The 72,089-nt window shown below is 34.0% G+C and overlaps 1 protein-coding gene, 1 non-coding gene and 2 pseudogenes across 2 annotated transcripts; 3 read left to right on the forward strand and 1 right to left on the reverse strand.

The window, feature by feature from the left end:
- The first annotated feature begins 4,627 nt into the window (after positions 1-4,627).
- LOC128194146 (small nucleolar RNA R71) lies at positions 4,628-4,733 on the forward strand. The gene has a single exon (XR_008245462.1). It is a non-coding gene; the product is annotated as a small nucleolar RNA R71 (small nucleolar RNA).
- A 20,252-nt stretch (positions 4,734-24,985) lies between these two features.
- On the reverse strand, positions 24,986-27,651 carry LOC128194034 (pectinesterase-like). Its single transcript, XM_052868594.1, has 3 exons — positions 27,538-27,651; positions 25,808-26,173; positions 24,986-25,683 (listed from the first exon to the last, which is right to left on the reverse strand). Exons 2-3 carry the CDS (start codon positions 26,169-26,171, stop codon positions 24,986-24,988), a joined length of 1,062 nt encoding a protein of 353 aa, XP_052724554.1. The 5' UTR covers positions 26,172-26,173; positions 27,538-27,651.
- Positions 27,652-48,813: 21,162 nt separating this feature from the next.
- On the forward strand, positions 48,814-51,904 carry LOC108318896 (protein argonaute 4A-like; annotated as a pseudogene).
- Positions 51,905-52,925: 1,021 nt separating this feature from the next.
- Positions 52,926-58,916, forward strand: LOC108318888 (receptor-like serine/threonine-protein kinase ALE2; annotated as a pseudogene).
- Positions 58,917-72,089: the final 13,173 nt, after the last annotated feature.

Raw genomic sequence — 72,089 nt, forward strand, 5'->3', positions numbered from 1 at the left:
AAAACGATGAATAATCTCCCTGTATGAAGTTGTGTTCTTGCTGAAGAATTTGAAGAAAAATGAATAAAGAAGCAAAGCAAGGTTACTGTAATGCAGTATTGCCATTTGTTACACAATTAAACATTGTTACTTTTATTGAATCAACTATCTATGCTATGCTATATATCAAACTTTTAACAATATAGCTTTCCATTTTCATCATTTAATAACTGTTATCAATATAGCTTTCCATTTTCATCATTTAATGATTTATGGTTAGTGTTATTTGAAAATTTTAAGAAAAATTAAGTTTAATATAATTTATTTCTTTTTGAATAAATAATTTTGTCAATACTTATATCCGAATGATTATGTTTTAATTGATTAGAAATTATAATTGTTATATATATATATATAATATTTTATATTTTATATTGATTTAATTGTATAAATTGTATAAATGTTCTTTAATCATAGATAATAAATTAATCCTTTAAAAATAAATTTTTATTTATATTAAATGAAAAAAATAATCTCCAAATTAAGCGTAAATATATTATTAGCTTAAAGTTAAGTTTGCTTTAAATTATTTCTTAGAAATAACAATTAAAATGTAGTATATTATATTTTAAAAAATATAAGAAGAAGTTGCTTATCATATTTGATTATAAATAAAAGTATTATTTTAACATGAAAGAAAAAGTATAAATTACTTAAAATATCTATAAAAAGATATACAATAAAGTAAATATAAATGAATGGTAACCTAATTATCTTCTGGTGCTTGCTCATTGTGACAAGGAAGTGAGAAAAAAGATTCTTTATAGATATCGAAATGAAAGGATGAAAGATGAAGATGAGCAAATGATAGATTCTCCTTCACCTCCCCATTCTTATTATATTTGATCAATTCTTTATAATCTTCTCCAACAACATCATCATCTTTTGTTACGCAAAGTAGGTTGATCAATCTGCATGGAACAACAAGAAACACCACACTAGTCTTGGCCCAAGATGATTCTATTCTATATTCTTTCATACTCCATATTTCTATTGAATAGTTGCTCTCTTTAAAAACACATAGACTAAACAATCCTGCAAAATCAACTGGCGCAACATCAACTGGTGCAGCTATCTCAAAAAACATCCTTTTTGTTACATCAAAGCCAAGGATAAAGACAACATTCATCTCTTCCTTCAAACAACAATCCACCCAATGAATTTATTCAAAACTCTGCCTGGCCTATTAGTCCCCCAACAATAGGATGTGAAGGAAAAATTAATATGTTCAATTTCCATCCACTTATTAGCCCTGATCGAGAAAACCTCCGCACACTTTTATCATCAGTGTAAAGGTTTTTGAAAAGTTGAACCACCAAGTAGTCATCAGTTAATGGGTCATACCCCAAACCTTGAAACAACACATCATAAGGGACATCTTCAAGGGAAGGATCGCGATATTCCAACAACGCCAATTTGACAAAAATTTGACAACGCCACGTATCAAGTTTTAATTGGTCGAATTTGAATGCTTTTTTTTAATTTAAAATCTGATTTGAAATGGGTTGAAGTTTGGATTCCGAAATTGTCCTCTTCGTTTTCGAACTCTATCTTCTCTCCTTATCACTGTCTTCTCTCTCCATTTTGGGGATTTTAATTTCATTTCAACTTCTCTCTTCATAGCAGTGTTCTCCTTCCTCCATTTTTAGGGTTTCATTTTGTTTTGAACATCTCTCTCCTGCTTCCCTGTCACCATTGTTTTCCTTTGAATCTTTGTGGACATTGGGTTTGTTTATTTGAGTTGTAGATTATGCTTGTCTCGTTCGGTGTGGATTTGTCTCGTTCGGTGTCTCTGTGGACATTGAGTTTCTTTCTTTGAGTTAGAGATTACCCTTGTCTCGTTCGGTGTCGATTTGGTGGAAGTTGTTACCTTTTTTGTGCAATGGGTTCGTCCGGTGACAATGGTTCTTCGAACAAAGTATGAACTTTTTCGTGTCTCGGTATTCGTATTTTGGGGAGTGGATTTTGGTCTTGCATCTGTTCGTCATTTTTTTGGTGTGTCTTGCTTTTGGGTTGTCACTTAAGTTGCTTTTGGGTTATCACAAGATTGATGTTGCTGTAATCGATTACAGGGAGCTGGTAATCGTTTACCAGTAGAAAAATCTCCTTTTGTACCGAAAGTTGAAGAGTGCTACCCAGACGTGGCTTAACCACTCCCCAAGAATATTTTGGATTCGTTATGACTGTCTTTTGAAAGTTTTATGGATGGATCATTAATGGAACACTTCAACTTGGAATACTTCAATATTAAACAAATATAAACGAAATAATGAAGGGTATTGAGTAATGAAAAATTATACCAATACTAAAAAGCAGATACATTAATAAAAAAACGTAATGACATTTCATGAAACAACAAGTTTTGAAATGAAAAGATACATAACAATATACAATGAAATGTAATCTAAGAAGATGGTTGTCGATCAAATTGATTGCGGAAGTTAATAACTTCTTCCTCTACGAGTTGTGCAAAAATTGTCATGAACTTGAACTACCTTGGTTCAAACACCTATATGTGGTTTTCTCCAATTGAGGTGAGGTGCATAACCCATGCTGTCAACTTTGTCTTTGCTGACTATTTTAATCATAACTTTTTCCACAGACCTCCAAATGATGTGATTATTTTTTTATTAGAAAGTAGACTCAAACATCTTTCCAATGACTACTAATTTATAATTTTTGGACACCTGAGTAGGCGCAGTTAATTCCTTAAAGTTAACATTTTATATATTTCTACCACCTCTGACCTTTGCTGGTTGTTTTGCTCATAACTTTCTCCATCGAACTCCAAATGAGTTGATTCTTGTTTTGTTGGAAAGCTCTTTGAGTCTAGATTCCAACAAAACAAGTATCAAGTCTTTTGGGAGAGAAACAACTAAGGCTCTTTTTGGTTAACTTGGCAACTTGCCTTGGTAGACTAGTAACTGATAGAACTTCATCGGTTGCTTCAAGACTAGTCTGTTCCTCTTGACCTTGCTGCATATCTTTGAAGACATTGAAAGTTACCTCTCTATCTTGGTCTTTTAATCTCAGTATTCCCTCCTCCATATGAATGACAACCTTAGCTGTCTTCATGAAAGGTCTTCCTAAGATGAGTGGTATCTCTACATCTTCCTCCATCTCCATCACTACAAAGTCCACTGGGAATTGGAGCTTATCAATTTTTATCACCACGTCTTCTACCACACCATAAGGATATTTGATGGACCTATCTGCCAACTGAAGCATCGTTCTTGTTGGCTTGGCTTCAAGACCACCAATCTTTTTAAGCAAAGATAGGGGCATCAGATTGATGCTAGCCCCTAAATCAATAAGAGCCTTCCCTATATCATGGTTTCCAATGGTGCAAGGAATGGTGAAACTCCCCGGATCTTTGAATTTTGGAGGGAGAGTCTTTTGCATGATGGCACTGCAATTTCCCTGCACTTCAATTGTTTCCTCATCTAAATACTTCTTTTTCTTGCTGAGGATTTGCTTCATATACTTCGAATAGGCAGGAATTTGTTGTAGTGCTTCGGTCAAGGGTATGGTGATCTCCAACTGGTTGAATATTTGCTTGAATCGAGCCAATTGTCTCTCCTTATCTCTGTTTGAAGGGATTTTCGGATAAGGAAGATGTTTCACAATTTCCTTCTCTTTTTGTTTTTTCTCTATTTCTGGACTTTTATTTTCTTCTCCTTTATTCACATACTCACTTTCATTTTTCTCTTTCTCTCCTTCACACTCATTTTTCTCTTTCTCATTTTCTTTTTCCTCCAAAACTTCCACCTCCACAACTAGATTGTCTTCAATCCCTCTTCCCACAATTTTTCCACTCATGGTAGTAATTGAATTGCAATGCTCCTTGGGATTAGTTTGGGTGTTGGCTGAAAAATGACCTGTCTGTTGATCTGATAGTTGTTTAGCCAACTGTCCAACCTGTGTTTCAAGATTTCTGATTGAAGCTTCTGTATTTTTCTGATTGATCATAGAAGCTTGCATGAATTTTTCTAGAGTATCCTCTAATTTGGTTGTTCTTTCATACACAGAAGGATTTTGTTGTTGATGTTGATAAGGAGGTTGTCTATTTGAAGGACCAACATCTTGTTTCCATCCAAAATTCTGACTTTGATTGTTTCTCCATCCTTGTGAAAAGTTATTGTTGTTAGAGAAATTCCCTGATCTTCCTTGATTACTCACATATTGAACTTCTCCTTCTTGTGGGCTACTTTGATATGAACAATGACCATTGGGATGGTCACCTCCACAGAAGTTACATCTCATGGGTTGTTGACTAGGAGAAGATTGTACTGCTTTTAACTGCTCAGGTAAGTTAGCCATCTGTTTGGTTAATGCTTCCATCTGCTGAGTCAGAATTTTATTCTGAGCTAAAATTGCATCTGTAGTGCTGAGATCAAGAATTCCTTTCCGCTGAACTGTTTGTCTGTTATGTTGGGCTTGATGGTCTGTAGATGCTAGTGCCTCAATGATTCTTGTTGCTTGTTCTGCATCTACAGACATCATTGTTCCTCCAGCCGCTGCATCTAATATCATTTTGGTGTCTGGCCTCAGACCATTGCAGAAAATATTCAGTTGAGCAATATCTTCAAAACCATGATTGGGGCATCTCCTCAACAAAGAATTAAATCGTTCCCAAGCTTCACAGAATGGTTCATCTTGTCCTTGCCTAAAAGTAGAAATATCAGCTTTTGCCTTAATGTAACGAGAAGGTGGAAAGAATCTGTTCAAGAATTTATCTTCTACATCACTCCACTTGTTCAGACTCTGGTTAGGATGAGATTTAAGCCATTCCTTTGCTCTACCTGCCAAAGAAAAAGGAAACAAACGCATATATACATGGTCAAGATCTCCTTCTTCAAATCCCATAGTTCCTACTAGTTCATAGAATGTAGAGAGATGAATGTATGGATCTTCATTATCCATTCCAGTGAATTGATGAGAACTGATTAGGCTAAGGAAAGCTGGCTTCATCTCCAAAGTTTTGGTGGTGGGCGGTATTACTATGCTAGAAAAATATCTTGGCCCTTGTTGCATAGCATAGTCTCCAAGTGTTCTTCTAGGTGGATTTGGTCCTTCTTCCGCCATGTTTTCTGTTTCCTGATGTGTGATGGAAGTATTGGAAGATTTTTCCTTTGTTTTTCCTTGCTTCTTCTTGTTTTTGCCTCTACTTCTTCGAGCGGTTTTTTCTATCTCTGGGTCAAATGCTAATTGATCTTTAGAAACCTGACCTCTTAAGAACATAAATCAAAACAGCTCAAGCAAGGATTAGTGCAAATGAGAAAATAAAATAAACTATCTAATTAAAAAAAAAATATTCACAAAGCTGGATGAGATAACTTTTTAAAAATTCAAAAGAAACCGTTCCCCAGCAACGGCGCCAAAAATACTTGTTAGACTTTTGGCAAGCGTACCAATAGTCAACTGTAGTATAATGATTTTTAAGTAAGAGTGTCGAACCCACGAGGAACAGTTTCGATTAAACAGATAAATTTTTATCTCAAACAGTATATATACAAGGATGTTCAATTTGATTCATGATTGATGTTGATAAATAAAACTACGTTGCGTGAAATTAAAATAATAACAACAAATAACTTAACGAAGATTAATATGAGAAGTTGGGATTGAATTCATCTATCTCACTCGTCTGCAATCTGGATGAATACAAACATATAACAACTGAAATTACCAACATTGATGCAACACACAAAAGTCATTTATATCGATTCCTCGCATATAAAATTCATAAGATCAGTTCCTTGAATATTGATTCCTCACATATCCAACAAACTGTCCAGCATTATATTCAAGTGTTATAAGCAATTGATAAACTGAAATCTATCCCTAGCATCACAGAATATCAAGTATTCTTGCTCAGATCAGGGTTTTAGAAATACTTTCCAGTCAAGTCTAAAATCCACATTCATGAAACTATTGATCAGGTAGAATCAAGCATTAAGAGTAGAACAAAAATACCAATGTTGAATAAAAACAGAAATGCTATATATAAATATCACCAGATTACATCCGAGTTCGAATCGATTACATTCAATCCCAAGAGAAGAGATCAGCCACTCATAGTAGCCATTAGCATTCTAAGAGATGAAGAAGAAGATCCTACAACTAAAGTGGAAGAAAAACTCTTTGGGTGCTTCTTTCTCCGTAGCTCTCCGTCCTCCCTCTTTCTTTATGCTTCGTAAGTATATAAACTGCCCGAATTCTCGCTTAAGCTAAATTATTCTCGCTTAAGCGAGAAGAAACTTCTTGGAGAAGATAATCATTCTCACTTAAGCTAAAATATTCTCGCTTAAGCGAGAATGACTTTTAAGGTAATGGCTTCCTGGACAAGTCTAGCTTAAGCGAAATCATTCTAGCTTGGGCGAAATGTTGCAGGATTTGCTCTTCTCTCTTAGTTCACCTGAAATGTAAACAAACTAGGGATCAAATGATTTCCTTTCACTCAACAACTCAGAAACATGTGATTACATTTCATCTTTCTTAGATTGAGGAAAATTGACACAAATGTACTCAATTCAAAACATAAGTGCTAAAATTCCATATGAAAATTAACTACTTTTTTGCACTTATCAAGTAGGTGCAGTTAATTCCTTAAAGTTAACGTTTTATATATTTCTACCACCTCTGACTTTTGCTGGTTGTTTTCCTCAAAACTTTCTCCACCGAACTCCAAATGAGTTGATTCTTGTTTTGTTGGAAAGATCTTTGAGTCTAGATTCCAATAAAACAAGAATCAAGTCATTTGGAGTTCGGTGGAGAAATTTAAGAACAAAACAAGTAGCAAAGGTCAGAAAAGTAGAGTTGGGGAGCAATGTTCATCTAGCTCGGGAGTACAGTTGAAGTTTCTGTACAAATTACCCTTTTTCCTCTGCTAATCGATTACAAGACCCCTGTAATCGATTACCAAAAGAAAATGGGTATTTTGTACAGAAAATTCAACTGTACTCCCTAGCTAGATGAACACTACACCTCATTCTCTCTTTTTGTTGAATTTTTCATTTTTTGAGATGGGTGAGTGAGTTAAATGTTATTGGGTGTGCTCCCTGCACCAATAATGAGGTTTTTAGGGCCTGGCGAGTGTACGAGAGAAGAAGATATAGGAGGGAGAGGGGAGAGGACGAACGTCCAGAGCAAGGAGGTAACCGCACGGTAGCGGACGAGCGTGCCGAACTGGAGATGACGAGGGGCGAGGACGAGCGTCCTCAGCGAGGGGAGGCCGAGCGAGCGGGGCAACAAGTAGTGAGGACGAGCGCCCTGGGCGAGCAGAGCGAGGACGTACGTTTGGAGCAAACGGGGCAACGAAGAGAAAGGACGAGCGTCATGAACGAGCAGTGCATGGACGAACGTCCTGAGCAAGTGGAGGCAACGAGGGGCGAGGACGAGCGTCCTAAGTGAGGACGAGCGTCCTGAGCGAGGACGAGCGTCCTAAATAAGGACGAGCGTCTTGAACAAAGGGAGACGACAACGAACGTCGAAGTGGCAAGCGGAAGGACAGGCGGGACTCAAGGAACGTCAGCAGAGTATTACAATAAATATAGTAAATAAGGATAGAATGATTCTTTCCAGATAATGATAATAAATAGGCAATTACTATTATTCCCTACCTTTTCGGGAAGGAATGATTAGTATTAATAAAGGAGGCACCTAGAGCTTAGGGTATGTTTTTGATTATTGGGAGTACTGTAAGAGAGGTTATGCTCTCGTGTGACTGAAGGAGACCCTGCTCCCAGTCATTGGTTGTGTTTTGCGATTACCAAAGTTACAGCAATAAAGAGTTCTACTCAGTTAAGTACGTTTGTTTCACCGTGAGAGGCTAGTTACGTGGTCAGGCACGTAACAGAGGTTAAGTCATTGATTTCTTCAAAAAAAAATGTCCATTTAGGTGGTTTTCTCCAACTGAGGTGAGGTGCATGATCATTGTTTGTTCGTCATCATTGACACAGGACTGATGTTGTTGTAATCGATTACAGGGAGCTGGTAATCGATTACTAGTGGAAAAATCCCCTTTTGTACCAAAACTTGAGGAGTGCTACCGAGACATGGCCGAAGCACTCCCCAACTGTAAGACCCATGAAAAATATTTATAGTAAATTTTAGTATTTTATTAGTAATAATAATTTTAATGGATAGAAAAATATAAATTTTGGATATAAAATTATAGTAATTTTATAAAGAGAGGTTAAAATTTTTGATAACTTATTTAGTATTTTTTTTTAAGAAAATCGAATAGTAAAAAGTGAATAGTGAATAGTAAATAGTAAAAAGTAAATAGTAAATAGTAAAAAGTAAATAGTAAAAATAAATTTTCAGCATTTGGATTCCTTAGCATGGAAGTAAGTAGTAGGTAGAAATTAGGATCAGATTTGGTGAGAAAATGATTGAAATATTATTTTTAAATAATATTAAAATAATAAATAATATTAAAATATTAAGGAATAGTAAATTTTTTTTTACTATAAATAGCCATGGGAGGGAAGGGTATTTTTTACCAAGAGAAGAGGAATCAAGTGAGAGCTTGAGAAATAGAGAAGAAATAGTTAGGGAGAAATTTTTAGTTGCAAGAAGAGTAGAGGTTCTGAAGAGTTTTCGGGGAAACAAATTCGGAGCAGGAGATTAAGTCTGGAATAGAGGTAGGGGAGCTAATTTTTCTAAGCTTTTATATTATGATTTAGTACTGTTTTATTACTATTCATGTCTTGAAATTATGTATGAATATTGTTAATGCTTACTGTGTGTTTATCTATATTGATATTCGGTGTAAATATTATATGCTGTTGTTTTGAATCTGTTAATAAGAAATTTGTTAAAAACTAGTTGAGGAACACTTTGGCTAAGGAAAGACTTGGTACTTAAGTTGTCCATTGTGACGCACCTCTCTTTCCTGGAAGTCTACTCGACAAGTTTTTAACTTAAATCTTGTGTACAGATTATGTACTGTTAAATTATCATGTAATATATCTAGTTGGAATATATTCAGTTTGTATGATTTCTGAAATGATTGAAGTTTATTTGATTTGAATTTATGCATCTGAACATGTATGAGTATTACGGGGAGATGTCGTAAGGGTATAATATGAGTCGAGGAATGTAAGTATGGTATGAGTCTCGCGGAGAGATTCTGTAATGTCATGGTAGGTGTATGAGGATTATGGGTAGATTTCGTAATGGTATAATATGAGTTAAGGAATGTGAGCATTGTATGAGTTTCGTGGAGAGGTTCTGTAATGACATGGTATGTGCGTATATGTTGATGTTGAGGGTCATGAAGTTGGAGGTTATCCTGATACTCTAATAATCAATCAGTCTCAAGTAGAGAATGATGAATTATGTGGTGAGAGGGGCAGGAGGTCCTGGTCTATGTGCCGGTTTAGGACATAGTGAGGGGACTAACCTTGTGAATGGTATGGAGGGCAGAATGTCCTGGTCTATGTGCCGGTTTAGGACATAGTGAGGGGACTAACATTATGAATGGTATGGAGGGCAGAATGTCCTGGTCTATGTGCCGGTTTTGGACATAGTGAGGGGACTAAGAATGACATCACAAGTGAAAAACCTTCCGTTGTATCGCTCATCAACATATCGTTGGGATAAGTGCCTATTGAATATCGTGGGGATAAGTGCCTATTGGGTATTATGAAATGAGTGTTTATTTGGGTATTGTGGGATGAGTGTATATTGGGTATTGTGGAATGAGTGTTTATTGGTATTGTGGGATGAGTGTTTATTGGGTATTATGGAATGAATGTCTATTAAGTATTATGGTATTTATTGGGTATTGTGGGACGAGTGTCTAATAGGAATTGTGGTACGATGGTATGAGGGTGTCTGACGTAATTATTATATGATGTTTGTATCGAAGTAATTATGCATGTCTTATAAATGATTTGTTGCATGTTAGCTCACCCTACTTGTTTGTGTTTTGTGTTTGGGTATGTGCGATGATCGTATAATTCGTTATACGGGAGCAGATGAAGGAATGTCGCCTCACATAGTGCCAAGGAAAGGGAGGAGTAGAAGAACTATAATTAGAATCTTTTTACATGTATAGACTTATATTAACTAGGAAATTTTAAAGGGTGAGATTACGGAATGTTACCGTAAATGTAATGTTAATTATCAAGTGTGAAAATTTGGGATGTTACATTAATGTAAAAAGTTGGGTTGTTACATTAATGTGAGAATTTGGGATGTTACACCAACAGTCCTGACGACTGTGTTTTCAAGGTTTTGTGGATTGATCCCCCCTGTTGGTGATGGTTTAAGGCGTTCACAACAAGCAATTTCAACTTTGGTGAGTCCTATGTAGATGGAAGACCCACGAAGGGTGTTTATAGGTTGAGAGGTAAGGTTCTGCACCATTGACAAAGGAATGATGCACTTGTAATCGATTACAAGGACCCTGTAATCGATTACCAGTGGAAAAATCCCCTTTTGTACCAAAAGTTAAGGAGTGGTACCCAGACATGGCTGAAGCACTCCCCAGCAATCCTGACGACTGTGTTTTCAAGTTTTTATGGATTGATCCCCCTGTTGGCCATGGTTTAAGGTGTCCATAACAAGCAATTTCGAGTTTGGTGAGTCCTATGTGGATGGAAGACCCACGAAGGTTGTTTATAGGTTGAGAAGTGACGTTCTGCACCATTGTTTATAGGTTGTTTATACGAAAAAACAATACCTTTGGAGAAATGATGCCAACAAAACCACTCGCTAACCAAAGAGGAAGGAACAATGCACCTAAGCGACGAAGGAACAACGGTGCCAGCGGAAAAACGAGAGCTTTGGAGAAATGGCGCACAGAAAGCACTTCAATGGCGGAGAGAGAGAGAGAGAGAGAGACGACTTCCTCCAAAGACACTGGTGGACCCAAGCGACGGACGAACAACGGTGGACAGAGACACCACTTCAATGACGAAGAGAGTTTCAAAGGAAGGAACTTCAATGACGGAGATAGAGTTTTGAAGGATCTTTCGGTGAAGGGGGAGAGAAAGTTTCGAAAAGGGGGAGAGAGAGTTTCGAAAAGGGGGAAAGAGAGTTTCGAAAAGAAGGAAAGAGACTTTCGCAGGGTTTCTGAAAAGCGCCAAAAAGTTTCTGAAAATTATTCCAAAAATGCCCTCCAAAACAAAATGAATCTTTAAACAAAATTTAATAAAAACAACCAATGACAGTGAAACACGTGTTGTTGTCAAATTGTTATCAAAAATCTGTTGTTGAAGAAACGTTTTCCTCAAAGCAACCTCCAAATTTAAAATATATAGGATGAAAAATTCCATGTGGTACTTTGAAGTGAACACAACTAGAATCATAGTTTAGGGAGTCATTGAAGTCTATAGAGGGGAATTTCTGATTTGAAACGAACATAAGTTTCTCTGTTGAAGCAGAGAGATCAAAATGTAATTTTTTATAAAGTGAGAATCAGATATTAAAGATAACCACGACTTACACACGCTTTTGCATCGAACAAGAGACTTCACATTCAACTTCAACAAAATTTCGATAATCATGTCCTCTGGCAAAAGTTCCATCCCTTTTCCGTCTGACTGTTTCTTCATTTGTGTTCTTGTAGGCTTCTTTGCTACTTTTTCTCTTATGAAACTATTGTTGTTTGAGAATATCAACTACAATACTTCTAAAGAAGAGTTCCATATATATATACTCAAAAAATATTATATTTAATATCTTTCTTATTATCATTTGGTTATATATTTAATATTATAAAGTATCTATTTTTCTATATATTTGATGTCATGAAATATATTTTTAAGATATTTGAAGTTAATATATTATCATGTAATAATTTATTTTTATATTATTATGATATATTTATAAGATATTATAATAATAACTTTAATTGATTATATAATATAGTTAAGATATAATATTTTTTTATTTTTAAGGCATATAATTTATTTCACATATTTTTCTATTTATTGTTTAGGAAATTTATAAATACACGTTATAATTTGTAAATACATGTGTCAATCTATCTCAAAAACTACTCACTAAATTTGATAAGAAAAATATTATTTATACATAATTTCTTTTTGAATTATATATAGTTAATTCTTGTTACATGGTATATTTTTAACATTTTATCTAAAAACGAGGGATTTTAAATTATTCACTAGGTAGTTTTGTATAACAATTTTATATTTTAAAAAAAAAACAATATGTTAAATTTATATTTTTTTAGTTTTGAAAAGATAAATGATAACATAACTTTAACTATATTATAAATAAATAATTTTTTATTAAACGTATATTATTTAAATTTTATAGAAATCAATTTGAATAATTTTTAGAATGTGAAAACGTTAATCAAATTAAATATAAATCAATAAAAAGTGAACATTGGTAAATAGTGAACATTTAAAAAGAGTAAGGAATGAATAATATATATATATATATATATATATATATATTTATAATATTTGATAAAATATTTATAAATATATTAGTATTAAAGGAAAAATGTTTTCTTTATTAAACTTATATGCAAACAAAGAAAAGTTTTATAAAAATAATTTTATTAATTTTTGGTTTCTATAAATATATGTTTTTTATTTTAAATATTATACATATTTTTTAAAGTTCAGTCTTTAAATTTAACATAAAATATATTTTTTGAATATTAAATATTTAAATAGTATCATTGTATAATATTTTAAGAATTTTTAAATTATACTGGTAGTAGATTCTTTAATTATTTATTTACACTTAATTACAAAATCTATCACTAATTCATTAAAATGCTATAAAATATATTTTGAATTTACTAAATAGTACAACTTTCAACATAATTCATAAAATGGAATTTTTATTATAAATTTATTATGATCTTCCATGCTTTATCTTCTTTTATTTTATTCTTTTATTGAATTTTTATGTAATGATAAATGATTAATAAATTTTAAAATATCAACTTAATTAAAAATATCAAAATTCATAATAATACTTAATATAATACCTAATATATATATATATATATATATATATATATATATATATATATATATATATATATATATATATATATATATGAATAAACTAATATTTATCCTAATGAAATTTGTCATGTACATAAGGTTTTCTTTTATCCTTAATTATCATGTAATCTATCTATTATATAATGGGAATCCCCAGTTAGTATATGCAATTATGTCCCTGTTTTACTCTTAATAATTTTTCATTTAATTAAAATAAAAAGTTCTAAAATAATTTCATGACTCCTCATCTTGAAATAACATTTAGATAAGTTAATTCAGAGTTTTATTTTTTTCTTCCTTTATTTCGTCTTTAAACAAAATAACACTCCAAATGTGGAAACTATGCAGATTAAATCAAGTCTATTACAGTTTTAGTTTTTTTTTTTAAATTAAAGCAGTTTTTTTTTGTCTTTTATTAACAAAATAACACTCAAATGTGAAAATAATGCACAGATTAAATCAAGTCTTTGTGCTTACGAGGTCTAAAAGTGAGTAAAGTCGTCTCCTACAAATTGGTTTATTAGATATTCAATTAAAAATAGTCAATTTAATATAATTTATTTCTCTGTGAATAAATAATTTTGTAATACAACTGGATAATAGTTAGGTAAGTTCTTTGGATAATATAATTTTGTGAGTAAATAATTTTTTAATTTATTTTATATAATTATTATTATAGTATAACTAAAAATAGATTCATCTAACTCAATTATTTATAGCTGTACAATATAAATATTTACTTATTTTATCAATTATTATTATAAATATTTTAATTAAAATTAAAGTGTAATATTGGATAAACAAATAAATTAAGTATCTCAAATGGATCATAGTGGATTAATACAGGTTTCTTTAGTACGTCATACTTAATTTATCAAATTGATGAAACAAAAATAAAATGAAAGGAGTTGACATTTTTAGAGTGAGGTATTGATGTAGAAGTTTTGAAATGGAAAATAATTTTAACACTCTAATAATCATCAAAACTCAAATATAGAAGGGTGGGTATATCGTGAAGGAGTAGTAAGAGATTCCTAGTCTATTGACCTTTTTTCTTGTTATATATGTTTGATAAATTAACCTTGTGTGATAGTTTGGATGGGTAAGTTCTTTTATCATACAAGTGTAGATTCCTCAAAAATTTGATATCAGTTAAGTCTAAAGAGCATGATTATGTCTTAATTGATTTGTTTTATTCTTTTGAATATTAAGGTTTGATTTATCTTAAATTTGAAATAAATAATATTTTTATTCTCTAATATCTTTAAATATTTAATCTTTTCAATTTAAAAAAAAATACGCATTTAAAACAGTTTTATAGGTTAAAAATATGTTTTCCAAAAATCATTTAGTTCGTTAAATATCTAGAACAATAGAATGCATGTTTTTAAAATTGTAAACTAAAATATATATTTTTTAAAATTCAAGGAATCAAAACAAAAATCATAAACTAAATACATATTTCAAAAATTTAATTTAATTATAAATTTTCATGTATAATAAAAATGAGGGTTACTTAACGATGCAAATTTCACTTTTATGTAAATTTGAAAAAAATAAAAAAATTACATGAAATGAAGAAGTCATGTATTCCCAACAGGACTTCAAATTAAAAAGTTGTATACCTCTTACACCAATTTTATGCTGACACAGTTGAAAAGTGAGAGTCTTCAACTTCTCCAAATGTAATGTAATTGATTACAATGCATACGTAATACATTACATTAAGCTAATTACAAGTTACCAAGGGAGAGAGAGAGTCGGACAACACGATTCCAGGCTGAAAAGACGAGCTCGACCAGGATGATGTTTTGTTGGAGAAGTTGTTTCCTTGTATCCGGCCAGCATCTCATCAGACTTTCAATTACATCACTGAACCACCGATGTCTTCATTTGGAACAAATGGAACTAAGGATTTCCTGCCTCCGCCACCACCTGCTATCCCATCAGATGTAGTGCCTATCAAAATGGAGCCGGAGAAAAAGAAATCCTCAATTTCATTTGTCGCAAATGAAGACATCTACTGCACAAACATTATACGATACGGCATTATGGCTGTGTTCGCATGAACGGAATTTCCTGTTCATGCGAATTAGCGAGCGATGAATTAAGCAACGAGTCTTGTTCGTTTGAGGTGATCAGCGACGATTTGCGCGGACGGATTTGAAGGATACGTCCCATTTTTATCACCCGCGAAAGTGAGAAGATTTGCGATGAATTAAACGGAAATGTCCAGTGTGCCCTTGCCATTACATTAAATTCCAATATGAATCCTGCTGATGAAAAGCTGTGCACCACATAATCGATTATAGTTAAGGGTAACCGATTACATATCAAACAAATCCAATACAGCATTTACTTTTGCACTGTGCTGCATGCACGAGAAAGCTGGACGTGGTTGTTGAAGATGAAGAAAGTCCAGGGCGTGTTGGAGAAGATGGGGAACAGTGCCGCGTAACCGGTTACAAGGCTGGGTGTTGCGGTTACAGAAAGCTGAAGAAATGCATGCATTTCTGTAATCGGTTACGTGAAGTGGTAACCGATTACAGAGCTTCCCTGGTGGCTCTTTCCTTGCTGCTGGCTGGTGCACGTTGAGGGGCTTCAAGATGTGGGTGTTGAGGGGCTTCAAGAGCTGGGTGCAGAGAGGTTGTTCTGCACGTTGAGGGGCTTCATGAGGTGGGTGTTGAGGGGCTTCAAGAGGTGGTTGTGCACGTTTAGGGGCTTGAATAGCTGGGTGTTGAGGTGGTTCTGCTCTTGTAATTGAAAAAGCCGCATGAAGGAGAGGAAGGTGGACGATGCCGGAGCCTGGACGATGCACAACGGATGGCCTGCAGGTTGTTCTTCTTCTTCACGTACCGGCATGAAGGTGAGGAAGGTGGAGGAAGGTGGAGGCTGGACGTAGCAGAAGATAGGATGCAGCCAGGTGTTCTCATGTTGCACAATACTTCCTTCTTTTCCCAACTGGATGTGATGGTGGCTGCAGCTGCTAGAATGAAGACTGTGAAGGTGGTTGCAATTGTTTCAATTCCAAGCTGCTGGACCGTGAGGTTGCCTTTGTCCAGCTCTACTCTTCCATGAAGTGAATGAATCCTCCTTTCTTCCATCCAAGCCATGAGAAGCATCCCTCCAAAGAGATAAAAATCGTGAACTTGGTGGCTCTCTTACTTCAACAAATTCAACACTTTGCATGCCAAGCCATCAACTCCACTTCCTCTCCCTTCTTTTACGTGAGGTGCAGCCAGAAAATGGAGAAAGCCGTGAGGTGCCCCTTCTCCATCCAGCTTATGGGTTTTTAATTCATAAGCCAAAGTGGTGGCTCCCGTTTAGTCAAAAATGTTGAAGGTTGTAGCCTTGGACTTTGCAAAACTAATGAGGGGACCATTTAAACAAAATTCAGACTTTTTCTTGGAGTTCCTACATTATATGTAATGTTCAATTTATGATACACTTCCCACCATCACTTCCCACCACTAAAACACCAGGACCAGCCTAAGACAAGATCAAAAGTGCTTAAAACTCACTTCTTTTTCCAATGGTGACCCCTGTTCACCTGACTGAGTACCTGTGTTGGACTTTCTGTACAAAATCCAATTTTCTCTCGGGTAATCGTTTACAGTGTCCTTGTAATCGATTACAGTGTCAAAGAAGGTGTAAACTTGATTTCTAAGGCATAATTTGAAAGGTCTTTGAGTATAGATTCGAACAAAACAAGAATCAACTCATTTGGAGTTCGGTGGAGAAAGTTATGAGCAAAAGAACAAGCAAAGGTCGGAGTTGGCAAAAATATATGAAATGCTAACTTGAAACAATAAACTGTACCAACTCAGATGTCCAAAAATTACAAATTAGAAGTCATTGGAAAGATTTTTGAGTCTAGTTTCTAATAAAAAAAGAATCACATCATTTGGAGGTCGGTGGAAAAAGTTATCAGTAAAATAGCCAGCAAAGGTCAAAGTTGACAGCATGTTATCTCACCCAAGTTGCTCATCTCATAAACATTGTTTCTTTCCTCCATCATGGGGTGCCAAAACATCACTTTCCTCCACTAAAACACCAGGACCAACCTAAGACAAGATCAAAAGTGCTTAAAACTCACTTCTTTTTCCAATGGTGACCCCTGTTCACCTGACTGAGTACCTGTGTTGGACTTTCTGTACAAAATCCAATTTTCTCTCGGGTAATCGTTTACAGTGTCCTTGTAATCGATTACAGTGTCAAAGAAGGTGTAAACTTGATTTCTAAGGCATAATTTGAAAGGTCTTTGAGTATAGATTCGAACAAAACAAGAATCAACTCATTTGGAGTTCGGTGGAGAAAGTTATGAGCAAAAGAACAAGCAAAGGTCGGAGTTGGCAAAAATATATGAAATGCTAACTTGAAACAATAAACTGTACCAACTCAGATGTCCAAAAATTACAAATTAGTAGTCATTGGAAAGATTTTTGAGTCTAGTTTCTAATAAAAAAAGAATCACATCATTTGGAGGTCGGTGGAAAAAGTTATCAGTAAAATAGCCAGCAAAGGTCAAAGTTGACAGCATGTTATCTCACCCAAGTTGCTCATCTCATAAACATTGTTTCTTTCCTCCATCATGGGGTGCCAAAACATCACTTTCCTCCACTAAAACACCAGGACCAACCTAAGACAAGATCAAAAGTGCTTAAAACTCACTTCTTTTTCCAATGGTGACCCCTGTTCACCTGACTGAGTACCTGTGTTGGACTTTCTGTACAAAATCCAATTTTCTCTCGGGTAATCGTTTACAGTGTCCTTGTAATCGATTACAGTGTCAAAGAAGGTGTAAACTTGATTTCTAAGGCATAATTTGAAAGGTCTTTGAGTATAGATTCGAACAAAACAAGAATCAACTCATTTGGAGTTCGGTGGAGAAAGTTATGAGCAAAAGAACAAGCAAAGGTCGGAGTTGGTAAAAATATATGAAATGCTAACTTGAAACAATAAACTGTACCAACTCAGATGTCCAAAAATTACAAATTAGTAGTCATTGGAAAGCTTTTTGAGTCTAGTTTCTAATAAAAAAAGAATCACATCATTTGGAGGTCGGTGGAGAAAGTTATCAGTAAAATAGCCAGCAAAGGTCAAAGTTGACAGCATGTTATCTCACCCAAGTTGCTCATCTCATAAACATTGTTTCTTTCCTCCATCATGGGGTGCCAAAACATCACTTTCCTCCACTAAAACACCAGGACCAACCTAAGACAAGATCAAAAGTGCTTAAAACTCACTTCTTTTTCCAATGGTGACCCCTGTTCACCTGACTGAGTACCTGTGTTGGACTTTCTGTACAAAATCCAATTTTCTCTCGGGTAATCGTTTACAGTGTCCTTGTAATCGATTACAGTGTCAAAGAAGGTGTAAACTTGATTTCTAAGGCTTAATTTGAAAGGTCTTTGAGTATAGATTCCAACAAAACAAGAATCAACTCATTTGGAGTTCGGTGGAGAAAGTTATGAGCAAAAGAACAAGCAAAGGTCGGAGTTGGCAAAAATATATGAAACGCTAACTTGAAACAATAAACTGTACCAACTCAGATGTCCAAAAATTACAAATTAGTAGTCATTGGAAAGATTTTTGAGTCTAGTTTCTAATAAAAAAAGAATCACATCATTTGCAGGTCGGTGGAGAAAGTTATCAGTAAAATAGCCAGCAAAGGTCAAAGTTGACAGCATGTTATCTCACTCAAGTTGCTCATCTCATAAACATTGTTTCTTTCCTCCATCATGGGGTGCCAAAACATCACTTTCCTCCATCATTGGGACATAATCACATCACTAACCTCCCTCTCCCACCACTGAAACACAAGGAACAGCCTAAGACAAGTGCAAAAGTGCCTAAAAGTCACTTTTTTTTTTCAATGGTGACCCATGTTCATATGACTGAGTACCTGTGTTGGACTTTCTGTACAAATTCCAATTTTCTCTCGGGTAATCGTTTACAGTGTTCTTGTAATCGATTACAGTGTCAAAGAAGGTGTAAACTTGATTTATAAGGCATAATTTGAAAGGTCTTTGAGTATAGATTCCAACAAAACAAGAATCAACTCATTTGGAGTTCGGTGGAGAAAGTTATGAGCAAAAGAACAAGCAAAGGTCGGAGTTGGCAAAAATATATGAAACGCTAACTTGAAACAATAAACTGTACCAACTCAGATGTCCAAAAATTACAAATTAGTAGTCATTGGAAAGATTTTTGAGTCTAGTTTCTAATAAAAAAAGAATCACATCATTTGGAGGTCGGTGGAGAAAGTTATCAGTAAAATAGCCAGCAAAGGTCAAAGTTGACAGCATGTTATCTCACTCAAGTTGCTCATCTCATAAACATTGTTTCTTTCCTCCATCATGGGGTGCCAAAACATCACTTTCCTCCATCATTGGGACATAATCACATCACTAACATCCCTCTCCCACCACTGAAACACAAGGAACAGCCTAAGACAAGTGCAAAAGTGCCTAAAAGTCACTTTTGTTTTCAATGGTGACCCATGTTCATCTGACTGAGTACCTGTGTTGGACTTTCTGTACAAATTCCAATTTTATCTCGGGTAATCGTTTACCGGGTTGGTGTAAACGATTACCAGACCCTTTTTTCAACACCCTCACTCATCCCTTGCACACCTTGCTCCTCCAACTGATGAGGGGTCACCCCACACTCCTTGGCCTCACATCACATCACCAACCACCCTATCCCAGCACTGAAACACCTGGACCAGCCTCAGACAGGTGCAGAATTGCATAAAAGTCACCTTTTTTTTAATGGTGACCCCTGTTAACCTAACTGAGTACCTGTGTCGGACTTTCTGTACAAAATCTAATTTCCTCTCGGGTAATCGTTTACAAGAATGGTGTAAACGATTACCAGACCCTTTTTTCAACACCCTCACTCATCCCTTGCACACCTTGCTCCCCCCACTCATGAGGGGTCACTCAACACTCCTTGGCCTCACAGGACATCACCCCCCACTCAAATTATGATTCAAAGGAACTGGTTTTCTCATAAGTCACCCATGTTACCCATAATGACCACTCAAACACCAACATCTTACAAACAAGCCTGCAACTTAGCAAACACAAAACTTTACCACATTCTGAAATCCACAAACCCACAACTCATAATAACAATGGTATTCAAAAAATAAAACATGAGACCAACTCAAACAAAAACTCAAATTTTATATCATTCAAATAAATCCGATACATTACACTTTGTTTTCTTAATCTATTTACAATGATTACAATGATCATTTACTTTACATTACAAAGCTAAGTCAAGAGGCACAAAACACGTTCAGGAGACGGGACCTTCACGAGATGGGAACTTCGTTTCCAATGAAACAGAGAAAGGGGTATTTTCGGATTTTCAGTTAAAAGAAGGGTTACGGACTTCCATTTCGAAGGTTTTTATAAAATATTTTTTTTAAATCAAACCAATGAAAATAGGACACGTGGCGTTGTAAAAAAGTGTTAAGAAATGGTTGTTGGAATATCGCGGTCCTATTGGAAAACCATGAGCTGCAACAATACCAAAACGTGATGGTCACTTTTTTTATATTCCAAACTATGTGTTGGATGCTTGCCAATTTAAGTTTGCCGTGTACACTTCATCATTGAATTCCAATGTATTTCCGATAATGTATTCCATGACTTCAATGTCTTTATTGTGGTTTGTATGTGACTTTGAAATCTTAAATTATGTTAAAATTTCCATAAACATTTTAAAATATATTTATTTTACTACATTATAACTTTTATAATTTTTAAACAATATTTTTAACAATTATTAATAATTTTTTATCTCTTTATAAACTTTTTTACAATTAAATATAACATTACAAAATAACATTTTATAATACTTTTATAAGAAGGGCAATTTGGTAATCTATATTTTCTACCAATTAAACTAATTTTTAAAATCAATCACATCAATCAAATCCTACACTAATTCTCACAAACTTTCCTTCCAAATCCACTCTCAATTAACCTCAAATCCACTCAAAAAAACAACAAAAAAATTACCCTCAAATCCACTCAAATCCACTCAAATCATCTCCCCCAAATCATCTCCCTTAAATCCCTTAAAAAGAACACAGCCTATATGACAGATAACATAGAATAATGTTTATATTTTGAGACTTCACTCAGAAAACTAATTAAATTTTCAGACATTGGCATCATGTAATAATAATAGCTTGCAAAATCGATGGTATCAAATAGTGAAATGTTAATGCTAAATATTAGAACGAGGGGAATAGACATAACTTCAGAAAAACAAAAACAAAATTCAGAAAACAAAAAGCTCAAAGGTCCGTAAGTGCATATATTTTCAAACTAAATACAAAAAAAAAACGATCAAGATTAATACACATTATAAAAACGAGAAGAAGATACAAAACTCTAAAAAAATCATAAACACCGAAAAAATGGTAAATGAAACAACGGAAGCGAAATAAACCGACCAAAACAAAAAATGGAGCTTGTTAACTGGAGATATAGCAGCGCAAATAAGGAGGAAAGTTAATGAAAAAACGAATTGGTAAAATAAGGAGGTTGTTCTTCACTCACTGGAAAAGAGTGTAATCACAATTCCTAATAATCTTCTGTGCCCTTGTTCGCTCACTCCTCTTGTTATATAGCAATGCCAGGAAGGGAGAGAGAATTATAAACACCCGTTCATCTCCAAGAAACTTAAGAAAGAAACAAAAAAGAGCTAATTCCTCTCACACGTGATCATCTGATGGACTTGGGCTGACGTGGAGACCTTTCATGAGCTATAATCCCAAAATTAGCAAGATTTCTTTTCTTTCACATACCTATAAAAGAAGACATTTACACAAAGATCATAATATCCTTAATATACAAATTCTCATTTAATGTTACCAAATTTATAACTTTAACAAGTATATTTATTTAAACTCAAATTCATCCAAATATACCAAAACGTCTAGCAGAAGTAATTTTCAAATTAGTAAGGGAAGGAGAAAAATCATAATCATAAACCGTGTTATATCTGTTAGCATCTTCCTGTTTGGGGAAAAAACCATAATCATAGATAATAACATTAATGGTACCATAACATTTTCAAATGTGAGCCGTGGAAAACCTACTGCACAACCACAGCTAGCTAAATAAGAGAAGGAGAAAGGGCATTTAGTTTGTGTCTGAAAGTAAGATTTCTCCATTTGCATGGCTTCTCAGTGTGAGAGTGTTGCTACTTAACCCATTTCATTCTCTCTGGTAAGGGCTTCTGGGCGATCCCTACCACCACAAGGGGCAATCCAGACTATCTGTGATCCATTCCTGTACCAAAAGTCCAAGATGACAGACATTTCACCAATTAATAACCATTACATACAAAAAATACTATCTAAAGTAAACATGTCCACTACTGTCAATTATATATTTGTTCTCTTTATATTAGTCTATTATTAGACTATTCTACTTGTCACACGTCTATTCCCTTTTGTTAAAAAAAACTATTAATATTAAATTAACATTTCTCTAAGATATATTTTATACTAAGAAAAGTAAAAATTTCTACCACAAAAAAAGTTGAATAAATAAAATTCAATCCGTATCCCATGATATACAAATTCTCATTAATGTTACCAAATTCATAAATATATTTATTTAAACTCAAATACATTCAACAATATATACCAAAGCGTGTAGTAGAAATTTGACTAATGACTAAGTATCATTTTACTAGTTATTACAATGATTTTTGGATACAACTATTGGTGGTCTAAATAGAGTACATTTTAGCTATCGACAAATATGAAAAACTAAAGATTACTATCTATAAAGTGAAATCAAATATATACTATAAAGAATAATTCATGCCCCTACTAGACCTATGGTGAAGATAGCGAAGAAAAAGAATTTCTCTGCAAAAATAGTTAAAGAAGAAGGTATAAATATATATATATATATATATATATATATATATATATATATATATATATATATATATATATATATATAATAGAAAAAGGAAAAAGTAGTGCTATTATGACTAAAATGAAAATAAGGAAAATGAAGAGTCAGAACATTGTCCATATTTATAATTGTATTAATAATAATAGTATCCAAATATTAGTCTTGGTTGTTGAGATATTTTCCCTACATGAATATGTGTTCTTGCTAAAGAATTTGAAGAAAAATGTAGTAAAATAACAAGATTATTGTAATGTGGTGTTGCCATCTATTAGACAATTAAAATTTGTTATTATTATTGAATCAACTCACATCAATATAGTTTTCCATTAAATGATTTATTCAGTGTTATTTGAAAATTTTAAGAAAAAATTAAATTAAAATTTTTCATTAATGTTTAAGATAAAAAGAAACATCAACAGAACAATCAATTCGCATAAGAAAAATTCGAACACAATTATTTTCAAATTAACTTTTTATTTCTATTTTATTTTAAAATTAATTAGTACAAGTAACTTATTCTTTTTTATTTTAAAATTGTACAGTTTCATGTCTTTAGGACTTTCTTTTGATGCACAAGCTTTGATAAGTATATGAATGTGTTTGATTATGGGAAATCTAATAATAAAAAATGCATATTTGCTACTTAATGATTATGGGAAATCTATTAATAAAAAAATAAGTTAAATTTAAAATATACATTCTCCAACAATTATATGCATATAACTTACAGATCAATTTTATTTATATATATTTATTTGTTTATTAGTTTCAAATTTTAAAAAGATATCAGTTTTAAATTTAATGGCTGATTTAAAATTTTTAATCACTTCCAATTTTTACATAAATTGAAATAAAGTTAAATTTAATTGAATGTCAACATAGAATCCTATTAATTAATTTCTTTTCCAAAGGGGTAAGTAGAAAAGTTACTACACCTTTGACATGACAAAATAAATATTAATTGTGAAAGTAATAATTGTATTTGGTTCTGACAAGTTAAAAGTAAAGGAGTAGATAAAATTAAATATTTTGATTCTTGTGGAAATAATAAATATAATTATACATTTATTATATATATATATATATATATATATATATATATATATATATATATATATATATATATATATATATAGTGTAAACCAACTGTCAGAGCTTACTCATATCTTTTGTATTTATATCACCATTAAACTTTAGAGGAGATAATTTCAACTAAAATTAAAAAATTATAATACATATAAGTCGTATTTGTAAGACCAAATTCACACAATTTTAATTAATTTTTTTAAAAATTATGACATGAAGTCAAACCAAATTAATCCGAACTTTTTCATAATGTTTTAAAAATTTTGCCCCAAAATTACATATACTGCCTTGTAGGTGATGGAAGAGTAAAGCAAGCTTTGTAAAAGGTTTTGAAGAAGATGAATGACCGTGAAGACTGAGAATTGGTTATGAAAATTGAACTAGAATCAATTCCTATATGATAAAACAAATGTTCTTACTGCTTTGTGTTAGATAAAATTATATATAACCAGAAAGAAACACCAATATGATAAAACAAATGTTCTTACTGCTTTGATGTTCTTACTGCAAAGTTAAATAAACATATCCAAACATAAATTATTGTCATAGTTCCACCAATCTATTTGATGTTAAAAAATCAAATAATTAAGAGACTAAAAAAATCAATTTGATGTTAAAAAAAATGAAAGATTAAAGTTATCTGGTGAAAAAAAAAACTTAAAATATTCAATACAAAATAAGTTAATTTAAATGCACAAATTATTATAAATTTCATACCTAATTAATTATGCTTCAAATTGTTCACACGTCGTCTTCAAGAGATTAGTGTGGGTTATCAACTCACATGCTACAGACAATTTTGCTCAGACGTATAGAATTGAAACTCTAAATTGTCTATTGATTTATTTTACTAAGTCATATTATATATATATATATATATATATATATATATATATATATTATAATTTACAAATCTAGTTTATAAGGAAAACCAGTAGAATTTAACCATTTGAAACCATCAAGGAAGTTTCTCGGAGTGAAAGGTTCGGCCTCAATAGCATCAGTGATCACTTTGAATCCCTCCCATTTGACTCTATTAGAGGTTTGAGCACCAGGTCCAACGTTATTATACTCTCTATAGAATAAGGTGTCGAGACCAAAATTAGTGCCCTCCCACTCTAACCAGCCAGTTGGGTCAATTATATCACTTATATAACTTTCCATGACAATAGTTCTCGAATACTTCTTCCATGGCCTCCCTAAATAAGTTTTGAATTTCTCTTTGACGCCTTCAAACTCTTGAGTGGCACCAATCCTACAATTTTGGATTACAATTCCACCCTCTAAGTTATTTTGTCTTCCTTGAGCGGTTATGACATTCGACTGGTTTGTGAGAGGAATTCTCACTTGGATATCACAATCTTGTAATACCACTTGTCCCTTTTCGCCAAAAATAAAATCTACTGTTCCTTCAATAAGACAATTCACAAAAAAATGTCTACCCTGCATAACATATATGGTGTCTTGATATCCCAACACCTCACAGTTATAAAATGCAGAGAAATGCCCTGTTAACGCTAGGGCAACAGCTTGATAGTTTGAAGGTCCTGCTGTATTCTCGAAAGTAATGTTACTCGCCAGAAATAGTGTATCAGTTTCAACAACTGCATCATCACAACAAGATTACTTTTAAAATTTTTTATTTTCTTTCTAGAAACATATTTAACCATGGAAAGTCACATTTAAATAAATTAAAACGAAAGATATAACTAAACATGATAAACTCACCTACAGTTGTAGTGTCCAAGGTATTGTAACCTGCATGTCCGTTTTTGGTTTCGGTAATGATAGTGATGCCTTTTCCATCCCCAACCAAAAAAATATTAGTCTTGTTAGCGGGAAAGTTTAGATTCTCTTGGTATTTGCCCGCTTTTATTTTTATAATAATCATCCTAGAAGCCAACATAGGAATGGCTTCTATGGCTTTAGAAATGGTAGTGAAATTACCACTACCGTCTAAAGCTACAACCATATCATATTTCAAGATCTCTAAGTTTTTTTCATTCTCTAATAGCTCCCGGCTCCACTTTGGATGATTAGTAGTATTGACAGTTATCAATAAGGTGACCAATATTAAGATCAAGTTCTTCATGGCTAGAAACAAGAAAAATGGAGCTTGTTAACTGGAGATATATAGCAGTGCAAATAAGGAGGAAAGTTAATGAAAAGCCAAATGGTAAAATGGAGAAACAAAATATGCAGCTTGTGTAACATATTTCTGTACAACAAAAAATAACAAGTATACAAAATAAACACCTTAAAGGAGGAAAAACAGATAATACATCAAATAGATTGGTGGAACTATGACAAACATTTATGTTTGGATATGTTTATTTAACTTTGCACACGAGTCTTTTACCTTTGATTTTTTTATCCTTTACAATATTGTATGTGGTTTTCATCTAGGAAGTGATTAATTGCCCCATATTTTCTTAATAATTTATGGTCCCCCCTTCCCTGGATCATTGCTTCCAGTTGTGGTATTTTCAATATTTTGTTTCCAAGGGGTCCTTCTTGACCTCTAAAATTTCTTCTATAGCGTCGAGTTTAAATTATACTCATAGCATGGATCAGTGTTCTAGACCTTCAGAAGGAGTAATAGAAAGTGGGTCATCTTCTTCTGCTGTCCATTCCAATTTCAAGCCTGACCTTTCAATGTCAGACAGAGAAATATGCTTGGACAAGCTATCAATCAGAGAACATCATGAACTGTTTAAGAGAAACTACTGTGAAAGATAAACAGTGGCGGAAAAGTAGGATTGCCAAGAGTTTAACTAACTCGTGATGTTTCAGCAACAACTTTCGTTATTAAAGTTAACAAAATGGTCAGAAAATTTGTTAAAGAAAGTTCTGGAAATATGAATGTTGCGTCCTTAATTTCTTCAGAAAATATGACTGAAGAAGAGGATATCAACTTTAAGGATTCATATGCTGTAAATGCTTGTGGAATTGATGATAAACAAGTTGTTTCTGAAATAAGATTAAGAAATAAAAATACAGGATATGGATTGGAAGATATGACTAATCAGACAGAACTGAATCTTACTTTTCTATAGAGAATTGGACAGTAGAAATCAGTAAAAACATAGGCTTAATCATCACTTCAACATTAAATTTTTTTCTAATGCGAGCAATGAACTGCGAATGAGGTATATAATCAAAGAATCAAGGAGAGAATCATCAAAGAGAGAATCATCAAAGAATCCTAATTGAGCAAAGATTATATAATCCAACAAAAGCATAGAATATGTGAACTGTAACAAATTTTGAACCACATACATAACAAGATACAACATATTTCTGTACAACAAAAAAATAACAAATATACAAAATAAACAGCTTAATGGAAGCAAAATAAACCGGCCAGAAACAAAAAATGCAGCTTGTTAACTGGAGATATAGCAGCGCAAATAAGAAAGAAAGTTAATGAAAAAACGAATTGGTAAAATAACATTCACCGGAAAATAGTGTAATCACAGTCTCTAATAATCTTCAGTGTTCTTATTAGCCCACTCTTCTTGTTATAAGAATGGATGGCAGGGGAGGGAGAGAGAATTATAAAAAGCAGTTGATCTCCAGGAACTTAAAAAGAAAACGAAAAAGAGTTGACTCCTCCTCTCACAACTTGATCATTTGATGGGCTGACGTGGAGGGTCTTAACTTTGATGAGCTATAATCCCAAAATCAGCACTTAATTAAAATTATAAGAGTGCTTAAAAATTCTAAAAAATTTGGGTTAATGTTGACGAATTTTTGGATTAATAAAATTCAACTATTTTAAGTAATTTTTAAATGTTATTTTAGATTAAAAAAATATCTGTGAGTTTTGAGACATTTGCAGAGAAAAGACTGGTCAACGTTTGATACTGAAAAATCTAACGTTTGAAAGTGATTACTGCATGCTGAGACGTTGTAATTTTATGGTTTAATACCCAATTTTGTCCCTATTTTGGTTCGGAAATTTCAAGTTAGTCCTTTTTTAGAAATGTAAGTGCAATAGATCCTTACTTGTAATTATTTGAGTCTAATGAGTCCCTTCCGTTAAATAGAAGGAAACGGAGTTAGTGGGCTGATGATGTGGCATCCCTTTGGCTTCCATTTATATTTCTGATAGTCTTTATCAGGTCTTTCATTTTGGATACAACTAAACTGTTCATCGATCAGATTGCAAGACCCCGGTGCATAGAGAGGATAAGAATCATCTTTAATCCATTCCCTATCAAAAAAATCACACTTGATCAAAGCCTCAATCTTTTCATCCTCCACCCCAGAATCCATTTCCTTGTTCCCATTCTTCTTTTTCTTCACCAGGGAAGCCGTGTAATTACTATGCACAACTCCCTCTCCTTTCACGGGAGAACTCAAATTCTCACGGGGACTTCCCCCTGAAACCTTGGGCGCAGAAGCAACACCATTCGAAGAATGATTTGACTTGTTTAAAGCTTTATCCTCATAAGAAGTTCCAGAAACTCGGGTATGATTGGAAGCACTTGATGGCTCTTTATTCACAACACGATCACGCGGCACGGGCACGCCGCCTTCCTCCACCAGCGCCGCCCTCGCCTCCGGCACTGACACCAGCACCTTCATGATCCCCGCCTTCACCGCCCTAAGCTTGTTCTCCTTCACCGTGCACAGCGAGTACAGCACCGTCGACGCGTCCTTCTTCGCGCGGAACCCGCCGCTCGCCAGAAGGCTCACCAGCGGCGGAATGGCGCCGGACCGCCCAATCGCCGCCTTGTTCTCCTCCACCTGCGACAGCCGCAGCAGCGCGCACGCTGCGTTCTCCTTTGCCGTCGCGGTTCCCGTGCTCAGCGCGCGAACCAACGGCTTAATCGCTCCTGCGGAGGCGATGGCCTCCTTGTTCTCGTCGTAGAGCGAGAGATTCAAAATCGCGGTTTGATTCCTGGAGCTGGAGGTCCGGCGAAGAAATGAGTGAAATCAACGGGGACAGTCGGCGTCCTCGTCGCGGCAGCGGAGGTCGAAGCAGGCGCCGCAGATCTGGCCGCAGTTGAAGAGGGCTTCGCTGAGTGCAGCGGTGGCCATAAACGCAGAAATTTCAGCCATAAGCGCTGCAGACTACACCCACTATATAGCTAACCTAGTTCACGATTCTTCTCCACCGCCTGAACCACCGTGCGCTGCCGTCAAGTGTTGCCATTGACTCGCTGTCGTCGGCTATATCACCGTGCGTGCGCTGCTGTATGCACGCAAGCACGTAAGCGCGTCGCTGTCGTCCGGCGAAGAAATGAGTGAAACCCTAACACCACGTAAGCACGCAAACAATTGCGTCTTGACACCTTACAAAAACAACTGTCACATCATCATCCCACTAACTCCGTTTCCTTCTATTTAACGGAAGGAACTCATTAGACTCAAATAATTACAAGTAAGGATCCATTGCACTTACATTTCTTAAAAGGGACTAACTTGAGATTTTCGAACCAAAGTGGAGACAAAATTGGGTATTAAACCTAATTTTATATATTGTTTCAGTTTTAAATAATTTTTATTTATTTATTTTTGTTCAAGAGTTTGATTTTATAAGAATCGTCTTAAGCAGAACCATGAGTTGTCATGTTTGGATTAAATTGCTTCCACTCTTGACTAAACTTTTTTTATCTGTAAAACTGCAAATAAAAAATACAAATAGTAAATAATCAATTTGTTTGTTATAAGTATGTAATATTATTATTAAAAATTAAAATGTATGTTATTATGGAAATATGATTTGTGTAATTTAATCATCTTTAATTAAAAAAACATGAGCATGTACGTGGCTCCCTCTTCCTCCGATTTTTATGATTGAAATGATCATCCGTGTGGATGTGAGCAGAGGGAGACGAGCGTTTGGAAGAGGCGTTGAACGAAGAGAATCTGATTGAAGTTGAAGTGAAGACCGAGCAGTGAGACGCTCGGCCAGTAGTGTAGCTTGTGTACAGTGGTCGTTCGACCATCTCATCTTCTCGCTTTAGTTCTGTTAAGACCGTTCGGTATTTTTCCATGTAAACCGTTCGGTCAAGCTTCGTGTACTTTCGGCTTTAAATTTGTAACTCTTATGTAAGACGTGCGGCTTTGCGCATTCGTTCGTTATGTTGTAACTGTACTCAAGGACGTTCGTCTTTGAACGTTTCTTTGTTTTTGGAAAAACTGTTTTGGATTATTATTAAAAGTGATTTTCTAATTATATGGTTTATGACTGTATTTTTGAGATGTCACATTGAGAAAATAGTTCAGGGAAAACTAAACGAATGATGAGAATTTATTTTAATGATGACTACAACATGAATAAGAAAAAACACTTTTTTTCATCACCTGAATGCATATGCATGAATGTCTCGCCAAAAAATTTCATTAGTCAGCATAATGAATTGTTATCTGTATATCACTACTTTTAGTCATGCTATAGATAATAAATATTTATTCACTTTTTATCTATTACATATTGCTTTTATTAACACTTTTCTTATAAATCTATTTCATTCCAAAATTCATTTTCTCATTTTTTACACGCATGCTTAGTAATTATTATTAATAAGAATAATTTAATTTTTTTGGAAAAATCTATTCCTAGATATTTACATATGTACGTTGTAAATCTAAAGATAATTTGTTCTTTTTTATCAAAATTTGTGTCATTACCATTTTTGAACAATATAATAAATATAATATGTACTTGTTTTTAGAAGAAAAAAAATGTTTTAACTAAGAATTACTATTTCTCATTTTTTTTTATTTAGAAATTTGAATAAAAATCATTCTCTAAATCCTACTTCATTCTCCAATTCCATAATTTGGTCAAGAAAATTAAAATGATTTCCTGTTTTTTAAAGATTACTCCAATATATTTATTAATTCAAGTATGACATTAATTACAATAAAAAGAATAACTCCTCAATAGAAAAAAATTAATAATTCAAAAACAAATTCACATCTTTATTCAAATTGTATATTATAAAGTAGTATTTATAAATTGTAAAACAAAATGTTCAAAATACTCCATTACAAAATAATTGATAATTTACATGATTGAAAAATAACTAAAACTAAATGGGATGAAATAAAACATTATAAAAAAAAGTCTAACTCAAAATCCCATCTACAATTTTCACATGAGTTTTTAGTATTATCATCATCATCTTCAGTATCCATTCTTTCCCAAGAATAACACTTCTTCATACTCCACCCATTGCATTGTCTCTCAGAACATAAAGGAGTTGGATTGCGCACCAATGTTTCATAAGGTTTTCTCCAGAAGTTACTCAATAAAGTTACTATCTTATTTCTACACCTTACAACACACTTGAGATTTTTCAGAAATTGCATATACTCAACTCCTTCTTTTCTTAAATTAATATCGTATGAACATAATAAGATAAAACCATACACATACTTTGCTTCAAGATGACCCTTTTTGGCAGCCATTTTCAAGTCATTAATGCTTTTTTCTATATTTCCCTTATATCTAATTAGTTCTCTTAATCCCTCTCTATACAAAGCTTCAATATTTCCACCCTCTTTACAACTTTGCATAAAAATATCAAATAATGCCCTTGCTTTTGACCAGGAAATCAACGAAAACTTTTCTAATGAAATTTGTTGCCACATATAATTATCTTTTGTGGCATGCAAAAAATCTCTACAACATACTTTCATGTTGTAATGATTAAGGCAAGATTCAGAACTTACCTTTGCAACAACATTAACCAATAAGTCTACAGGAAGTGATTTGATTGGAAAAAATGTAGATTTGTCATGTTCAGTGCATTGTCTTTTATTATCTCTCAGAAATTATTCTTCCATTACAATCAAATGAGTAGACTCATTGCTTTCATCGCATTGTCTCTTGTTGAACTGTGTCTTCTCCGTCATAAAACTAAGCAGGGAATCCTCAGTTCCATTTGTTGCAAATGAAGACATCTAGTGCACAAAAACATTATACGACATTATGGTAAAATAAGGAGGTTGTTCTTCACTCACAGGAAAAGAGTGTAATCAGAGTGCCTAATAATCTTTAGTGTTCTTGTTCACCCACTCCTCTTGTTATAACAATGGCAGGGAGGGAGAGAGAATTTTAAACACCATGATGTCTTGTACGTGGCTCCCTCTTCCTCCGATTTTTATGATTGAAATTCCTTCGGCATTAATTGTCATTAATAATTATGAGATTAGGTAGATTTTGAGTTCTCCATAATTATGAGATTATCGGCATTCTTTCTGTCAAAATCTGAACCATTGCTTAGTCATAATTAATAACTAAATTCGGATGCGATCCTCCACCATATCTGATATCTTATTTGGTAGTCACAATTAGTTTGAAACAGTGTTTATTTATATGTTTTTATAATGGTTAAGCTAAAAAAAACATATTTTTAAGTTATATTCAATAGGCATTGAAAATTGAGATTAAAATTAATTTAGATAATTTTTTTAAAATTTTGGGAAAAAAATGTGATAAAATTATGAAATCAATAATATCTTAAATTAAAACAATATTTTTCATATTTGTATGAATTTATTGTCCAGCAATATGGCCACCAAATGAAAAAGAGTGGTGCCAATTGTTTTTTCATAAAAGTATATGTATAATCAACTTTATCGTGCCGCCAGTTATTTATGATCAATTATAGCATAAAAAAATAAGTTAAATCTAAAAAATATATCTCTCCAACAATTATATGCATATAACTTAAGCAGATCAATTTTATTTTATATATATTTATTTGTTTATTAGTTTTTGTGACATCCCAAAAATACAGTCATAAACCATATAATTAGAAAATCACTTTTAATAATAATTCAAAACAGTTTTCCAACTAAAAATAAAACCGAACGAACGTTCAAGGACGAACGTCCTTGAATACAGTATTACAACTTTAAAGAAACGAACGCGCAAAGCCGCATGTCCTTAAATAAGAGTTACAAATTAAGGCCGAACGTAAGCGGAAACTGATCGAACGGTTTACACATGAAAAATACCGAACGTTCAAACATAGCCAAAATAAAATAATTTATTGTTTCAGATTTAAATAATTTTTATTTATTTATTTTTGTTCTAAGAGTTTGATTTTAAGAATCGTCTTAAGCAGAACCATGAGTTATCATGTTTGGATTAAATTGCTTCCACTTTTGACTAAACTTTCAAATATTGATATTTTACAAATACAACAAACAAACACTGTCCTAATCTCAGTCTTAAATAAGAATAATAAATTCTATTCTATCCCATGATATATTTTACTTTCTATTTATCTTTCGTTTGTCAAACTTATTCATAAAGGTGACCCTTGTTTCTTTTCTCGTCCTTAATTTCCGAATCTCTTTCTTTATTATTCATCAAACTAAAATGAGAAGCATCCTAAAACTGGAGGGAGTTAACTTGCACGTTAATATTTTTCTTTTTCTTTCTCTAATATGCTTTTCGTTGCTTTTGTGATAAATTCATTGTCTATATTTTATTTAATGGTTAAAGTCTCATTGATCAAGTATCAAATTTAAACAAAAAAAAGGAAAACTTCAATGAAAACAAAGTCGTGATCCTTAAAGGGTTAGACACAAGAAAGGAAAAGGTAACGTGTATAATTTGTATTTCTATATCTGTGTATCTTACAGTAAAGACAAATATGTGTATCTTTTGTATTTCAGACCAAAGAAGCATTTTTCCTTTATTAGAAGAAGTCTTAAACAAGCTAATAATAGTGAGATATTTGGTGTGTACTAAACCAATGCAGAAGTCAAATTAACATTAATGGTGAGTGTCAGGCCTTTTAAAAAAAAACGAGCGTTGGTGAAGTCCACGTGGCGAGCGTCGAGCGAGCCACCTCAGCGACGCACATGGACGACAGCAGCGTCTGACACCCACTAACGGACGCTCGCGGGCGCACGTGGAGCTCGTCCTGTCGTTGCAATGATCATCCGTGTGGATGTGAGCAGATGGAGACGAGCGTTTGGAAGAGGCGTTGAACAAAGAGAATCTGGTCGAAGTTGAAGTGAAGACCGAGCAGTGAGACGCTCGGCCAGTAGTATAGGTGTTTGTTGTAATGGTCGTTCGACCACTTCATTCCTTTATTTTGGTTAAGTTCGACCGTTCGGTATTTGTCCCGTGTAAACCGTTCGGTCAGGTGTTTATTTTACGTTCGACCTTAAATTGTAATTCTTGTTGAAGACGTGCGGTTTTGCGCGTTCGTTCTTTAAGGTTATAAGACTGTACTCAAGGACGTTCGTCCTTGAGCGTTCGTTCTTTCGTTTTGGTTTTTAGTTGGAAAACTGACTGTCCGGACTGTATGATTTCCCGTGTAGCTACGACATTATGTTGCAAAGGTAAGTTCTGAATCATGGTGTTTAAAATTCTCTCTTCCTCCCTGCCATTGTTATAACAAGAGGAGTGGGTGAACAAGAACACTAAAGATTATTAGGCACTCTGATTACACTCTTTTCCTGTGAGTGAAGAACAACCTCCTTATTTTACCAATTCGTTTTTTTATTAACTTTCCTTCTTATTTGTGCTGCTATATCTCCAGTTAACAAGCTGCATTTTTTGTTTCTGGCCGGTTTATTTCGCTTCCATTAAGCTGTTTATTTTGTATATTTGTTATTTTTTTGTTGTACAGAAATATGTTACACTATATGATTTTGCAAGCTATTATTGTTACATGTTGCCAATGTCTGAAAATTTAATTAGTTTTTTGAGTAAAGTCTAAAAATATAGACATTATTCTATGTTATTTGACCATAATGTCATATAATATTTTTGTGCACTAGATGTCTTCATTTGCAACAAATGGAGCTGAGGATTCCCTGCTTAGTTTTATGACGGAGAAGACACAGTTCAACAAGAGACAATGCGATGAAAGCAATGAGTCTACTTGTTTGATTGTAATGGAAGAATCATTTCTGAGAGATAACAAAAGACAATGCACTGAACATGACAAATCTACATTTTTTCCAATCAAATCACTTCTTGTAGACGTATTGGTTAATGTTGTTGCAAAGGTAAGTTCTGAATCTTGCCTTAATCATTACAACATGAAAGTATGTTGTAGAGATTTTTTGCATGCCACAAAAGATAATTATATGTGGCAACAAATTTCATTAGAAAAGTTTCCGTTGATTTCTGATAATGCTAAATTTTACCATTATTTAAGCATCATTTTAGTAGCAAAATCAACTCCTTTCTAACTTACAACTTGTTAATTCCTCTTCTTTTGTCTTGTTTTCCAAATAATTGTGTTTTTGGCTACTTTGATGTACTTTCATCAATAATCCCTTATTTTGTAGCTAAACATGAGCTTGGAAGAGTCTCCAACAATGTATAGAGATGAACCAAAGAGAGCATATGCAGAAACGCTCGTCGCCAGCAAGAGAACGCTCGTTCAGAGAGCAGGAGTGAACATTTATCCAGCTAGCAGAAGTGGACACTCGTCCTGGAAGCAGAAGAGGATGCTCGTCCTGAGAGATGCGTAGTGGACGCTCGTCCAGCGAAGAAATGAGAGGATGCTCGCCAGCGAGAAGTGGACGATCGTCCAGCGAGAGAGGAGAGGGCGCTCGTCCAGCTATGTAAAGAGGACGTTCGTCCAAAGAAAACGCGAGAAGAGGACGCTCATCCAGCACGTTTAGAGAGGACGCTCGGCCAGCGAGAGGACGCTCGCCCAGCAGAAGCGGACGCTCGTCCACTTTCAGTTCCAGAGAGTTTCACGCCCGGGCGTGAGAAATGGGGCGCCCGGGCGTGACTTTTCAGAGAGTCTCGTGCCCGGGCGCGAAACAGGAAGGGCGCCGGGCGCGATTTTTACTGATGTGGCAGCAGAGCTTATTTAACCCAGAAACGCAAAGGGGTTTGGGTCTTTGGTTCTTTGGAGGTGCGATTTTACTCAGAGAAGAGCATGGAGGGCGCGAGGAGCTTGTGGGAACATCTCCTCCTCTTCCTTTGGGTCTCCTTCTTCTTCCATCTTCCATGTTTGTAAGCCTTAGGGTTCTCCATGGAAATGGAGAACCTGATTCATCTTGTTGGGATTAGTTGTAGCCTTTGAATTCTTGTGTAATTGTTCAATGATTTGATTATATATATGCCTTTTCTATCAATTGCTAGTATTCTTGTTTCCGATCTTAAAGCTTGCATGTAATGGGGACGTTCATGACTTGATTTTGGGGTTTTATGGATTATGGGGATGTAAGATGAAACCTTGAACTGAAACAAGAGTCCTTGTGGTCATTGATTCTAGGGATGGAAGATGATTCACATGTTGTCTTAAGATCCTAGCTCTTTAATGCGGGTTTGCTTGTTAGATTGTCTAAGGGATTGGAGTTTGATAAGGAAAACCTAGGCTCTTTCACCTAAGGGATTAGGGCTAGAGTGTTTTAGTGGATTGACTTTAGTAAATTGATAGAGAGGAGATGAAGTTGGTTATACACAAGAGTGCATTGGTGAAAACTAACCTTAACATTGTCATTTCATACCATTTCTAGTCTTTTCCATTTCCAAGTGCCTTCAATACCAAAGTCTAACCTTGTAATTATTTGTGAATTTATCTTTTGTAAATTGATGTTATGTTCTTGAGTCTAGATGAGTTGTTAATCGCACAATTCTCTAGTATTACGAGTCTCTTGGGAAAACGATACCTAGTCTTACAACGGTTTATTACTTGAACGATTCGGTACGCTTGCCGAAATCTCTTAACAATTTCCTGGTCAAAAGCAAGGACATTTGATATTTTTATGCAAAGTTGTAAAGAGGGTGGAAATATTGAAGCTTTGTATAGAGAGGGATTAAGAGAACTAATTAGATATAAGGGAAATATAGAAAAAAGCATTAATGACTGGAAAATGGCTGCCAAAAAGGGTCATCTTGAAGCAAAGTATGTGTATGGTTTTATCTTATTATGTTCATATGATATTAATTTAAGAAAAGAAGGAGTTGAGTATATGCAATTTCTGAAAAATCTCAAGTATGTTGTAAGGTGTAGAAATAAGATAGTAACTTTGTTGAGTAACTTCTGGAGAAAACCTTATGAAACATTGGTGCGCAATCCAACTCCTTTATGTTCTGAGAGACAATGCAATGTGTGGAGTATGAAGAAGTGTTATTCTTGAGAAAGAATGGATACTGAAGATGATGATGATAATACTAAAAACTCATGTGAAAATTGTAGATGGGATTTTGAGTTAGACTTTTTTTATAATGTTTTATTCCATCCCATTTAGTTTTAGTTATTTTTCAATCATGTAAATTATCAATTATTTTGTAATGGAGTATTTTGAACATTTTGTTTTACAATTTATAAATACTACTTTATAATATACAATTTGAATAAAGATGTGAATTTGTTTTTGAATTATTAATTTTTTTCTATTGAGGAGTTATTTTTTTTATTGTAATTAATGTCATACTTGAATTAATAAATATATTGGAGTAATCTTTAAAAAACAGGAAATCATTTTAATTTTCTTGACCAAATTATGGAATTGGAGAATGAAGTAGGATTTAGAGAATGATTTTTATTCAAATTTCTAAATAAAAAAAATGAGAAATAGTAATTCTTAGTTAAAACATTTTTTTTCTTCTAAAACAAGTACATATTATATTTGTTATATTGTTCAAAAATGGTAATGACACAAATTTTGATAAAAAAGAACAAATTATCTTTAGATTTACAATGTACATATGTAAATATCTAGGAATAGATTTTTCCAAAAAAATTAAATTATTCTTATTAATAATCATTACTAAGCATGCGTGTAAAAAATGAGAAAATGAATTTTGGAATGAAATAGATTTATAAGAAAAGTGTTAATAAAAGTAATATGTAATAGATAAAAAGTGAATAAATATTTATTATCTATAGCATGACTAAAAGTAGTGATATACAGATAACAATTCATTATGCTGACTAATATGAAATTTTTTGGCGAGACATTATCATGCATATGCATTCAGGTGATGAAAAAAAAGTGTTTTTTCTTATTCATGTTGTAGTCATCATTAAAATAAATTCTCATCATTCGTTTAGTTTTCCCTGAACTATTTTCTCACTGTGACATCTCAAAAATACAGTTATAAACCATATAATTAGAAAATCACTTTTAATAATAATTCAAAACAGTTTTTCCAAAAACAAAAAAACGCTCAAGGACGAACGTCCTTGAGTACAGTTATAACATAACGAACAAACGCGCAAAGCCGCACGTCTTACATAAGAGTTACAAATTTAAAGCCGAAAGTACACGAAGCTTGACCGAACGGTTTACATGGGAAAATACCGAACGGTCTTAACAGAACTAAAGCGAGAAGATGAGATGGTCGAATGACCACTCTACACAAGCTACACTACTGGCCGAGCGTCTCACTGCTCAGTCTTCACTTCAACTTCAACCAGATTCTCTTCGTTCAACGCCTCTTCCAAACGCTCGTCTCCCTCTGCTCACATCCACACGGATGATCATTGCAATGACAAGACGGACGTACAAACCGAGACAACACAAGGAAAAACGCAGGGTAAGCTTATGTAATTTAACTCATGCATCAACATACAAATTCAAGTAAACAGTTCATTACACATCAACACAATTTAACGTACGTACTAAATAAAAACTCAACACTCGACCGAGCGTCCGGACTGTATGAATTCTGCGTAGTTACAGGCGTTCACGCACCCGGTGGTGTGGTAACTGGCATCCTCATCAGCTGCCACCCGAGGTTAGTCCGTTCCGTCCGAAGTACCCCTAGGGACGAGAACCTCCTGCCGTTCCCACGCATGACGAGCCCCCTCTACTTGAGGACGAGGACTTACGGAACATCAGGATCGAACAGCCAGCATTAACTATCCACAGTCATACTTTACAACTTTCAACATTCATCCATGAGTCATTTCTGCCTGGAACAATCGTTCAACATTCATAATATTCTTTTCATCTCAAATAAATGTCATCATTTATTTTTCGTCATTTCATAACCATTTTCATCATTAACAGGGAAATCATCAAAAACCGAACGTTTTGTCCCCAATAAGGCCGAGGACGAACGCTGTGAGCGAGACCCAAAGACGCTCGTTCGAATCAGAGTACGAACGGTAGAGTTACCGAGAGAACGAGGACGAACCATGCAAATTGGAATGAAAGGACGTTCGTTAAGAATCAGAAAACGAACGTCAGAATTTCAATTACGTACGGGAATAGCCGAGTGATATCCTGTTCATTAGACGAGTGTTATTTTTCATGAGAATCAGTTAAATAAACTGACGCTCGTGATTTCAAACCAATGTTCTGAGAAGAATTTTAACTGTGAAGGCTCTAGGCTGAATACATCAAACGTAGACATCTCAAGGCATTTAACGAACCATTTTACAAAAATTCTTATACTGAAATCCACTTCCAGTAAATGACCGAATGTGGTAATCTGAAGTTGGACGTACGCTATTTCAATAAGACTAATTCTACAAGGATGAGTACGAACGCTCAGTATAAGACCGAGCATCATTTTAAGCGAGCGCTCAATATAAGACCGAGCCCCATTTTAGAACGAACGCTCAGTATAAAACTGAACACCATATTTGAACGAGCGCTCATTATAAAACCGAGCACCCTTAAGAACGAACGCTCAGTTCAAAACCGAGCACCATTAAGACGAACGCTCAGTGTGAGACCGAACGCTAGTAGCCTTAAAATAATAGAGTTTGATAATTATACTAAGAGACTTTCGAAGAAGTGTTTACGAACGGTAAAATACACTATTACATATATGCATACAACAAAAGGGAGTTTATCAAAGGATATTGGGTACAACAATGCTTGGCCGAACGCTCAAGCATAGTTTTTAGACACGAGGACGCTCGTCCTCAATAAGGGATCCTTCCAAATGAACGAATCCCACTTCTGCTACTTTATCAGGAAAACCGAACGGTCAAGGACCGTTCAGCAACGAACGCATATGATCATAGGGAGAGTTCTTATTCAATATTCATTCATATTCCAGTTCATTTCTCATCATACAATATCATAGTTTCGTTCGTTCATATCATCATTAACTTTCACATTTCATACGATTCATATCATGTAAATTCATATTTCTCATTTCACCAAAATAACGAACGTTCATGTACTTCAGTCGCATCAAATATCATGCATTATACCCATACAATCAAATAACGAACGTTCATACCATTCATTCATATCATCCATCATGCATTATGTTCATGCAGTTAAATAACGAACGTTTATACAAAGCACACCACATGAATTAAATCAAATAAGCTTCCCTTACCTCTTAGATGACCGAACGTCCACAAACGCACAAAGACACTTCCCCACTACAGATTCTCCTATCGTCAACGCTCGTTAATCCAAACTACACAAGCGAACGAGCCCCGACACTAAATCAGATTTATTAAATTTTAAGAAAGATGACGAACGTACGAATCTCAGAACTGAGTTTGCATGCATGCGAAACGAACGTCAGAGAGTGGGGGACTTACCAATCCAGCTTCGCCAACCGAACGTCTTCTCTGGAAGTCCTTGACGTCGTGCGTCCTTCCACAGTGTTGTAATACTGATCGGAGGAGATGAAATGGGTGGTTTTCCTTAGAGAGAGGGTGCAGAGAACGTAGAGAGAAGGAGGAGAGAATTAAATTCTCAGAAATGAAGCAGAGAGGTGCGTGTAGAGGGAGGGGAATATTTCAGAATCTTAGTTTGCTTTCCACTCTGCCAGCGCACGTTTCCATTTCCGCAAGCGCACGTTCCCATTCTAGCAGACACGTTCCCATGTTGTCAGCGCACTGCACTACGTTTCTGACAGCCCATACCGGACGGTCGTCCACTCTGCGGTTGCCACGTGGTTTCCACTTCCGATTCCTGACTTAGCTCCACGTGCGCCCGCGAGCGTCCGTTAGTGGGTGTCAGACGTTGCTGTCGTCCATGTGCGTCGCTGAGGTGGCTCGCTCGACGCTCGCCATGTGGACTCCACCAACGTTCGTTTTTTTTTTCTTTTTTAAAAGGCCTGACACTCACCATTAATGTTAATTTGACTTCTGCATTGGTTTAGTACACACCAAATATCTCACTATTATTAGCTTGTTTAAGACTTCTTCTAATAAAGGAAAAATGCTTCTTTGGTCTGAAATACAAAAGATACACATATCTGTCTTTACTGTAAGATACACAGATATAGAAATACAAATTATACACGTTACCTTTTCCTTTCTTGTGTCTAACCCTTTAAGCATCACGACTTTGTTTTCATTAAATTTTTCCTTTTTTTGTTTAAATTTGATACTTGATCAATGAGACTTTAACCATTAAATAAAATATAGACAGTGCATTTATCACAAAAGCAATGAAAAGCATATTAGAGAAAGAAAAAGAAAAATATTAACGTGCAAGTTAACTCCCTCCAGTTTTAGGATGCTTCTCATTTTAGCTTGATGAATAATAAAGAAAGAGATTCGGAAATTAACAAAGGACGAGAAAAGAAACAAGGGTCACCTTTATGAACAAGTTTGACAAACGAAAGATAAATAGAAAGTAAAATATATCATGGGATAGAATAGAATTTATTATTCTTATTTAAGACTGAGATTAGGACAGTGTTTGTTTGTTGTATTTGTAAAATATCAATATTTGAAAGTTTAGTCAAAAGTGGAAGCAATTTAATCCAAACATGACAACTCATGGTTCTGCTTAAGACGATTTATGACATCCCAAAAATACAGCAATAACCATATAATTAGAAAATCACAGTTAATAATAAACCAGTACAATTTTCCAACTAAAAACAAAAACGAAAGAACGAACGCTCAAGGACGAACGTCCTTGAGTACAGTCTTATAACCTTAAAGAACGAACGCGCAAAACCGCACGTCTTCAACAAGAATTACAATTTAAGGCCGAACGTAAAATAAACACCTGACCGAACGGTTTACACGGGACAAATACCGAACGGTCGAACTTAACCAAAATAAAGGAATGAAATGGTCGAACGACCATTACAACAAACACCTATACTACTGGCCGAGCGTCTCACTGCTCGGTCTTCACTTCAACTTCGACCAGATTCTCTTCATCAACGCCTCTTCCAAACGCTCGTCTCCCTCTGCTCACATCCACACGGATGATCATTGCAACGACAGGACGAACGTACAAAACGAGACAACACAAGGAAAAACGCAGGGTAAGCTTATGTAATTTAACTCATGCATCAACACACCAATTCAAGTAAACAATTCAACATACATGCTCATTTCAACGCACGCTTAACATAAAACTCAATACACGACTGACTGTCCGGACTGTATGATTTCCCGTGTAGCTACGACGTTCGCGCACCCGGGTGGTGTGGTAACTGGCACTTTCATCAGCTACTACCCGAGGTTAGTCCGTTCCGTCCAAATTACATTTATGGACTAGGACCTCCTGCCGTTCCCACGCATGACATACCCCCTCTATGTGAGGACGAGTACTCACGAAACATCAGGATCGAATCGCCTGCTAAGTCCGGCCACGATCATACTTTACAAATTCTCATAATCATCCAAGAGTCATTCCTCCCCGGAACGCTCGTTCAACATTCATACTTTCTTTCCATCTCATATACTGTTCATCATTCACTATTCATCATTCCATAATATTTTCATCATTTATAAGGAAGCCATCAAAGCCGAACGTTCTGTCCCCAATAAGACCGAGGACGAATCAGAGTACGAACGGTAGAGTTACAGTTACGTTCGGGAATGGCCGAGTAATATCTTGTTCATTTGGACAAACGCCATTTACCAGGTGAATCAGTTTAAGGAACTGACGCTCGTGAATATTCCAGGAATAATTTAAGTGTAGAGGCCCTAGGCCGAGTACATCAAACGCGAATATTTCAAGACTTCAAGGAAACGTTTTTATAAAAATTCTCATGCTGAACCCACTGCTAGTCAATGACCGAGCGTGGAAAATCTGAAGTTGGACGTACGCTATTTCAATAAAACCGAACACCATTTAGAGCGAGCGCTCAGTATAAGACCGAACACCAATTAGAACGAGCGCTCAGCATAAAACCGAGCACCCTTTAGGACGAACGCTCAGTTCAAACCGAGCACCATTAGGATGAACGCTTAGTTCAAAACCGAGCACCATTAGGACAAATGCTCTGTTCAAAACCGAGCACCATTAGGACGAACGCTCTGTTCAAAACCGAGCACCATTAATCTTAAAATAACAACTGTTGAGGTAATATTTACGAACGGTATTATATAAAAAGAATGGGGTTTATCACAGAAAACTCAGATACGACCGTACTTGGCCGAACGCTCAAGCATGGTATTGTGACACGAGGACGCTCGTCCTCGACTAGAGTTCTATTTAAATGAAAGAATCAACATTTCAACTGTTACTTACTGGAAAACCGAACGGTCAATGACCGTTCAGTACGAACGTACATATTCATGGGAAATTCTCTTACAATCCATTCTCATTCCAGTTCATATCATCATTAACTTTCACATTTCATACGATCCATATCATGTAAATTCATATATTTCATTCCACCAAATCAACGAACGTTCATGCATCTCAAACACAGCAACATCATGCATTATATTCATGCAGTTATATAACGAACGTTCACACAACATACATCAAACCAGTTAAATTAAATAAGCTTCCCTTACCTGGAAATGACCGAACGTTCTCAAACGCAGAGACACAACCTCTCAACCACTGATTCTCCTACTGTCAACGCTCGTTAATCCACTACACGAACGAACCCCGACACCAAAATCAGATTTACTCAACTTTAAGGAAGATGACGAACATACAACTCAGAACTGAGTTTGCATGCATGAAAAATGAACGTCAGAGAGCGGGGGACTTACCGATCCAGGTTCGCCAACCGAACGTCTTCTCTGGAAGTCCTTGACGCCGGGCGCCCTTCTACGGTGCCGGAATACAGAACGGAGGAGAGAAACGGTGGTTCCTTTAGAGAGAAGGCTCATGAATACAGAGAGAAGGTGGAGAGATTTGGATTCTCAGGAATGAAAAATGGTGTGCGTGCAGAGGGTGGAGAATATTTCAGAAGTTCTCAGCTTCTGCTTTCCACTCTGCCAGCGCACGTCCGCACTCCGCCAGCGCACGTTCCACTCTGACAGACACATGATCTGTTCTTTCTGGCTTATGATAGCCCATACCGGACGGTCGTCCATTCAGAGCCGGACACGTGTAATCCATTACCGTTTTCCATTACCGTTTCTGACTCAGCTCCACGTGCAACGGCTGGCGTCTGTTAGTGGGTGTCAGGCGCTGCTGTCGCCCATGTGTGTCGCGGAGGTGGCGCGCTCGGCGCTCGCCACGTGGACTCCACTAAGTGGACTCTACTAACGCTCGTCTTTTTTATTTTTTTGAAAGGCCTGACACGATTCTTAAAATCAAACTCTTGAACAAAAGTAAATAAATAAAAATTATTTAAATCTGAAACAATATATAAAATTACAACGTCTCAGCATGCAGTAATCACTTTCAAACGTTAGACTTTTCAGTATCAAACGTTGACCAGTCTTTTCTCTGCAAATGTCTCAAACTCACACAGATATTTTTTTAATCTAAAATAATTTTTAAACATTACTTAAAAGAATTGAACTTTATTAATCCAAAAATTCGTCAATTTTATTTCCTTCGGAAAGCCCCTGATTTTATTAAGATTATAATTTCCCTAATTCTATAATTTACTTCCATGTCACCCTATATTTGACTTACACATCAGAAGTGATATTTCCAAACAATACCATGTTGCCATTATCTTCTGCCACATCATCAAATACTTAATTCCATTAAATTGTATTTAACGGAAAAAATTTGATTGAAACAAATTTTATTAAATATAAACGAAACTGAAGCTTTTTAAAATGTTGAATCAATTTGACATACTACAACCAAACTAGAAACAAATAAAGCAATTAAACATATTTTTAGGATTCAGAAGAATTTATTTGATTGAAACAAATTTTATTAAATATAAACGAAACTGAAGCTTTTTAAAATGTTGAATCAATTTGACATACTACAACCAAACTAGAAACAAATAAAGCAATTAAACATATTTTTAGGATTCAGAAGAATTTATTATTCTTGGATATGTAATATTATTATTAAAATAAAATGTATATTACTCTTAACTAAAATATATTATTTGTGATTTAATTATCTTTAATTAAAAATATCTTTCCGAAATTTATATCTTCCTTTATTTTCTTTTTGTTTATTTTTTTCTCACGTCCTCTTCCAAGAAGAAAAAACCAGTAGGTAATATACTATTTGTAATTTAATTATCTTTAATTAAAACAATCTTTCCAAAATTTATTTTTTCCTTTATTTTCTTTTTGTTTATTTTTTTCTCACATCTTCCAAGAAGAAATTTTCATCGCTGTGACATTTGAAAATTATTTTTGCATGTTTTATGACACAAATAATGTTTTTATGTATGATTATGATTTTTTGGAAATATTTCTGCTCCACTTTTTATAACATAAGTTGTATTCTTGATTTATGATTATGATTTTTTTGTAAAATGAGTGAAGTTACTAACATAGTCTTTGACACCACTTTATGATAATCTAAAATAGGTACTAGGTACTCCTGCATGTGTGCATTTGGGAAATTAGTCATTTATTACTTTTGCAGAGAAACGCTGAGTTGCTGCCATGGTTGATGTGAAGGTGGTTGAGGTTTATCAACTCCATTGGTTTAGCAAGTCTTTTTAATAAAGAAATGATTGCATCTGTTATATCGAACTCTCCTAAACTTTATTCAAAGAAAGTCACAAGAGAGGGGTGAAAAAGTTTATCAAATTGAAAACAACATTGTGCAAGTTAAAAAAATTAATTGATAGGATACTATGTTAACATTCAATTAAATCTAACATTATTTCAATTATATAAAAATTGTAAGTGACTGAAAATTTTAAATCAGCCATTAAATTTAAAACTGATATCTTTTTAAAATTTGAAACTAATAAACAAATAAATATATATGAAATAAAATTGATCTGCTTAAGTTATATGCATATAATTGTTGGAGAGATATATATTTTAGATTTAACTTATTTTTTTATGCTATAATTGATCATAAATAACTGGCGGCACGATAAAGTTGATTATACATATACTTTTATGAAAAAACAATTGGCACCACTCTTTTTCATTTGGTGGCCATATTGCTGGACAATAAATTCATACAAATATGAAAAATATTGTTTTAATTTAAGATATTATTGATTTCATAATTTTATCACATTTTTTTTCCAAAATTTTAAAAAAATTATCTAAATTAATTTTAATCTCAATTTTCAATGCCTATTGAATATAACTTAAAAATATGTTTTTTTAGCTTAACCATTATAAAAACATATAAATAAACACTGTTTCAAACTAATTGTGACTACCAAATAAGATATCAGATATGGTGGAGGATCGCATCCGAATTTAGTTATTAATTATGACTAAGCAATGGTTCAGATTTTGACAGAAAGAATGCCGATAATCTCATAATTATGGAGAACTCAAAATCTACCTAATCTCATAATTATTAATGACAATTAATGCCGAAGGAATTTCAATCATAAAAATCGGAGGAAGAGGGAGCCACGTACATGCTCATGTTTTTTTAATTAAAAATGATTAAATTACACAAATCATATTTCCATAATAACATACATTTTAATTTTTAATAATAATATTACATACTTATAACAAACAAATTGATTATTTACTATTTGTATTTTTTATTTGCAGTTTTACAGATAAAAAAAGTTTAGTCAAGAGTGGAAGCAATTTAATCCAAACATGACAACTCATGGTTCTGCTTAAGACGATTCTTATAAAATCAAACTCTTGAACAAAAATAAATAAATAAAAATTATTTAAATCTGAAACAATATATAAAATTACAACGTCTCAGCATGCAGTAATCACTTTCAAACGTTAGATTTTTCAGTATCAAACGTTGACCAGTCTTTTCTCTGCAAATGTCTCAAAACTCACACAGATATTTTTTTAATCTAAAATAATATTTAAACATTACTTAAAATAGTTGAATTTTATTCATCCAAAAATTCGTCAACATTAACCCAAATTTTTTAGAATTTTTAAGCACTCTTATAATTTTAATTAAGTGCTTAGAAAACTCCTAACATTCTTAAAGCAGCACTATAACGAATCACTTAATCATTAAGTAGTAAAAATGCATTTTTTATTATTAGATTTCCCATAATCAAATACATTCATATAGTTATCAAAGCTAGTGCATCAAAAGAAAGTCCTAAAGACATGAAACTGTACAATTTTATTGTAAAAAAAAAGAATAAGTTACTTGTACTAATTAATTTTAAAATAAAATAAAAATAAAAAGTTAATTTGAAATAATTGTGTTCGAATTTTTTTTATTCGAATTGATTGTTCTGTTGATGTTTTTTTTTATCTTAAACATAATTAATGAAAAAATCAAACTTATATTTTTCTTAAAATTTTCAAATAACACTGATCATAAATCGTTTAATGGAAAGCTATATATTGATGTAAGTTTGTCATAGTTAGCATAGCATAGATGATTGATTCAATAACAGTAACAAATTTTAATTGTCTAATAGATGGCAACACCACATTACAGTATCTTGTTAACATTTTTCTTCAAATTATTTAGCAAGAACACATATTCATGTAGGGAAAATATCTCAACATATACAAAAACTAATATTTGGATACTATTATTATTAATCCAATTATAAATATGAACAATGTTCTGACTCTTGACTTTTTCTTTTTAGTCATAATAACACTACTTTTTTTCCTTTTTCTATTATATACTATATATATATATATATATATATATATATATATATATATATATATTTATACCTTCTTTAATTATTTTTTTGAAGAGAAATTTTTTAAATTAGTTATAAAAATTTGAATCCAATTACCTTGTTTTTTTCCTTATGAATAATTAGAGACATTAAATGGGTTTCTTAATTATTATCCAATGCCCCAGTACACTCTATGCAGAGCATATCAATTAGTGCATGCTTATTAGTCAAATATTGCTTTTGACATTGACTAGTGGACAGATTGGATAAACTTCATAAAATGTATTTAGAGGAAAAGAAAATAAACAGATATAAGCCATAAGAATACTTACAATGCTTTCAAGATTGGTTTTAAGAATAACTTTAAAGAATGAAATGAGTAAAGTAGTAACACTCTCACGTTGAGAAGCCATGCAAATGGAGATTAATCTTACTTCAGACACAAACAAAATGCCATTTCTCCTCCTCTTATAAGCTAGCTGTGGTTGTGCAGTAGATTTTCCACGGCTATGACATTTGAAAATGTTTTGCTACACGTCTTATGGCACCATTTATGTTATGTTATTATCTATGATTATGATCTTTTCCGAAAACAGGAAGATGCTAACAGAAGAGAGTCTATAAACGGTCTATGATTATGGTTTTCCTCCTTATTTGATTTATTAGATTTCTTTCGTGTATAGCTCATCAAAAGTCAAGCCTTCCACATCAACGTGTGAGAGGAGGAGTCAGCTCTTTCGTTTCCTTTTGAAGTTCTGGAGATCAACTGGTGTTTACAATTCTCTCTCCCTCTCTCCCTCCCTGCCATTGTGTTTACACTATATGATTTTGCAAGCTATTATTGTTACATGTTGCCAATGAAAATTTAATTAGTTTTCTGAGTAAAGTCTGAAAATATAGACATTATTCTATGCTTCGTAATTGTGGTATTTCTATTAGATTGAAGGTCGTGTTTTACAAGCTCCAAGGGTAAATATTTTTAATGCTTTTATAATTATGCTAGTACCTTGAAATGTGTATTTTTCTTGTTTTATGCATCTAGATATTAGATAATACCACTTTTGATGTTTGCATGATAATTTTTATATGCTCTCTAAGACAAATTGTAGACTTTTGATTTATTAATTATCAATGTTTGTTGAATCTGAAACTGATAATTAAACGTTATGTTCAGTTAAAGTTTGGAAATTGGGAGGATTTCAATCCAAGAAACAGGAGGTGGAATTTCAATCAAAAGGTATTTAATTCAACTTCTGATCTAATTTTTTTCTTCTTAGTTAACTGTTGTGACTTTTTGTTGACTGGATTTTTTTTCTACAGAAATTTGTTAGGCCTGTAAAAATTGAAAAATGGGCTGTGGTTAACTTTTCTGCCCGATGTGATGTACGAGGACTTGTTAGGGATCTCGTCAAGTGGGGTCAAATGAAAGGAATGGTAAGTTTTCCATTTAAGTGTTCACTTGGAAGCATAATAAACATGCTGACTACAGTTTTTATTTGTTTTTGACAGGCCATTGAACAACCTTTTGACGTCTTTGAAGAAGATTTTCACAATACACTATTCTCGCCTCTGGTTAGGGTGGAGAAAATGCTTCAATTATTGCAATACGAACTTCCAGGGGTTCCAGAATTTCTTTTTTGTCTTCTTCCTGAGAGGAATTCTGAACTATATGGTAACGTATATGATTCATCCTTAAATGTAATTGTTCAAGTTTCATTATTGATTAGAATTAATTGAATCTCGAAGGTCCGTGGAAAAAGAGGAATCTAGCTGATTTTGGGATTGTTACACAGTGTATAGTGCCCCAAAGGGTCAATGATCAGTATTTGACCAATGTTTTATTGAAGATCAATGCCAAGGTATGGTATTTTGCACTGTATTTATGCTCAACATCTTGTATTTCGTTTGTTATCACTGATTTTTGTTCATTGTGCAGCTTGGTGGCTTGAATTCTATTTTAGGAGCTGAACATGCTCCTTCTATCCCAGTTGTTTCCAGAGCTCCTACCATCATTATTGGCATGGTCGTGTCTCATGGCTCCCCAGGGCAAACCGATATTCCTTCAATTGCAGTGGTAATTGTTCAGGAATCGTGTGTGTTGTTATGATGCGTATTTATTTCAAACCAATAATTATTTAACATTGCACAAGTAATATGTTGATGTTTAGGTGGTTAGCTCTATGGAGTGGCCTCTAATATCAAAGTATAGAGCATGTGTCCGAACCCAGTCTCCGAGGGTTGAAATGATTGACAATTTGTTTAAGAAAGTCTCCAATGGGGTGGATGAAGGCATAATTAGGTAAACGTATATTTGTTTGTAATTCGTGAATTTGTCTATTGATGACATCTATTTTATTAAAATTTGGTTTATTGATAGACGTAATATATATAGTTCTTTTATAGCCATTGCAGCTATATATGTATACAGTTTTTTATTGTCTTTAATACACTTGTGGTTACTTTTCTAAGTTCATCCGTAGCTATTAAAGTATTTCTTGCATTATATTATGAAGTCAATTCCAGTTATGACAGCTATTGGAATTATGCTTTTAACAAGGTATATGTTATATGGAGCTATACATTATTTATTATTTTATTTTATATTTGCAGGGAATTACTTCTTGACTTCTATACAAGTTCTGGGAATAAAAAGCCTCAGAATATAATCATATTCAGGTTAACATTTTCCCAAATTTTAAATTGCGTTTGTACTAATTTTTATTGTTTTGATGTTTTATTAAATTTTTTGTTCTAGGTCTATGTATGGCTTCATTAAATTATTTCCCTTTTTTAATTGAATGATTAATTTTAGAATTATGCTATGAAATTACGTTGATGGGGTATACTCTGCAAACCTTTATTTTTGTAGTTGTTATTTTTATTATTTTGTGAATATTTGTAAAAATGTTGTATATTTTATTCTTTTAGTACTTTCTATATTTTTTTTTTCTCTATTTAGGAATGGAGTCATTGAGTCCCAGTTCAATCAAGTTTTAAACATCGAGCTCCATCAAATTATAGAGGTGCGTATTCGATGGCCTGATCAAACAATATTTTAACTATGCGTTTGTTTATTCTGTGGTTAATTACTTTTTTAAATTAGGCTTGCAAGTTTTTAGATGAGAACTGGAATCCCAAATTTTTGGTTATTGTGGCTCAAAAGAACCACCATACTAGATTCTTTCAATTAGATGTTCCCAACAATGTTCCTCCTGGTACGTTACCTTTTTGGAAGTTTTGCAAGAGTCAATAATATTTAGTTGTTTTATTGTTTGATCTTTTTTCCTTGGTGCAGGAACTGTGATTGATAACAAAATTTGTCATCCTCGGAACTATGACTTTTACATGTGTGCACATGCTGGAATGATAGTGAGTATTCGAAGTTTGTTGTTACTTTTTATCACTGCTATTTTTAACGTGGTTTTATTACTTTTGAATTTGACCTTCTTTTTTTTTTACTGTATATAGTGAATTCACATATGCATAATTATTGATTCATAAATGTTGTTTTTATTCAGGGTACTAGTAGGCCTACACATTATCATGTTCTGTTAGATGAGATTGGGTTTTCAGCTGATGATCTGCAGGAACTTGTGTACTCATTATCATACGTGTAAGTTGCTGTTTTAATATATTATTATTTATTCTCTTGACATCTAGAGTCGTTGGAATAAGATTTTTTTACTTGTGACAACAGGTATCAGAGGAGCACCACTGCCATATCTGTTGGTAATTTGTCACTCTATTTTTTTTTTCTTTATTTGTTTATTTGTTCTGGTTGTAAGTGTGCCTAATTTGGTGAATAAACTTCTGCCGTTGCTCCAATCTGCTATGCTCGCTTGGCTGCTTCTCAGATGGGGTATGAAATTTGAGGAAAGATCGGAGACAGCTTCTAGTCAGTCATAGTGGTGCTCCCCTGTCCCTCAGTTGCCTAGATTGAATGATAATGTTTCTAGCTCTATGTTCTTTTGCTGAGGAAATCCTAATGCTCCTTTAGAAAGGAAACAGGGATGAACTTTTATGCTGTTTAGTTGATTATTGCACATTTTGCTCTTGTGTTTACATGTGTTTAATCTTTTACTATTCGTCTATTATAATCAACTACTTGCACACATTTTGAATATAGCTTGTTAATATCTTAGTATTCATTGGAAAATATTCTTGGTTTTTCGAAAGTAATTTTTTTCTGATTGTCAGAAAATAAAAGTACTTTTGAAAACAATCATAACAAGATAATTTCCAGAACTACTGACAAACTTGCACTAGAAAAATGCAGCAGGAGTAGAAAGTCAACATTGGAAAATCATGTAGCAGAGAGACATTTCCTAGGCATGCTATCATACACATCAAGGCCTGACTATAACATTGATAAGAAGCATTTTCTTCGACATAAAAATAGGAAGAAGAGGCCAAAAAAATTATGCATTATGATCTAACTGTAACAAATCTAACTTGTTGAATTACTTTCTTTGTCTTAAGTAGAACAGGAATGTTTGGTATTAAAATAATATTTCAATAATATAGTTGAATCTTATAGAATAATTTAGAACATCTCCAATGATCCCATAGAAAAGGTTTCAACATTACATATTTTGTTTCCTATTTTGATTAACGAGGTGTCTAGATCCACTGTAATGGCTCAGCTTTTTTGAACTTCTTAAAAGCAGAAGTTCCTCCAATAAGCTACAATACAAGCTCCATTTTTAGTTTTTTTTTTTCACTAAAATAAAGACACTCCATTTTACCAGTTTCATAAAACTAGAAAACGGAACACAAGCTTTAGGTTATCCTAAAATTCTATTCGGTCTAAACTGGAACACAAGCTTTCCATATCTCCTTCTTTCTATGTTCATTGTATCCACCAAATACAAACCATCATAAACATATGAGTAATGAGAATTACTGCTACTACTGTAACTGAATGCACCATCAAACTTTCCAAGCACTTTGAATGCCTTTGGGAAAAAAGTTTCACTTCGTGATCAAAAACTGGAAGGAGGAACTTTGGCGCTGAAAAATAGCATGCAAGCTAGAAGTCCAGTGAGAGTTATATTCAAAGTGTTTGGAAAGTTTGATGGTGCATTCAGTTACAGTAGCAGTAATTCTCATTACTCATATGTTTATGATGGTTTGTATTTGGTGGATACAATGAACATAAAAAGAAGGAGATATGGAAAGCTTCTGTTCAAGTTTGAACTGAATAGAATTTTAGGACAATCTGAAACTTGCGTGTCCCTTAAGGACCATGGCGAAAATTCAAGGCAACTTGCAAAGTTTAGTCGTAGGAAGAAACTCAAGCCGAAAGTTTGTGTTGCCGAAAAGGAGGTTTGTTCGAGTTAAAGATCTTTCAGATGGTCGGGAGAATTTCCAAATCCTTTGTTCATGAAGCTTCCAAATGGAACTGAATGGAAAGTGAATTCGGAAGAAGACAACGGTGAGATTTGGCTGAGAGAGAGATCGAAGGAATTTGTGGAACATTATTAGCCAGACCATGGACATTTTGTTTTCTTTAAATACGAAGGAACTTCCTAGATTCATGTAAACATATGTAGCCAAAGTGCAGTGGAAATAGACTATGCATGTGTCAGTGGTGATGGAAACTACAACATTGATCAAAATGAGCAAGAACATCATAATGGATGAAGAACATTGTGCTGAACACATAGGAGGTAAGGATTCATTCTTTGTTTGTTTGTTATCTTTATATTTTTTATATTATGTGGATCATAATTTTATGTTAATGATGTCTGATAGCGAGATCTCACAAAATTTCTAAGATCTTTTTTGACATAACATGCCATTGACTAGTTTAGGCTTTGAATTGCATTCCACAGGTCAAAGAACTTCATCTTTGAACCAGCCTATTCAAACTAGAGCAAGAGAAGTAGCTTGCAATTTCATTTCATGCAATCCCTTTTTCACTCTTTTCATCGAACATTCTCGTGTGGGGCAATATTAGCTGGTGGAACTTCATATTATTTTAATATTATAATGATTTTGATATTTATTATGGAACTTCATATTTTTTTTAATTCTACTATTTAGATTTCAATCATGTTAAAATTGATAGTTTATGTTTATATGACGGTGTCATATATTGTTGGATGATTTGAGTTTAAATAAATATATTTATCAAAGTTATGAATTTGATAAGATTAATGGGAATTTGTATATTAAGGATGTTATGATATGCTTAAAAAGTATTTAAATGGATGGATCTTTAATATCAAAATATCTGAATTAGACAAAGTAATTTGGTTTCTGAAATGGTTCTTAACTGTTTTTTAATCGTACTAGTTTTAAATCGGTTTCTAAAGTCAATTTTTTTTTGTTGATTTATATTGCTTATTGAAATCTTTTAAGAATCAGTGTATGATTTCTTTTTGTATTCTTCATGTTTTCTTTTTCACGTTAAATAGGAAATGTTTTAAGAGAAAATGATGCAAATGTTAATTAAGGATTTAAATCATATACACGGTTCTTTTCCTTCCAACAAAATAGTGATATGGTCACTTGTGTACAACTTTGAAAGACAAATATTAAGGATAAAAAACAAAATTTAAAAATATACTAATAGCTAAAAGCAAATGAAAAGAAAAATGCATTTGGTAATTTTATTCACGTGCCACTTAATGGGAATACAAGGGAGGAAACCAAAATTAAATTTTTTGTCCAGGAGTAAAGCAACTTAACTTTTTATCACTTATAAATGTGTGGATTTTGTACATGTCTTTAAAATATATATATATATATATATATATATATATATATATATATATATATATATATATATATGTCATCGATAATTTTTTTATTTTTATTTTAAAAGAAGTTCTAGTGACTTAGAGTGGGGTATATCTAAGGGTGTATAGAAAGTGACTTAGAGTGGGGTATCTCTAAGGGTGTACAGAAATAGGATTGTTCTTTCTGGGTGTATATGATATAGTTGATTTGGAGTTGAGAGAAGAGTACATTGAGAGGGTTATCTCTGTGTCTTGCTTGTAAGAACTCAATCATTATAGTGGAATCCTTTCAATCTCAAGTTGATTGAAAGAAGACTGGATGTAGGTAGGTTGGCCGAACCGGTGTATATCGTTGTGTGATTCTCTCTTTCCTTTTACTTTTGCATTGTCATTCATTCTTTATTGATTGCATTCCAAGAAATCTAAAAAGATTTTGAAAATATTTTTAAAGAACTTATCTTTTCAAGGGAAACCAATTCATCCCCCCTCTCCTCTTTGTTGGGACATTTGGCCTAAACTTTTTCTATACCTTGGATCTTGACCTCGAGTTGTTTCACCAATCCTTCAGCAACTAAAGAATTAGTGTTTTCCACAAAAACTTGGAAATTAGGAGCAAGTTCTACTGGAAGTTTCAAACAATTTGCAATCCTTGGTTGCAAAAAATCATCGAAGCTACCGCTATTAAGCAAAATCTGGACCACCATGCCATTAATTGTGCCTGTAAACTTCGTAGGCCCAAGCCAAATGACTGTTTTAAAGCATTATATGACAAATGATGATTCTGATTCAAATTTTTCAACTCATGAGGAAGCTCAAGGGCCAACTCCGAAGTATCTTCATCATCCATTTGTAACAGCAAGTATTGCTTATTAGGACATTGATGAATGGGTGAACTTTTTATCACAAGTATAACATAAACATTTCTCCCTTCGGATCTGCATTTCGGCTGGTGACATTCTTTTGATATTTCCATTTTTTGGAAAAGTGGAATTGGGAGGTGTAGTAGGGTTTGGAAGTAAAGGTGGTAGGCTAGTGGATTTGATGGATTGGGATAAGGTGAAGTTTGTTTTGAGGCTAGTGTTTGAGCTTGTGTTTACCTCCATTGATAAGAGGCCTGAAGGTAGAGAACCATACTCCTTTGTTTGAGGGAAGGATGTTGGATACAAACAAAGTTCCACATCGGATAAAATAAGAGATGTACATGGGTTTATATACACATAAGATACCTCTAATGATGATAGGTGTTTTGGTGAAAGATAACTTTCAGTTAGTTAATACTTAATGTAATTGATTACATGTTATCCTAAGGGAGATGTAAACACGATTCCATGCTGAAAAGACGAGCTCGACCAGGATGATGTTTCCTTTAGAGAAGTTGTTATTTAAATAGTATAATTTTACACTCCGGATAGTATAATTTTACACTCCGGTCAACATCTCATCAGACTTTCAATTACATCACTGAACCACCAATGCAGTAGATATCTTCATTTGGAAAAATGGAAGTGAGGATTCCCTGCCTCCGCCACCACCTGCTATCCCATCAGATGTAGTGCCTATCAAAATGGGGCCAGAGAAAAAGAAGGTCTTGGGACTTCCAATAGTCAGGCGTGGCCTTGGTTCTTAAGGTATGAAATTGCAACTTCTCACTAATCACTTCAAAGTGAATGTTGGAAACACTGACGGTCACTTTTTTCAGTATAATGTATGTCCTTTTGTTTCTTCTGTATTATTAATTTTCTGTCTATTTGAATGGTGTATTCATGTCTATGTTTGAGCAGGTATCCCTTTCGTACGAAGATGGACGCTCTGTAGAGGGTAAGGGTGTGGGGGAGAATGGTCCTCAACAGGCTTCAGGAGAGATATAATTCTCAACTAAACAATAAGGAGTGTGGCTTTGGATACCATTACTTGCTTCTGCATCAAATTTTGTGTTCAGTCATCTCATTGATATATCTTATATTTGTTTAGGATAATCCAAATAACGATTCTGATATCATGTATTAGATAAAATTATAACCAGAAAGAAACATCAATATGATAAAACAAATGTTCTTACTGCTTTGTCTTGTGTTTCCGAACACAGAGTTCAACCTAAGCTATAGCTATAGTATAAAACAAGGTCGATATGAGATCCCAACAGGCCATAGCTATAGTATAAATCCGTTAGGTTATGGAAAGTTCTGGTTAATTAAACAAAGCAGTTGCAATGTACAAGTTTTTTCCATATCAACATTGGAATATACAAGTTTTTTCCATTGGTTGCAGAGCAACCCAAGGAAACGGCAGCAAGTGTTCTACTGAACCATACCCAGGTTCGCATTGTGGAAGCTAATGCAGCTAGTCAGCAACTGCAGAAAACCACTGTTCTCATAGACTTAGTACCCAAAGGAGTAAAATTTGATGATACCACTGCATTTTTAATATATAAGAAATTATGGCGCAGGGAGATTCTGATAGATGCTATGAAGTACTCCATGTTCATTATCCAGGTTATATATTTATTATCATTTGTTAGGCCTTTCTTTTTCATAAAGTGAATATCTATGGTACGTTTGGTTTTATTAGTAGAAATCTTCCCTACATTCATACTTTGGGATAACGAATGCAGGTCTTCCACCATCTCCACCGTCAACTCCCTCAGATGGTTCTGTTATAGATGATGAGCCAAATCCAGGACATGACCACAATGGAATGATGATGAAACCTTTAGGAGTAGATGTCCCAAAGAAGAAAAAAGGAGGGAGTAATGGAAGAATGATTGTTATAATTGTGCTGTCATCAGTTACTGCTTTTGTTGTATTCATTGGTCTTGCTTGGATCTGCGCGCTGAAATGCTGTGCCAATCTTCATGAAGACAAACCAGTTCCAGATGGTTTAATTTCATCCTCTTCAAAACAATCAAGTAAGTGCAATTAATGACTCTGTAAAAATTTTGTTGGCAGTTTAGAGATTGTATAAAGAAAGTTCTTTTTTATAATGATTACTGTTGTGAAACTGTTCTTAGACAATTTTGTAGCATATTATTTCCCTTTATTAAAGTACTTTTACCAATATTTGGATCCTATAAAACATAAGAATTGACTCCATTTATAGATGAATTATTTCATAAAACTTGGTTTGATGATCATATTAATATAAAAGGTTGATTCGTTTAAGTAAAATGTTTTATGATTTGTACAATACCACTTTTGGTAGGGCTTCGAAGTAATTTCACATAAAATGAACCCTTTGCAATTCAGAAGCTGAATTGTGATAAACTTTGGGTTGTAACCTATAATGCTAATTCAGTCTTGGTTGCTATCTGTGACTTCTCTTCATATTTTACTTCAAAAGTTGTTTTCTGGGAGATCCACCATCCATCAATTTGCTTTTCTGTCTCATGTTGTATGTAGAACTCATTGTAATTTTATATCTAAATTTACTCTTAGCAGGGGCTGCTAGGTCATTGCCTCGCGGGATCAGGTCAGGTTCTGGATCACAGTCTTTCAATTCTGGAACAATAACATACACAGGGTCTGCTAAGATTTTTACTTTGAATGACTTAGAGAAAGCAACAAATAACTTTGATTCTTCGAGAATATTAGGAGAAGGTGGTTTTGGACTTGTACAAAGGTGTTCTAAATGATGGGAGGGATATAGCCGTGAAAGTTCTCAAAAGAGATGATCAGCGTGGTTGTCGTGAATTCTTGGCTGAAGTTGAGATGCTTAGCCGTCTACACCATCGAAATTTAGTTACATTGTTTGGTATATACATAGAGAAACAGACTCGTTGCTTAGTTTATGAGATTGTCCCGGATGGAAGTTTGGAATCCCACTTACATAGTAAACAAAAGTGCAGTTTAAAAAAATTGTCATTACTGTTGGAAGTAAAAAAATATCATAGTTTTTGGAATCTGACTCTTGAATACTCTATTTCCATAGGAGCTGAGAAGGAAACTGGTCCATTGGATTGGAATGCGCGGATGAAGATTGCTCTTGGTGCAGCCCGGGGTCTGGCCTATCTGCATGAAGATTCAAATCCATGTGTCATACATTGGGATTTCAAGGCCAGCAACATCTTGTTGGAGTATGATTTTACACCCAAGGTCTCAGATTTTTGACTGGCTAGAACAGCACTGGATGAATGCATTGGTTAAATATGCATGCAATGTACTCATTTCATTCTAGTATATATAGTGTTTAGCATACCACTGAATTATATTGTTTAGGTACTTGATCTTATCTATGCATTCCAGTAATAAACCAACTCTCTGAAAATTTAAGCTGTCGGGTGAAGGAACATGGTTTTATTATAGCTCTTGGTGCTTCCCCTCTAGCTATATCCCATTGGGCTTGAACAATGTGCAAGCATACCTTTTCTGTTGAAATTCAACTTTTTGGTCATAATTTCATAGACTATATCATGAGTCATGAACCAACTTTTCCTAAAACTTCAGTGATTAAAGGATGGCATGTAAAAACTTTAATTTCTTCTCTTAAATTTCTTAAGATGAAAACTGAATTTGTCTCGCTGACATGTCTTGCAGCTACTTAGCTCCTGAATAAAGCCTCCCTTAAATGCTTCAATCGGTAGGTCTTTCTTGTGGAAAGCTGCCCAATCTGGTGTCCATCATGTCAAAATGAAAAGTGACTTCTTAGTAGAATTTCTTGCTAGCTAGATACCAACCTTATATGCACACCTTAGTATATAACATAGTTCAGTTTCTCTCCTGAGTTTTTTTGTGTTATATTCTGTTATGTCTTTAAAATACACTACTTTTGGTAGTGTACATCAGTATATTTTAAAGGCTTGACACAGAGAACGAAAAAAAAAAACTCAGCATAGAATCCAAATTAATGATTAACATGTTAAATGCTACGTGGAATTTGTACTGTAATGTTTGACAGTTTTGACTCTTGAGATTTAGGAAATCCTATATTATTCATGCTGCTCAGCATCCTATTTTTACCAGTTTCATAAAACTAGAAAACGGGAAGATAGAATCATGCTTTAGTGAGAGGGGTAAGCCTAACATACAAGCAGGAAACAGTATCACATACCATAAGAGATGTCATATCTTTCCTTGGACGACTTCTCCGAATCCAAGACACACAAGGAATTTCAACATCAGATCCTCCAAGAGAGGCGAACCTCGTGCCACATGTTCTCACCTCTGAAAAAGTATTTCTAGCATGCCTGACATGAAGAAACATGTCCAAGTTCAATGTTTTTATTAGATACTGGCAACCTAGGACTGTGCTCTAATGCGGAATCTCCTTAAATTTATTAATTCATGAAAACGAAAATTCAATATTCAATAACGGAGTATTCCCAAATTCATAAGAGATTTATTTGTCTATGTATTATTGCATTCGATCTTTTAGGTCCAAACGCCACCTCGATAGTTATGTCAAGCTGTCCTTAAGCCTATAAGCGATATACAGACTTTAGCAACCACGATATATGATAATGACCAATTTTACTTCAATATCCAGCATCAAACTGAGGGAAATTGTCAACTCTTCCTTTACTTTTAGCCTTGTTTAACTCAATTTCTTGTTCCTTGTAAGTGATTGCATTATAAGTTGTAATAAGCCCATTTGATGGCTAATTCCCATTCAAAGAAGCTGGGAGAAGCTACTCACCAAAGCACATTGCCAAAACCCAAGAAAAGAGAGAAGAGGAGCTGAATAGATGAAGAACCAAGGCTGCTCCAGAGAGTCACGCCGGGCGCCTACTAACCTAGGCGGCACCGGGCGTGACGAGCCTGACCAAGGTCGCGCCGGGCGCCTCATTAAAGCTTGCATGTAATAGGAATATTTCATGGCTTGATTTGTTGTTCATGGGTATGGAAACATATATTTTCATGATCTAGAACTAAAACAAGAGTCCTTGTAGTGAATTGGAAGATGAATTACTTGTTGTCATAAAATCCTAGCTCTTTAATGTGGGTTTCTTTGTTAAATTGTCCAAGAAATTGGAGTTTAATTGGGAAAAGCTCTTTTACCTAAGAAATTGGGGATTGAGTAAATTTGTGGGATTGACTTTAGTAAATTGATGGAGAGGAGATGAATACAAGAGTGATATAGGTGAAATCTAACCTTAGCAATGTCAATTCACACCAATTCTAGTCTAGTCCATGTCTAAGTGTCTTCATTACCAAAGTCCACCTTTGTAATTATATGTTTAAATTTATCTTTCAGCACTTGTTTGTGAATTGATGTTATGTTTTTGAGTCTAAAACGAGTTGTTAATCGCACAATTCTTTAGTATTACGAGTCTCTTGGGAAACGATACCCGGTCTTACCGGTTTATTACTTGAAACGATTCGGTGCACTTGCCAAAATCGCCCAACAGTAGACATATATGAAACTTCCAATATGGCCATAATTGAGCCTAACTGTTATGAAGAAGCATTAAAGCAAGAAGTATGGGTCAAGGCTATGGAATAAGAGATTAAAATGATTGAGAAGAATAACACTTGGGAACTCGTAAATTGCCCTCATGGGAAAAGACATGATTGGAGTCAAATAGATATATAAAACAAAGCTCAATCCTGATGGAACTATACAAAAGCATAAAGCAAGATTGGTTGCCAAAGGCTACTTACAACAACCAGGAATAGACTACAATGAGACATTTGCTCCAGTTGCTCGCTTAGATACAATTAGAATTTTAATAGCTCTTGCAGCACAAAAAGGATGGAACATCTATCAACTAGATGTCAAGTCAGCCTTTCTAAATGGGGTGCTCGAAGAAGAGATTTATGTTGAACAACCACAAGATTTCATTAACGAAGGCAATGAAGGCAAAGTATTAAGACTTTAAAAAGCATTATATGGCCTGAAGCATGCTCCTAGGGCATGGTATAACAAGATTGATAAATACTTCATCGATCAAGGATTCAGGAGGAGCAAGAGTGAGCCAACACTATATATTAAGACACAAGGTCAGTACCATCTCATTGTCTCTTTATATGTCAATGACCTTATCTATACAGGAAAAAAACATGGAAATGATGAAAGAATTTAAAGAAGACATGATGAAGACATTTGAAATGATCGACCTTGGCTTGATGAACTATTTCCTCGGTATAGAGGTGAAACAAGAAAAAGAAGGAATATTTATCTCTTAAAAGAAATATATTGAAGCTCTACTAAAGAAGTTCAAGATGAATGGTTGTAAACCTATCACTACTCCGCTGGTAGTAAACGAGAAGCTACGGAAAGATGATGGAGCACAAGAGGCAGATGCATCATGCTACAAAAGCTTAATTGGAAGTCTTCTCTATCTCACAGCTACACTATCAGACATTATGTATGCTACAAGTCTTCTATCAAGATTCATGCAAAAGCCAAGTCAGATTCATTATGGAGTAGGAAAAAGAATTTTAAGATATCTACAAGGCACAAAGGAGTTTGGTATATGGTACAAAACCATGACTAACTCAAGGATGATTGGTTACACAGATAGTGATTGGGCAGGACCAGTGGACGACATGAAGAGTACATCAGGATATGCATTCTCACTAGGATCTGGTATTTTATCTTGGGCATCAAAGAAGCAAGCAACCGTGGCACAATCAACAGCAGAAGCAGAGTATGTAGCAGCTGCTGAAACCACAAGTCAAGCAATATGGCTACGAAGAATACTTGAAGAAATGGGTGAACCACAAGATGCACCGACTATTATCTATTGCGACAACAAATCGGAAATAGCAATTGCAAAAAATCCAGTCCATCATCAAAGAACAAAACACATAGCCATTAAATATCACTTCATTCGAGATGAAGAGACAACTAAACAAATTCGACTCGAGTACTGTCCAACAGAAGACCAAATTGCAGATATCTTTACGAAGGCATTACCACCACTAATATTTGAACTACTATGCACTATGCTGGGAGTTACCAAATTTGCATTAAGGAGGAATGTTAAAGTGTAATGCAAATTCTAGAAGAATGTAGAAGCTCCTAAGAAAAAAGAGTTAGAATGTAAATTGGGCTTGTAAGATAAAAGCCCAAGACTAGAGAAAGCCCAAAATAAAATTTTAGAAAAATCCTATCTAGAATTCTAGAATGATGTATAAAAATATCTATGGATGTTTATCCATAAGAAGTATCTAGATAAGTTTAGAATTATAGGAATGTTTTAGAAATTTCTAGAGAATAAATAATGACCCTTAGATTAATGTTGTGGTGGCAAGATCCTAACCATTGATTAAGGAGGTGCCACTAGTATAAATAGGGGTGATTGTATCATTTGTAAAAAAGCCAATATCTACCATATCTATGAACCAACATCTACTACAATTAAAGATAATTACAACAATTCTTCCAACTACTACTTCTACATTTAACTATCTCTACATTTTCTCTATCCCATCAACTACTCCTTCATGACCTCAAAATACTAACAATTACATACCGAACTGAATCTTACTTTTCTTAAGAGAATTGGAAAGTAGAAATCAGTAAAAACATAGGCTTAATCATCACTTCAACAGAAAATTTTTTTCCAATGCGAGCAATGAACCGCGAATGAGCTACAGGTAGGCCAAATTTTGACACACATGAACTCCACAGGAACGAACTCCAAGGAGAGAATCATCAAAGAATCCTAATTGAGCAAAGATTATATAATCCAAAAGCATAGAATATGTGAACTGTAACAAATTTTGAACCTCATATATAACAAGATACAACTCTCAAAATAGTAAATTTGGGATTTGCTTCTCATCTGCCCCTTTTTATCCGACATGCTGAAACTAACTCAGCGTCTGAATTATATTCATACCTGCATATTCATGAATCTGCTGAGTGCAGACAACTAAATGCAGCTGAATTAGCAAGAAAATCAGCGCCAGTCCCATTTTTTCCTGAAGGAAAACCAGATCAACAACTTTGAAGATCTCTCAGTTTTCACCAACAACCCTTCATGGAGAGTAAAATTGAAGAGAATTTGGTGAAAGCATCAGCATATGCTGAAGCAAAAACTCGCTTGTCACATCCAAGGACAAGCAGAACAAAGTCTGCAATCAAAACATGGCCTCAATAATGTCAAGCAAAGTATGAAAACAGCCTAGAATGATCTTGGTGTTTCCACCTTTTCCTATTTTTCAGAACGGGTTGCAGGCATGAGAGTTGTGATGCAACTGATTTCATTGCTTTTCAGAAAAATATAACAGCAGATGAAACCAAAAAGCACAACCCCACTTCACTTTAAGCATGAAAAGAACAGTAACTATTCCATAGGAGCTTGTGGGGTTGGACATGTGAGAGAGTTCTTGATTTAGAGAGAGAGAAACATAAAAATTGGCCATACTTTTCAGTTTATCCATGGTAGGTAATGATTCACCTTCACCATGATGTGATTTTGGGGTTAGATAATACCTTTTAAACCTAGGTAAGAACATTCACAAATCCAAATTGAAATTGAATTGGCAAAGACTTTTGAGATTGTTTTGAATTTTGATCATAGCAATCACCCCAAAGGATAACATTTTCTTTTTCTGTATGCAGAATTTGGTTTTCATTTCTTACAAAAGTGTTTTTAACTTATAATAGTTACACCAAAACCTAAAGGTACCATTTTTAACTTTTAACATAACATCAATTAACTGTTTATTTGTTTAGCAGAATACTATATTGTTGTCTTAACTGTTCATGTGTTAATATGATGCTAACTGGTTATTCTATTTTTTAAAACTACAAAATAAATATTATCTATTTGATCTAAAATGAACATTAGGAATTAAACATGATAAACTTAATTTCAGAAAACAAAAAATTCAACTTTCAATTGTAGAGAAGTAAAAATATACTTTTTGAGACATGTTTTTAACTACTTGATGAAATATTATTAAAATCAAAACCTAACTACTTAATACTTCAACTTGGAATCTTAGATTGAAAGATGGTTCACACTCAATAAACTGCTGATAACTATTTTTTCTTTCTGGTTTTGAAGTAATGTCAACATGATCACTGACTTTCGTCTTTACTTTAATGTATAAAAACTTTAATATATAAACAATGAATCTTACCAAAAATAACAGGTATTCTAAAATATTTTTTGTTTAATCTTTTCAAAATTCAATTCTATGTAACTTTATATTAATACTAAACCAAACCTACATTGGTACCTTGACAGTGGTTTTCAAGACACATGATCCAAGAAAAGGTTCATCTCTTTTGAGAACAAGAAGTAAGGATTTGTGACATGTGGAGATAACAACAAAGGAAGAATAATTAGAACCGGAAACATTGTAGGAGGATTGACTATCAAAGATGTATTGTATGTTGAAGGTCTCAGACACAATCTCCTAAGCATAAGTCAATTTTGTGACAAAGGTTTCAAGGTAACATTTGAAAGTGATAAATCCACCGTTTATTTTAAGAATTCTACTGATATTGCTTTGCAAGGTGTTAGGCATAATAACATTTATTTGATTAACAGTGAAAGTACATCTAGTCATAGCATAACATGCTTAGTTGCTAAAGAGGAAAATCCTTAGCTATGGCATAAAAGAGCTACACATATTCATATGCAACATTTATACAAATTGATTTCAAAAGATCTAGTGATTGTTACCAATAAGGAGTATTGGTAAATCTTGAAGAAATTTGTTTTGATGATGCTACAAGAAGTTTTAGTTGAAGAAGATATTAGAATTAGTTAAAAGCAATTTGTAGAAATTAAATGTAGTAGGAAATTCTTGTAAACCTTGTAAACTTGCATTTTTAACTGCAATAATCGATTATGGAATGGCAATAATCGATTATCACAGAGTCATACAGGAATAATCGATTATCACTTCATATAATCGATTATCACATTTTGAAAACCCTGTAACGGACTTGAATAATCGATTATCACTTACAATAATCGATTATTCGTGGCAGTTGAAACTTAACCTTAAATATTCAGTGCAGCTGGCTATATAGTGGTTTTTCTGTGAAGAGAAAGTTGAACTCTGAGCTTTTTGAGAATACAGTGAGTCTGAGGAAGTTCTAAAAAGCTAGTTCAAGTGCTTTGCCTGGTCTCGTGAATAGGAGAAGCTCGCGTTTCGTGTGTTGATAGTCGGAGCGGTTCTCTTCGAGTTGGCCAGGTGATCATCTTCCGGTTCGTTCGTCGAAGGAAGGTTTTATCTTTTCTTTTATTCAATCTTATTGTAAATTTGCGAAACTGATTTTAGTGAAAACGCTAATCACTTTTTATAGTGATTAACAACTGGACGTAGATTCTTTTGAATCGAACCAGGATAAAAATCCAGTGTATCAATTTTTCTACTCTCTATACTCTTTACTTTTTACGCATGTTAACTGTTTGATAAATTTTCTCAAAGAAAATTGCTTTTCTAAAACGGACCATCAAAACTTGATTTGTGACCGTAACACGCTTTCTGCTTTATTAATTTATTCCGCTGCGCGACTCTATAAAGGTACCGATTGTTCCAACAATTGGTATCAGAGCTTGCTTTGATAGTTTTTCAAATTTTTCGAAAATGGGCGGTCATAACCAAGTTTATGCCGAGGGTGCTTCTATTGATAGACCTCCTTTGTTTACGGGGGGAAATTATGCGTTTTGGAAAATAAGAATGCAAATATTTTTGGAGTCTATTGACAGGGGTATTTGGGAAGTTGTTATGAATGGACCAATTGTTCCCACTATTTTAGTAAATGATATGCAGGTAGAAAAACCATGTTTACAGTGGACTATGGATGAAAATAAAATGGCACAATATGATGTTAGGGCTAGGAACATAATTTTATCTGCACTAACCCTTGATGATTTTTTCAAAGTTTCTGTTTATGAAAGTGCTCAGGAAATGTGGGAATTTTTAAGAGTTACTCATGATAAAGTCACAGATGTTGTTAAGTTGACGTTGTCTGATTCAAGCTCCTCAAATTCAAACAATTCAAATAACCAAGAAAATCTATGCTTAATGGCCAGCAATGAATCATCTAAAAGCCAACTCTTGAAGAAAAAGAAGGACAATCAAGGCTCCTCATCAAGCTTTAAATGTTATGGATGTGGTGAAAGAGGCCATATAAAAGCCGTTTGTCCATTTATCAAGAAATTTCACAAAAAGAAGAAGGTCCACATTGCTTGGGTTGATAATGACTCAAGTAGTTCAAGTGATTATGATGAAGAAGCAAACTTTTGTTTGATGGTAAATACTGATGATACTGCAAGCCAAGTAAGTTGTTCTAATTCTGAATCTAGTGAATTTGATTTGCAAAAAGCTTTTCTTGAATTGCTTGATGAATCTGAAAAATTGAATGCTGCTCATAAAAATTTGAAAAAGGAATTTAAAGAATTGCGAATTAAATATGAGAAGGCATTAGATGAGGAAGTAAGTTTGAGAAATAAAATTTGCAACTTGGAAATGAAAGAGTCTTCAAATGTTGAACATCCTGTTGAATGTCTTTCATGTAAGAGTCATATGCTTGATATTGATATTCTTGAAAATCTTCTTGAAGTTGCAACTGGAATTAATAATGTTGAAATGCCTATAACTGTTAGAAAGGTTTATGAAAACAAAAGTGCTTTTAAAAGTAAGAACCAAATTAAAAGAACCCGTAGGGTATGGGTTGAAAAAGGAACTGTGTCTTATAGAAATCCAAATGTTGTCACATGCTTTTATTGTATGAAAAAGGGGCACACTTCTAACAAATGTAGAATTAAACATTTTGATGTTCCAAATGGAAAATATGCTTGGATTCCTGTTATAAAGTAAATTGTCTCTAACCTCAAAGGACCCAAATGAGATTATGGGGACCAAAACTCTATTGTTTTGCTTTGCAGGTTAATTTTTCAAAAGGAAAAGAAGACTCTATGGTATCCTGGTATTTTTTAAGAGCCTTGAAATAATTTATGAATGTTAGATGTGTCTTAAAGTCGAAAATTTGGCCCAAATTTGTGTTTTTCAGAAATTAACGTAAATAATCGATTACCAAGGGTAATAATCGATTATCTCGTCCTCAAAAATTTGGATTTTGACAATTTGGCTCGCACATAATCGATTATTTAAAGTAATAATCGATTATCTTAAGTCACAGCGTAAAAAAAAAACTTTTTAAAAAAATTTTTTTTTTGAGTCTGTTTTTAAAAGGGGATTATTACATTCAGGGGAAGATATATGAGTTTGTTAGATATCTTGTTTTTATCTCTATTATGGATTAATTAATACTGTTTGTACTTCTTAGTTAGAGTTGAATTTCTGTTTTTCTTATATTCCATGAGGTATTCTGTTCTTTCATGTTATGAAATTTTAATTTTATTTCTGTTTTGAAATGCATCAATTCTTTTGTTGAGGGGGAGAAAAATTTGAGGGGGAGTTTTTCCACTATTTTACTTTTTGCTTATGATAAAAAAGGGGGAGAAGAATAATACAAGGGGAGAAGTATAAATTATTACAGGTATTGCTAACCTTGTTGTTGTTTGTTAGCTTGTATGTTTTGCAGGTAAGCCAAACTTGCTTTTAAAATTGAATTTTTGATCATCATCAAAAAGGGGGAGATTGTTACCAATAAGGAGTATTGGTAAATCTTGAAGAAATTTGTTTTGATGATGCTACAAGAAGTTTTAGTTGAAGAAGATATTAGAATTAGTTAAAAGCAATTTGTAGAAATTAAATGTAGTAGGAAATTCTTGTAAACCTTGTAAACTTGCATTTTTAACTGCAATAATCGATTATGGAATGGCAATAATCGATTATCACAGAGTCATACAGGAATAATCGATTATCACTTCATATAATTGATTATCACATTTTGAAAACCCTGTAACGGACTTGAATAATCGATTATCACTTACAATAATCGATTATTCGTGGCAGTTGAAACTTAACCTTAGATATTCAGTGCAGCTGGCTATATAGTGGTTTTTCTGTGAAGAGAAAGTTGAACTCTGAGCTTTTTGAGAATACAGTGAGTCTGAGGAAGTTCTAAAAAGCTAGTTCAAGTGCTTTGCCTGGTCTCGTGAATAGGAGAAGCTCGCGTTTCGTGTGTCGATAGTCGGAGCGGTTCTCTTCGAGTTGGCAAGGTGATCATCTTCCGGTTCGTTCGTCGAAGGAAGGTTTTATCTTTTCTTTTATTCAATCTTATTGTAAATTTGCGAAACTGATTTTAGTGAAAACGTTAATCACTTTTTATAGTGATTAACAACTGGACGTAGATTCTTTTGAATCGAACCAGGATAAAAATCCAGTGTATCAATTTTTCTACTCTCTTTACTCTTTACTTTTTACGCATGTTAACTGTTTGATAAATTTTCTCAAAGAAAATTGCTTTTCTAAAACGGACCATCAAAACTTGATTTGTGACCGTAACACGCTTTCTGCTTTATTAATTTATTCCGCTGCGCGACTCTATAAAGGTACCGATTGTTCCAACAGTGATTGGTTTGCCAAAATTGAAATTTGAGAAAGATAAATTATGTTCTATATGTCAAAAGGGAAAACAAACCAAATCTTCTTTCTCATCCAAAAGCATGATTTCTACATCAAAACCTCTAGAACTTTTGCATATGGACTTGTTTGGTCCATCTAGAATTAAAAGTTTTGTTGGAAACTATTATGCACTTGTAATTGTTGACAATTACACTAGGTTTACTTAGACATTTTTTTTAACTTTGAAAAGTAAAGCTTTTAAAGCATTCAAAACCTTTGCAAAACGTGTTCAAAATGAAAAAGATTTGAAAATAAAAACTTTGAGAAGTGATCACGGTGGTGAATTTAAAAATGAATCCTTTGAAAATTTTTGTGATGAACATGAAATTACTCATAATTTTTCTACTCCTATAACACCTCAACAAAATGGGGTTGTTGAAAGGAAAAATATATCATTAGAAGAATTAGCTAGAACTCTTCTGAATGAATCAAATGTACCTAAATATTTTTGGGTTGATGCAGTTAGTACTGCTTGTTATGTGCTAAACAGAATACTTATTAGGCTTGTTCTTAAATTAACTCCTTATGAATTTTTTAAAGGAAGAAAACCGAATATGTTTCATTTAAGAATCTTTGGATGCAAATGCTTTGTATTGAATAATGGTAAAGATAATCTGGGTAAATTTGATGCTAAATCTGATGAAGCAATCTTCTTGGATTATTCTTTAACAAGCAAAGTATAGGGTGTATAATAAAAGAACTTTGATAATTGAGGAATCAATGCATGTTGTCTTTGATGAAATTGTGGAGCTTGAGGTGAACCCTCCTAAGTCAAATAAACCAATTGCAGGTGATGAGGATTATTTAAGGGAAGCTCTTGAAGAGTTGTATGAAAACAATCCCATGGAAACTCAAGTTGAACATCAAGCAGTTGATCCCAAGAGCTATAACCAACCACGTGGACTTTCTTTGGACAACATCATTGGAGACATATCAAAAGGGCTAACTACTAGACATAATCTAAACAGGTTTTTCTTAACAGTAGCTTTTGTTTCTCAGAAAGAACCCAAGAATATAAAAGAAGCTCTTCAAGATGATAAGGGGTGTGTGATAAGTGTCACAAATTAGATATATTGAGCACTTATTTTAATCTCCTTTAATGTGTTTTAGAGTAAAATCTCATGGAAAGTTGTACAAAATGTATATATGATTGATTTTATATCAATATGAGTGTTTTTGTGTGTTTATTTTGCAGATGAATAAGGATTGGAGAAGAGAAAGAAGTCCCTGAAATTTCACTGTTACTATTCATCGAGCACTATTCATCGGGCACTATTCATCCGTTGACCGGCACTATTCACTATTCAAAATTTGACTCTTTTTACTATTCACGCGTGGACCAGTCGCCCAGCCGGAGGGAGCCACTCGCCCAAGTGAGCCACTCGCCCAACGAGCAGGAACCACTCGCCCAGCGACCAGGATGCACTCGCTCAAGCGAGTAGACCTTGCTCGCCCAGCGAAAAATCACTTATGCTTCTTCTCTTTAAAAACGCGAACCAGAGGCAGAGGCAGCAGTTTCTTGACGGAGGGAACTCTGCAGCAGCTCTTCCAGCTCGAGTTTGGTGATTCTAGGACGCAGGAACACCATTTTTCACCATCCAATCCATCCATTTTCTTCTATCTTGCTTCCGTGATGTCTAGGAGTAGCTAAAACTCCATTTCATTGGGGTTGAAAGTAATGTATCAAAACTCTATGTAAACTTTCTGTTTTATGCTTAATCCTTTATGAATCTTTTGTTCTATGCTTGTTATTCATGCTTAATGATGGAAATCTGAGCTATTAGAGTGATTTGAATCATTGGGAAATGCTAGGATCAAGGACATAGGTAGAACAACCGGTAGAACTTAATTTTAGACATAGATTGAGGACTTTTGGGCATCAATAACATCGGTCTTAATGCAAATCTGAATTCTAAGGGATTAGAATTTCTGTTAAAAGATTTAGAGCTTGTCATCTGAGGAATTAGAGACTTGTCTGCTTATGATGTTGATGCATGATTCTTGAGGAATTGTATTTGATACTAAAGAATACTGATTTTGAACATGATATTCAACCCCAATGAATCTAAACTCGACTGTTTTTACCACTTTGTATATCTATAATTTAATCTGTATTGTGTAGAAAAATACATTTGATAATTCTATTTGACGTTAAATTAGTAAACTTTCACAATTATCTAATCAAACAAATCTCTTGGGAAACGATATTCGGACTTACCGGTTTATTACTTGAACGATTTGGTACGCTTGCCGAACCCTCAACAGTGTGTTGCTATGCAAGAAGAGTTAAATCAATTTGAAACGAATGACGTTTGGGAACTTATTCCTAGAAAAGAAGACTATCAAGTCATAGGGACAGAAAGAGCACCAAAAGAGAAGGCTACAAAAGGTCGCAGCACGCTTGGGCGCCCTTTTCTGGGCCTTGCGCGCAGATTGTCTCGCAATCACGCTTGGGCGCCCTTCCTGGGACGTTGAGCGTCAATCTTCATGTAACGTTTCACACATGGGCACCCTTCCTGGGGCACTGAGCGCCACTCCTCTCGCAAGCTCGCTTGGGCGCCCTAAGTAGGGGCGTTGAGTGCTGACAATGTTGGCCCGTGATCCAATTTTGACAAAAGTGACACAAATTCAGAATTTTCCAATTATCCGGAGGCAGAAGTAGATGTGGAAGCTCTCCTCTTCAGTTTTTAGGGTTTATCTTTCATTCCCATTCCATTGTTCATCTAGTTTCTCCATGACAAGGGGGAACTAACCTCAATTTGTTGTTGGGGGGTTATGTAACCTTGTGAACTCTCATGTATTTGAATTGGTTTTAATTGATATATGTTTCTTTCATCAATTGTTATCTCCTTTGCTCTATGCTTGTTATGTTTTGAACATTCATGGCATGATTTTATGTAACCTTGTTATGATTTTATGATCTCCCAAAAGCAATATTGCCTAGGGATGCAAGGGATTGTGTTCTAGTAATTAAGGATAGGCTTTCTTCGTCGAGGGATCAGGTT

Source organism: Vigna angularis, chromosome 9 (assembly GCF_016808095.1).
Source record: "Vigna angularis cultivar LongXiaoDou No.4 chromosome 9, ASM1680809v1, whole genome shotgun sequence".
Taxonomy (NCBI): Eukaryota; Viridiplantae; Streptophyta; class Magnoliopsida; order Fabales; family Fabaceae; genus Vigna; species Vigna angularis.

What these genes read in the sequence shown, in the direction of transcription:
- LOC128194034 (XM_052868594.1), bottom strand. Translation starts at nt 26,171, where the DNA reads ATGAAGAACTTGATCTTAATATTGGTCACCTTATTGATAACTGTCAAT. An exon ending in CTTGGACACTACAACTGTAG is followed by an intron (nt 25,684 to 25,807) that starts GTGAGTTTATCA and finishes GTGATGATGCAG; the next exon opens with TTGTTGAAACTGATACACTA.